Source organism: Panthera pardus, unplaced genomic scaffold (assembly GCF_024362965.1).
Source record: "Panthera pardus isolate Hobbes unplaced genomic scaffold, ASM2436296v1 HiC_scaffold_11, whole genome shotgun sequence".
NCBI classification, from domain to species: domain Eukaryota; kingdom Metazoa; phylum Chordata; class Mammalia; order Carnivora; family Felidae; genus Panthera; species Panthera pardus.
In genome coordinates, this window is record NW_026526666.1 from 359,763 (window position 1) to 431,851 (window position 72,089).

General features: G+C 42.3%; 1 protein-coding gene and 1 long non-coding RNA gene across 2 annotated transcripts; both read right to left on the bottom strand.

Moving 5' to 3' along the window:
- Nucleotides 1-6,728: 6,728 nt before the first annotated feature.
- On the bottom strand, nt 6,729-8,291 carry CRCT1 (cysteine rich C-terminal 1). The gene is made up of 2 exons (XM_019432777.2): nt 8,199-8,291; nt 6,729-7,370 (listed from the first exon to the last, which is right to left on the bottom strand). The coding sequence occupies exon 2, from the start codon at nt 7,341-7,343 to the stop codon at nt 7,026-7,028; it is 318 nt and encodes a 105-aa protein (XP_019288322.1). The 5' UTR covers nt 7,344-7,370; nt 8,199-8,291; the 3' UTR covers nt 6,729-7,025.
- A 2,450-nt stretch (nt 8,292-10,741) lies between these two features.
- On the bottom strand, nt 10,742-11,977 carry LOC109256991 (uncharacterized). Its single transcript, XR_002075863.2, has 2 exons — nt 11,796-11,977; nt 10,742-11,409 (listed from the first exon to the last, which is right to left on the bottom strand). It is a non-coding gene; the product is annotated as an uncharacterized LOC109256991 (long non-coding RNA).
- Nucleotides 11,978-72,089: the final 60,112 nt, after the last annotated feature.

Sequence of the window (72,089 nt, forward strand, 5' to 3'; positions counted from 1 at the left end):
CTGGTTAGATACAAAATCAAGGGAAAGGAAGAAATCAAATATTTCACTGCAGTTGTGAATGTAGATGGTGACAGTGGCCCCACCATCTGAAGTAAAGAAATGTGAAGGGAAAAAAATAGTTTGCCAAGTAGTTGTGTTTAATACGAGGTGTGTCTGAGATATCCAAAATGAGATCTTTCTATGAGAATTGGAGACTTTTTTATCTGTAATTTGCAGGACATGCCATGGCTGGAGATAAAGATTTTGGAGACATCCAAGTAAAGGAATCATCCAGACTCCATCTTTCTGTCTGAAATCCTGACCAAGAGCCCCACACATATTAGGGCCTCGATAGAAGTGTGAGGAACTAGTGAATTAATAAGATTTCTCTATAGAAAGAGAAAGTCAGATGGCTGTAGGTTGAACTGAAGTTATCAGGTGCAAATGTAGAGTGGAGCTAGGAGAGAGAAGAAGAGAGAAGAAACTGTAAAGAAAAAGTCCAAAGGATCAGAAAGCCCTGAGGGAAGGGCAGTGTCATGAAGGGAGGGACAGAAGCTGATCAACAGTGGGAATGCTGCATGAGGGTTAGTGTCCTGGGCCCTGGGGAAAAACCACCTGGTGACCCTGGAGTGAAGCCATCTAGCATAATGGATGATGGGACAGCATTAGTCAGTGAGATTAAAAAAGATATATAAACACAAGATAGAACAATGAATGGCACTCTTTGAAATTTGGGGAAGACAGTAGAAGATAGTTGAGCGTGATAGCTAGAGGTGAAGTTAATGCCCCATTTTTAAGCCAAGATAACTTTAGTATGTTTGCAAACAGGGGAGAGAACTAATAAGCCCCCAAATGTCAAGGTTCATCATGACTTCAGGATAAAGTTCCAGCAGCCATGGGTAGTTGTACAAGGCCCTGCCTTATCTATTCCCTGACCAGCTGTATAATCTCACCTGCCCAGACTTCCTTGAGCTCCAGCCATGCCAAACTCTTTGCTACAAAACACATGCTCACCTCTCCGGCCCTTGCACTTAAAGTTGTTTACTTTAACTTAAACATTTTTTCCCATCCTCTCAGCCTGGAAAACTCCTACACATTCTTCAGGTCCAAACTGAAGCAGTACCTTTTGCCAATCCCTCAGCAGAATGAGCATTTCCTGCTCTGTGGTGCAAATTTCATGTGCTGACATCAAGCACTTATCACATTACACTGTAATGTGATATTTGACTCCCTCTCCCACTACTGGAAATTGAGTTACTTGCTTATATTATACAGTACCTAGCATATTGTAAGTGGCCAATAAATTTTTAATTAATGAAAGACTGCAGTTATTAGTGAACAAAATCACTGAGAGGAGGGGGATAGAGGAAGGAGTTAATGTCTAACTTTTGGGTGCACATAATCACATTTAATACACATTAAAAATAGCCTTTGAAGACTGAAAATTAAGTTTCTAAACATGCAGAGTTGAGATAACTACATTACTGGCAAAGATATATTCTTTTTTTAAATATTTATTTTGGGGAGAGTGCAAGTGGGGAAGGGGCAGAGAGAGGGGTACAGAGGATCCAAAATGGGCTCAGGCTAACAGCAGCAAGCCCGTTGTGGGGCTTGAACTCAGGAACCACAAGATCATGACCTAAGCCGAAGTGGGACGCTCAACCCACTGAGCCACCCAGATGCCCCTAGTATATTCTTAGGAATGATATATACCATTAAGTGAGATACGTTAGAAGCCATAGCTCTTGCCCTGATCCAGTGTCTGTAAGAGAAGAGGAGATACTTGCTTTTCCGGGATGGACACATTCTGAGGCAAGTTGACATACTTGGGATTTATCAGAGCCAAATCATTGTGATCTGCTACAATGTCATTCACAGAAGAGAGGATGTTGTCCTTAGTCACTATGAATGCCAGTTTTCCTGTTCAACCTGTTCCACCTGGTCCAGATGAAACTGCTATCCCGCCAGATGGAATCTTACCATAACTGTTCAATCCTTTAAAGATGCCAAGATGGATCTTGCAATGGGAGGGAAGTCCCGTGTGACTAACCTGATCTAGATGACATCCTTTGGCTTCTGAAACTCTGCCCTGTTGTGGCTCCCCTCCACCTGGATTTCTAGAACTTGATACCTTAAAATAGACTTAAAGACTGTCTAGTCCAAATCTTGACTAATTTCTCTGACTTCATCACTTTTGCCCTCTTCATTTGGAACTCAACCTCTTCTGAACTGCTCAATTTCTCCCTCAACTCAACTCTTGACTTTCAGTGTTGCCCATTCATTCATTCACTCACTCACTCACTCACTTAGCACATATTTATTGAGTGTTTTCAATGTCCCAGTCCCTGTTTTTCATGCTGAGTTTGCTCCAATGAACATGACAGACTAGGTCTGTGTTCTCTCAATAATTTTCACTGTTTAGGTGGGACCAAATCTATTCCCAAGGATTTTGTTTACCTCTGTTTGCTTATTACTATATGTTTACCTCAGTTTTCAAGGATTCTATGCTTACAGCTCCAGCCTCACATCCTGTGTCTTGTCAGCATCTCAAACTCAACATGTCCTGGACCAAACTTACCCTCTTCCTCCCATACCACTCCTGACTTTCTGCTTTGTCAATGATACCATCATTTCCCTGTCACTAGGCACAAGACCCCATAGACACCCTAACCACTTACTCTGGTCCCAATACATCACCCAATTCTGTCTCTTTTTCTTCCTTCCAGACAAATGTTTTCCACATCTGTCATATCCTTTTCTTACACACTGCCATGTACTGAGTTTGTGTCCTCATTTCAAGCCAGACCTATTGCACGTTCCCACAGATACAATATTCTATATTCTCTCTATTCACTTCTCCCTCTAGAGCATCCTAGTCAGTGCTGCCTAATTAATTTTAGGGTCATGTCAGAGAATACTGTAAGGGTTATGTAGACCAGCTGCTATCTTTCTAAAGTACTTCTTTCAAAGCCATTTTACTACCATCACACTATAAATATGTGCAGTCTCAACTCCTTTGTTTGTCGCTCAAAACCTTCTATGAGCTGGCTTCATCCCTCCTTCTCTGAGAATGTGTCCTGATAGTCTTTCTACACCACCACCTCCCCCTTGGATCTCCTTTCTTCTCCTTCTGTTCAAGCTTGAAATTATTCCCCTGCTTCCCAGAAATTCATACCATAGCTCAGTGTTCAGAATATTGGCTTACAGACGGACATATCCAGTATAAGCACTGTTCTGCCAGTTATAAGCTGTGCAACAACCTTAGAATGGTTACCTAACAGCTGTGTGTCTCAACTTTCTTATCAACAAAATGTAGGGGGAAACTTAGCTGTGGAATAATTGTGAGGATTAAGTGAAATAATGCCCAGCTCACAACATATGATCCATCTCTGTATCAAATCTGTGTGCCCACCAGCTGGAATTCTGAGTGACTTCCCTAGTAGTGAAAATCTTTAATGGACCCATGTAACTGAGCACCCCTCAAACACTGTAGCCTCAGGCTTTCCTGCTCTGTGCAATGGCTCCCACATTTTCTGCTCATATAGTACTTCCTCAGAAAGGCCTTCTCTGGTCTTTACTTAAAATCCCCATGCACCTCCACTTAATGTCTATACTCCATCTTCTTTATTTTCATCATAGCACTTTCACCATGTGAAATAATCTTTCCTTCTCACTTTCTTGTCTGTCTTTACCCTAGAAGGTGAGTCCCCATGGCACGTCCACACAGGCAGGTTCATAGGTGGATCTACATGGATAGGGTCCCCACCGAAGGCCCACATGGGCAGGCCCACAGGAGTGAGTCCACATAGGCAGGGTCCACACAGGTGAGTCCTCATGGCAGGTCCACATGGACAGATTCACATGGCAGGGTCCACACAGGTCCACATGGTTTCATTGTTTGTCTGCCCCCAGCACATGAAGAGCATCTGACACATTTGAGTAAATGAACCAAAGAATCCCAGCCTCTCTGAAGTGCCCCCCCATCCTCAGACCCAGCTCAGATCCCTCCTCCCACAAGTTCTCGTGAATAACCCAGTCTACAGTAATTTGCCTCATGTGAAGCTCTGTGACAAATCCTTGTCTAAATTCAGTTGAATCCCTATAGCCATTGTCTATGCCATGTTCAGCTTGCAATGCTTCTTGTGTTACTAAGTATAGTCAGCATTCGAATATGAAGTCATTTCTTGTACATGATGTTATCATTCATACCTTATATGATTATTTAGCATATTTCCTGAATCAGACTACAAATTCCTTGAGGCCAAGACATACTCTTGCATACCTCCTAGACTAGTCTGGCACAACACTTTACATGTGATGCACTAACAAGCATTCATTTATTTATTGACCTCTAATAGGTATCTGGCATAGTTTGGGATGCTAAGGATGCACTGTCCCTAAATAATTAATTGGGGGACGTTATTCAATTATCTCAATGTGTAGGTTAAAAAGAAGTGGCTCTTGGCTCTCTTGGAAGGCATTAGAAGGCCTGTCCAGAGACTGTCACTTGTTGGATGAATAACCTCAGATGGGTCATGAACTCTTGGAGACGGGCCTGTTAAACAGAGATGTATCTTACAGAATCATAAAAGAGATAAGTAATAACACCTTATAAGCTGCTAATTTCTATGTAAACAGCTGTCGTTACCATTACCATTATAATAACACAATTTTGGCTGAAACTGAAGCCCTTGTTACTGTCTTATCCACAGATAATAAGACATCTGACTCTGGCTGTCACCGTGTACTGAGTGATAACTTTGGGTAGGACCTCACAATGCCGAAGGCCAGCATCCCAGCCTGCGTTTCCAGGGGGGCTGCTGCCACCTCACAGGGAGCACCTGCCGGGCACTATGGCTTTCCCTGCTGCCAGAAGTTAGAAAGGGCTGGGGAGCTGTGAGTACAGGGCTCCAGACCATCCAGAGCAGCTCCCCATGTTTCTATAATAAAACTATTATTCAAATGTCCAAATCTCTGTCATCAAACCCCCTTGATGTAGCCTGCTGGGACCAGGGATACGTGAGCTTGGCGGTACTACCACCCACAGCCAGACATTTGATCCTTACAAATATGCCTCAGGTACAAAGCTGTGTACTCCCATTCAGATGCACATGTCTCTCAGTAAGTCCCTGCCTTTCTTCCCTCAAACTCGGGCCTCAGCTTCCTGTGCAAGGATCAGCTCCCACCTTCAGTCTGGCTGCACTCTGTCTATTCTGAGTGTTCCCTTCCCACCTCACCCATCCACCGAGGCCTGGGGTTTGTTGCTACAACACATATCAAGGATATGGGAAGGGCAGGTCCACAAGTGATACCATCTGTAAACAGTTTCCACAAGTCACCTTCCACTGAGAATCACAGAATCTCAGAGGTGGAAGCAGGAGCCCCTCCCACCCAGAGCAGGGCTGTCCTTCAGAGGCTTCCCAATGGGGATCATTGGCTCCACTCTAAATATCCTGGATGAATCAATGAACCATCTCTGACCTCACCTCTGAGCAAATACTTTTGCTGGGTGGATGCCATGACAGAGCGTGCTAGTCATGGGGCTACCGATGGAGCGGCACCAAGAAGCCAAGCTTCAATTTTCCATGAGTGCAGTGCAGGTGTGTCCACAGAGGCCTGAGTGTGCCTTCCCCTGGATGACAGTGACTTCAAAGGCAGTAGATTATGATGCTGCATCTGAAAACACAGACTTCGAAATCAGACAGGTACTGGTTCAAATCTCATCTCCCTCACTCACCTTCAAGGGGCCTTGGACATTCACTAGCTCTGTGACTTTGGCCAAGTCACTGAAACTCTCTGAACCCATTTTCTCAGATTTAAAAAATGGAGGAAATGAAGTCTACATTTTGAGATTATCACAGGGATTAGATGAGACAATATATGGAAAGTGCCTAGCCCTGTGCCTAAAACAAAGGAAGTGCCCAATAAGTGGTAGCTATTGTTCCTATCATTACGACCATTATTATCTAACCTTCTCCATTTCGAACCAGTCAACACCTGCAGAGGATGTCTTTCTTCTTGTTTCCTCTTTCCTGAAATGAGTGGGTAAAATCAATGCCCACAGGTGTGGGTTTCAGACCTCAGGATGACCCCACCACCACCATCACAACCACCTCTAGAGAATGACAACCCCATGTTTCTGAGCATGCCCATCCCCCACCCCACAGAGTCCCAAATGTCCATGGCTCCTGGTGGGGCCTCAGCTGCATGGATGAGGCCTGGAGAGAGAGCTTCCCAGGCCCCTGGAAGTTTCCACTTGAAAAAGTTTCCCCATCCAGCAAGGAAAGTAGTGGGTCTATGATCCTGTGTGGCTTGCCTGATTCCAAAGCCTCAGAGAATTGCAGACCCAAACCAAGGCTCTGGAAGGTTTCAGGAACCAGGCAGAGCAGTTAGGAGCATAAGCCCTGGAATGGGGCACCCAGTCTTCATCATGCACTGGCTGAAAGATTCTGAGCAAGTTACTTATTTTCAGTTTCTCTTCTGTAAAATGGGGTAGCAGCACCTACCTCACTGAGTCATTGTGAGAATGCCATGAGGTCATGCATGTCACGTCAAGTCCTTAGAACACTGCCTGGCTCCACCGTGATTTCTGCTATCATAATTAAGTACCAGAAAGCCACTCTTGTTCAGGCATGAATTTGACTTTTCTCCCTTTCACGCATGCAAAGCCCAGGGCTAAGGGAAAGGTAGTGGTTGGGGTAACAGAACATGATAATAAACACACAAAAGAAAGAATAGGAAATAAAGTCTTCTCAGGAGGTAGCAGCTTTATTACGACATGGATATTTATTAAGCACCTACTGTGTGCAAGCCCCTGCCGACAGTAGGCTCCATTATCCCACCCATGGCATTTAGGTTCCCGGGGAGGATAATCACACGGGGGTCAGAGTGTTCGGTGGGGCTGCGAACAGGGTAGCTCTCGGAATATCCGGTGCAGGTAGGTCGACAAGCGGAACACTCCGACCCAGCCCCGCGGGAGAGCACAGCGAAGTGACAGGCGGCCGGACTCCACGGGGGGCGGGGAACCGCAGGGCTCAGCGGGGGCCTCAGCAGCCGCCGCAGCAGCCTTGGCGCTGGGCATTGCTGGAGCTCTGTGACCTCTGGCTGCCACCCCCGCAGCAGCCGCAGCACCCGCTCCGGCGCTGTCGGCGGCGCCTCCTGGGGAAGCAGCCGCAACCGCCGGAGCCGCAGCAGCCCCCGGAGCCGCAGCAGCCGCCGGAGCCGCAGCAGCCCTCCCCGCAGTCGCAGCAGGAGGATGAGGCTGCGGGCACAGGGCCGGGGACCGGAGCCGGACACGGAGAGGGACCCTGGGCAGACCCCTTGGAAAAGCCTTTGGCGGAAGCCGTGCTCTGCTGGGAGGACATGGTGAGGCTCAGCTCGTCACGGTGAACCTGAAAGACGAGAAGAAGCCTTTTACAGGTAAGCAGGCCTTTTCCTCCCAACTACTGAACTCAGGGCTTTAGCGCTCTGGCTCTGTGAGCGAGCAAGCCTGGCCCGGTGCAGGGGAGAAAAGAGTGGAACAAACACAACCCAGCCAGGTGTTTCCAGTGAGTTAAATGGGCATAGGGCAGAGAAACAGTCTGTGGAGTCAGTGGGCTTCCATTGTCTCCGACTAAAATGAAGACCACCCAAGTTCTCCACAGTGGAAACTAAAGAGGATGTGGTGGCAACTTATCTGCATGACCCAGTCCAAACTCTTCCTTTGGCTCTTTTCACTTCCCAACCCCCACTTCTCTGTGGCCACAGACCTCCAAGTGCTGTTCCCACAGTTATCAGCATCGTGTAAACACTCCATCAGTTAGAAAATGCCTAAATCACACGTGAGGACCTGCTACCTGGGTCTAAAGAATCAGCAAATACCAGAAGCATGTCCTGGTCATCATCCCTGCCTATGCCTCTCATTCTCCACAAGCACAGGAACAAGAGTGTGCCCGGCATCATGGTGTAGAGGATGGAAATATATCCCACTCCAGGGAGCCAAAGACCTGGATTCTAGCCACATTCTGCTACAGACGTGCTAAGTAACCTTGCAGAAGTCACCATCCCATCGAGTCTCCATGACCTCACTGGTACCATGAGAAGGTGTCTCAGTTGAAGCCTCTAAGGCACTTTCCAGGGCTCTCTTTCCACATCTACCTGCTGGCTGTGCTCTGTCTTCTCCTCCCCTCTGCCTTCAACTCTTCCAGAGCTCCTCCCCCAAGTCCCCCTTGGAGACTTACCAGACCCTAGCTCCACAGGAAGACTCTCTCAGTTCTCCACCTGGAATGGGGCACCTGCTAGGCAGTGGACTGAGCAGTGTCCAGCCAGAGAACCTTTTATAAGATTGCAGTCAGGCACTGCCTCTTGGGAGGGGCCCATTTCCCAATAGACATGGTCAGCTGATGCTCACATCCCAGAGACATTCATCACTCAGGTAGCACCGTAGGTGGTGCACGTGGGCATTCAAGTCACTTCACAGAGGTGCCAGGATTGCTGTGGTGTGTTTACTTTCCAAACAAGAGACTGTCCATGGCTGGGAGGGCTGTGTGTGCTAAGGGAAGGCATAGGGGCTCAAGTGAGGCGGGGTCTGGGGCCTCTCTTTGGGACCTGTTCTCTTTGCCCTCTTCTGCAAAGTACATGCACACACACATACACACACACACACACACACACACACACACATACACAGTCCCCTGTTCTCACACCCATCTCTGTGTAGTCATTTACTTGGTTTTGGTAGTTTACTTACTTTATTATCTTGCTTTGCAAAGGTCTTTGCTCCTTAAGTCAGGCCACAGGCTATGTGAAAAGCCTACTGAGCTTCACGTAGAAGCTTCCAGAGCACACTAAGTGAAGATGATGGTGGGGATATGCCTGTGAGAATCCCAGTGGCAATTTCACTCTGTCACTGGAAACAGGATGAAAAACCCAGGCCAAGCTATGGAACCATTAAGACCAGACAAGCTGTGATTGTAGTCAGGTTGTCATATCCCCATACAGCCCTGGAGGCCTAAGAGAAAAATGTGTGCAGAACTCTGGCCCAATTGCAAAATGCTAAGCCAACCTGTGGGACTCATTGCCTCTTACTCCCTAACCCTACCAAAATCCTTCTGAAAGTAGGTTCTCCTTGGGGCACTAGCCAATGGAAAAAGGAAGGAAGGAAGGGAGGGAGGAAGGGAGGGAGAGAGGGAGGAAGGAAGGAAGGAAAGAAGGGAGGAAGGGAGGGAAGGAGGGAGGGAGGGAGGAAGGAAGGAAGGAAAAGAAGGAGGGAGAGAGGGAAGGAGGAAGGAAGGGAGGGAGGGAGGGAGGAAGGGAGGAAGGAAAGAAGGAAGGGAAGGAGTGAGGAAGGAAGGAAGGAAGGAAGGAAGGAAGGAAGGAAGGGAAGGAGGGAGGAAGGAAGGAAGGAAGGAAGGAAGGAAGGAAGGAAAGAAGGAAGGGAAGAAGGGAGAGAGGGAGGGAAGACAGGCCAGTCCTTTCCCAAGGTCCAAAGTGTCCATGAAAAATGATGCTCTTAGAATAACTAAGTTTTAAGAACAGGGACAATTTGGAGGTCAACTGGCTTCAGAACTTCTTAATCAATGCAAGCATCCACAACCATAAAAATGAGATAAAAGGGAAACCAAAGACTAAGAATTCAAGAGTTGGTGGTGAGAGATAGGTTGGAGGTGAGTGAGCTGGGTGTGGCATGGTGGAACAGACAAGAAAAGGTAAGTCATGAAAGATATCATTTCATTTAACATGCCTTTAGAGCCTGATTAACAGGTTGCATGTACTCAGGGGTACCTGTTGATGAGTACAGGTGAGACATCCCAAAAGGTGAGGTCGCATTAGCCTAGAGAAGGAAGTAATGAAGTAACAAGGCCTCTGGAGACAGGATCTCTTCTGGAGGTGATGTGGGTAAGTGTACAGTTGCTATATGGATTTGCTGTACCATCATGTGCTAACTTACTTCCCCCATCACCGTTAACTCCTATCAGAGGAAAAGTAATTTTTCTGGTCTATAAAAGGCTGATTTGGGATTGTCATTCCTATTGTAAACTTTCTGAGTATCTCCCAAAGGAATCAGCCTATTTCTGAAGAAAATGGAAAACTCACCACAGTGGCTATAAAGCCCCCCTGTTCCCCCTCTCCCCCCACACACTGACCACATGGAGACAGTTTTCGGCAGACAAGGACATCCTTCTTGCTTCTCTGCTCAGACCCATACTCAGGCTTTCTGGATCCAGGGAAAATGGGCTCAGACCTTTCATACCTGCCTCCTAAACTCACCTCCCCAAAACTAACTCACCCCGCAAGCTCTTCTTTCTGGTAACTGATGGGAGCACTTGGGCTTATAATCACCAGAAAAGTAAAGGGTGTTTATTTAATGGAGCCCAGAATGAGCACATTAAGCAAACTTACCCCCACACCTAGGAGATAAAGTCTTCTTTAAACTATCACCCACGCTTGAAGGAAACCCACCCAGAGTAGGTCATCTCACTGTGACCTTTCTGGGTACCACCATCCTTCACTGTGAAAGCCCATTTCTGATTCCCCTCATGCAAAGCTTGTGTCAGGGTGACTGTCTCAGACATGATTCTTTCCTACAAGCTTAAAGTTTCCTAATTCACAGCATGAAAGGTGATATTGTTTCCCAGAGGTCTCAGAAGCTTCAGGGCCAAAATCTTCTTCCCAAACTGAATTGTAAAGTATTCACTTGCACTTAAGAGAACAGCAGAGGAGAGGGCTTGATGGAGGAGGTAAGTGGGAGAGGTGAACAAGACATGATCAGGAGGCCATGACATCAGGAATAAAAAGCTTTATTGTTACAGAGGAAGCAGCTTCATAACTGGACTCCAACACCAAGTCCCCCAAAGATCTGTGTCCGAGAGGGAATCAGGCTAGTGAACGTTAGAGGTTAAACCTCAAGACCTCACAGCCGTGGACTGGACATGTGTGGGATGAAGAGGGAAACCCAGAACATTTCAGAAGCCCTTCCATCCTTGCCTTCTGTTCTTCCAAATGGAGGAAGAGAAGTCTCAGGCTGGGTGGGTCTTCGGCACTTTGGCTCCTCCAGTGCTGTTCTTCAGTGATCCTTGGGGCCCGGGGTCAGCAGCAGCCCCCAGAGCAGCAGCTGGAGCCCCCAGAGCTGTGGCAGCAGCTGGAGCCTCCAGAATGGCCACCACCACCACCACCACAGCAGTCAGAGCTCTGGTGTCGGTGTCGAAGAGATCGGCGGGGCCTGTGGTGGCTCAGGCAGCAGCCCCCACCCCCGGAGGTGCAGCAGCCCCCATCCCCGGAGCTGGAGCCACAGCAGGAAACTGGAGGTAGGCAAGGGGCTGGACACTTAGGGGGGCATTTGGGGGGGCACTTGGGAGGGCACTTGGGGGGGCATTTGGGGGGGCACTTGGGAGGGGGCTGGCACTGCTGCTGGTTCTGCTGGCAGGACATCTTGGCAGGAACTGAATGAGGCTGAAAAACAATATGGCATTTCAAGTTCAACCAGCCCAAGGTAACTTCCCCACATTTAAAACTGAACTATGAATTCAGGAAATTCCATCTTTATGATGATCACATTTTTAAACCCAACCTCCCAAAATCAATTATAAGAAATATGCAAAAAGGTTTCAACCTGAGAACTCCATAATTTCAAAATGAATTCCTTATAGTTTCAAAAAGACACCAAACTTTCTTTCCCTTCCCCTACCTTCCGCCCTCCCTCTCCAACAGAATCCTCCCATCCAAATCCTCTTTTCTCCTTGTCTTTCTGAAGACTGTCCTCAGCCTCCACCAAGGGCTACACTCTGCCTGAAACACCAGCACCAAGAGTCCCTCCTGGTCCTCAAGATGCACTTTACCTGGCTCAAGCACTGGAGATCACCCAGGATTCAGGTGGACTGAGGTGCTGTTAGAAGCTTCCACCTTTTATATAGGTTCAGCTCTGACCTGGTATCAGGAGGTGTGGACCAAGTGCGGGATGCTAATAGCATCTTTCACAAGGGGCACGTGTGACTACCCTCCCTTCACATCCCAGGGACCCAAGTCCTCCCTCCGTAAGCATGTCAACTATTACCTTGTCGGGAAGCTCCCCTGAGAATTGCAGGCCACTAGGATAGTGATGGTGCTTTGTGGATTGCACACCACGTGTTAGCCTCACAGGCAGCTCTGCTATGCTCCCTGTTTCCTGAGCTGGGTCAGTGGACTTCTAGACCTCAGGGATGAAGAGAAGGTCTCTCTTCTCTTTGGTTTGAGAATGGAAGGAAAAATTCCCAAGATGGAAATCAAATAGCTCTTTTTAGAAGAAGATTTAGAGATCCAGAATAAAATGCCAGGTCCAAGCCAATGATCTAATGTGGCTTTTTCATTCTTAGATGATGCCATAACCCAGACTAAGAATGCTTGATATCTCAGTGATGTCGTTTTAGTCAGATCTAACGCAGATGGTGTGGGTGGTTGGACTTCTCTCCTTACCTGAACTTGGCACACCAAGAGAACTCTCAAATAGCACTGGTTCAGCACTAACAATCCCTTTGAAAGGGTAGAAGAAGTCTAGGAATGGGGTGGGGGGTGCTTCTGGGTGGCTCAGTCGGTTAAGCGTCCAATTTAGGCTCAGGTCATGATCTCACACCTTGGGAGTTTGAGCCCTGCATCAGGCTCTGTGCTGACAGCTCAGAGCCTGGAGCCTGCTTTGGATTCTGTGTCTCCCTCTCTCTCTGCTCCTCCCCTGCTCGCTCTGTCTTTCTCTCTCTCTCAAAAATAAATGAACATTAAAATTTTTTTTTAAAAAAGAAGGAGGAAATAAGACAGGGGAAATGTACAATCTTCAGTTTCTATCCTGGGCTCATGTGCTGCAGTGAGAAGCATGTGGCTAAATTATAACACAGGTTCAGGAGAGACACTGTCTAGCATTTGTTCCCACCTTTGCAAACTCAGGCAAGTTACTTAATTATCACTATAAAAAGGGGCTGAAACAAATCCTAGCCCACTAAATAAGGAAATATAGATAAAGTTCTTAAAACTGTGCCTTGGACTAGTTCAAAATGCTACTTTGAAAACAATCTAATCATTATGGGTACTTTTATATCCATGAGGAAATATCTTTTCAATTTCAAATGACTGATCTACCACTTTTTAACCCTAAAATTACTTTTTGCAATATCAGAGCTGAGTCTTAATGTTTTCTTACAAAAAAAATCATGGTACCTACTTGCCACTGTGGGATGAGATTATAAAACAGCCTAATCATTATGAAAAAAATACAATTAGAAGAATTTAGAATTAATTTATAATCCTATCTTCCAAGCATTTTTAATATTTTACAATTTTCCTTAAAGTCTCTGTTTCATTTTTTCCAGTCTTCTTTACTGTATATGTCTTTTTAGTGATTTGTGTTTTGTTCTGTTTTTAAGTTTATTTTTTTTTACTTTGAGAGAGAGAGGCAAAGAGAGAGTACATGTGCAAGCAGGGAAGTGTAGGGTGGGGAAGAGAGAATCCCAAGCAGGTTCTGTGCAGCCTGATGTGGGGCTTGAACTCACAAACTGTGAGATCATGCCCTGAGCCAAAATCAAGAGTCAGATGCTTAGACTGAGCCGTCCAGGCACCCGATTTGTGCTTTGTTTGGACTTTACAGTCTTTATCATCATGCTGTCTGTAAGAGTTTATCTTACAAATTTTTCACTTAAGATTTTAACATGAATATTTTCCATGTTGTTATTCATTCTTTGTAAACATTATTTTTGGTAGCCATACAACATTTCATGGAAGGCACTGAACCCATTTATAAGTGATCAAGAACATGAGTGCTAGAACCAGTTGTGGTTTGGATCTCAGATCCCCACTTACCAGCTGTGTGACCATGGACAGGTGACACTAGCTCTCTGTCTCACTTTCTTCACCTGTGATATGGTGAAAGTAATAGTGTTTATTTCATCGGATCATTTGCAGATTAAATGAGCTAACATCCATAAAAGAGTTAAGAGTTCCATAAAACTCTTGGAATAGTGCCTGGTGCATAGCAAGCATTTTAATGAATATTAAAAGTGAAATGTGATGCAGTCCACTTCCAAATATCAGCACATGGTGGGCAGGTGGGTTTAGGTAAAGACCACCAGGTGAGGAGCCAGGGAGCTTTCTTTGGCTGCTCGAGCTGTGCATCAGAGGATCCACCTCTTCCCCTCTAGCTGAGAAATATAGGAAAGGATGCATAACACAGGCTCTGAATTTATGGAAAAAGAAGCCAAATAGAAGTTAAAGAAATTATATATTTAATACTTGGGTATGATGAATTTTGAAAGGAGCAATGTCCATATTGTTTTACTTATAATTAATTATTTGGGTAGATCTAATAGCTGACACACGGTAAAGTCAGGAACCCCAAAGAATCCAGTTTAATGCTTTGTAGTCAGCAGACACTCAATTTTCATTTCCTCGTCCAGTTGAATTTGCTTGTCGGTAAGAAGGAGGGGTGCCTCCAACAAATCCAAAGCCAGATTTTCATTGACAGATCCCAGATATTTCATGGAATGATAGAACAGAAGATATGTAAAGGAGCTCAGCCACCGTTCAGAGACAATGGTTCTCAACTCCAGCGAATCATGGGCACTGACAGTCTTCAAAAGTTCACTGGGTGGTTCTAATGTGCAGTAGGATGAGAATCACTGATTTTGACCATGACTCTATTTTACATATGAGGAAACTGAGGCTCCGAGATGAGAAGAGTCTTGTCCCAGATCACACCAAGACTTAGCAGCAGGGCTGGAATTCAGATCCTGCTGTAGCCCTCTATCACAGCACCCTGCCTCTTGTATATTTTATTTCTCCTTGTGATGTTTTTTTCTAGCAAGCTTCATTTTATATAATCTGCTTGTCAAACATGGCTATTGAAGTTGGGGTGAAAATTGTCCTAAACTTGGTGAATAACTGTCAGAATCTCATGGTTAGAAACATTGGAAGTAATCTTTACCACAACTGCTCTCAGTCACCAGGAATTGAGTATGTACACGTGAAAGGCAGTGTCTGGCTTTACAAGAGTTAGGCCAGCTGGCAGTCCTCAAGAGCCATCCCCAGGGTGGCATCACCTTGGTGACATTTCCTTGGGCCAGAAATCCAACCTTGTCCATGCCTCTGAGGTTACCAGTCCTGGTAATGCTGAGTCATTGCAACTAACTCCCAAGAGACTCATGACATCAGTTTACAAAGAGAAACGTGAGTGTTAAATATTGGCTGGATGGGTATATTCTCTTCCTGTAGGAAAACACCTCAGAGAAATTGAGTCATAATCTGGAGGTGCTTGGTGAGGTGGGATTGCATAATGGCCTCAGGTTTTGATGGTGACCCAAACCATACGTGCCCATCAAGTCATCTGGATACCTCCAGCCCTAGACATATCTGAGTGGTCCTAAAAACCTCTGGTGCCTGCCCTTCCTCTGTGCTTCTTTGTAAACCATCCCTTTCACTGCCAGAACCCTGTCCAGAGAAACAGCTCTGTCGGAGTCTTTTGCTGAGTAGTGCTCCCATTCATACCACGCTGATTTTGGAATTTAACACTGGGACAGTAATTTCATTATTTGTCTTCTTTTCATTACACACTATGCCCTGACACACATTGTAGTAAACACAATAATGCCTCTCCCCTCAAAGATGGCCATGTCCCAATCTCCAGAACCCATGAATAGGTTACCTTACACAGCAAAAAACATTTTACAGGTGTGATTAGGTTAAGGGTTTTTAGAGAGGAAATTATCTGAGATTAACCAGATGGGCCCTATGTAATCAAAGGGTACTTTTAAGAGGCAGGCAATGCAAGGGAAAGGAGATGTGACAACTGAAGCAAGAAGTTGGAGAGATGTGCTTTGAAAATGACCATGAGCTAAGGAATTTGGGAAGCCTCTAGAAGCTGGAGACAGTAAAGAAATAGGGCTCCCTTAGAATCTCTAGCCAGGATGTAGCTCTACCAATACCTCGATGTTAGCCTGGTAAGACCCTGGTAAGACTTCTGACCACAGAAGAGAATAAATTTGGATTATTTTAAGCCACAAGTTTATGGTAATTTGTTATAGCACCAATGAGAAACTAATACATACCCCCTAAGTTTAAAAATACCTTCAAGTTCCAGAACATGGTTTAATTAATTAAAATGAAGTCAAATTTATTAAAATTATTTCCACTGATGTTTGTAATTAAAGCCTCATGTCTCTCAGTTTGACAAGATGTCTTTGGCCAAGGGGAAAACTCAGTAAAAACACAACAAAGAAAATTCTCAAAGATAAACAGTGAAGCTGCCTGGGCTTATGTCCCAGCTCTGCCACTTACCAGCTGTGTGAACCTCTGTGAACCTGTTTCCTCATCCATAAAATTAGAATAATAACAATGCCCATCTCATAGGAGTATATGAAGACTCCTTGAGATAATGTTTATAAAGTCCTTAGCCCTGGACATGACATGTAGGAAGTGCTCAGCAACTGCTAGCCCTTCTTACTCCTGTCATTATTACTATTGTCCCCATCCATAGTTTTCAGCGATCAGTGGAAACTCAGAGATGCAAGGATTGTTAGTAGGACATTTCCAGACCTTCTTTCAGCCTGTCACCTCCAGCTTCCTATTTCCTATATTGGGACTAGACAAATTCCATAGAATAGGATGGACACATTGCCACCACTGTGGGCCTATTTGAATTGCCAAGATAGTTTTGTACTTCTTCTCAGGAAAGAAGAGGAGGTGGGCTTCTTATACTTTCACTATGGGGAGCATTTTCCTGATTATAAGGTATTTTGGCATTCATGTTTTTATTTGAATCTTCACAACAACCTTATTGGGTAGAAAAGAGGGTTATATCACCTTTGTTATTCAAAAAGAAAATACATGCTCAGAGAGGCCAAGCAATTTGTCTAAGGTCAGGATGAGGGAAGATGCCAGGCTTCAACCCCAGCTCTTCAGGCTCTAGATCTTGTGCTTGCTCCTCAAATCACAGTTTCCTTTAGCCCAGTTTCTGTATGCCCTGTCAGAAGTGGTGGAAAGGCCTAGAGTCTGCAGGGAATTCAAATGTAAAAATGGGGCTGGATAAACTGGATACCACATGCAGAAAAGTGAAATTGGACCCCTCTCTTACTCCACTCATAAAAATCATCTCACGATGGATTAAAGACTTAAGAATAAGACTTGATGCCACATTCCTGGAAGAAAATATAAGGAAGAAGCTCTCTTTGACATTGGTCTTAGCAATGATTTTTTGGATTGGATCCCAAAAGCACAAGCAACAAAAGCAAAAATCAACAAATGGGACTACATCAAACTAAAAACTTTCTGCACAGCAAAAGAAACAATCAACACAATGGAAAGGCAACCTATGAAATAGGAAAAAAAATACTTGCAAGCCATACATTGGATAAAGAGTTAATATCCAAAATATATATTTTAAAAAATTCATAAAACTCAATAACAAAAAAATTCAATTTTAAAAATAGAAAGAGGAACTGAATAGACATTTTTCCAAAGAAAACATCCAAATGGCCATAAGTACATGAAAAGATGCTCGACAATCAGAGAAATGCAAATCAAAACCACAATGAGATATCATCTTACACCTATTAAAATGGCTATCATCAAGAAGACAAGATGGAACAAGTGGAGAAAAGGGCACCTTTTGCACTGTTGGTGGGAAATGTAAATTGGTTCTGCCACTTTGGAAAACAGTACAGAAGTTCCTCAAAAAATTAAAAATAAAACTATCATATGATCTAGCAATCCCACATCTAGGTATATAGCCAAAGGAAATGAAAACAGGATATCAGGAAAATATCTGCACTCCCATGTTTATTGCAGCATTACCCACAATAACCAACATATGGAAACAATTTAATTGTCCACCAACAGATGAGTGAATGAAGAAAATTTAACACACACACACACACACACACACACACACACACACACACACTGGAATATTATTCAGCCATAACAAAGAAGGAAATCCTGCCATTTGTGACAACATGGATGAACCTTGAGGGCATTATGCTAAATGAGGTGCCAGACAAATACTGTATGATGTCATTTACATGTGCAATCTAAAAAAGCCAAACTCACAGCAACAGAGAATAGAATGGTGGTTACCAGAGGCTGGGGGTGGGGAGGATTAAGAAGATGCTGTTAAAGGTTCCAAACTTGCAACTGGATGATGAATAATCCCAGAGATCTAATGCACAGCATAGTGATATAACCAACAATGCTGTATCATATACTTCAAAGTTGCTAAGACACTGGATCTTAAATATTTTCACCACAAAAAATAAATGATAATTATGTGAGGTGATGGAGGTGTTAGCTAACACTACAGTGATAGTATTGCAATACATACATGTATCACATCAGCACATTGCACTTCTTAAACCTACACAGTGTTATATGTCAATTATATCTCAGTTGAAATATACGCATAAGCAGACCATAAATACTCCTCTTCTGAAAAGGCGATGCAATATGGCCTTAAAATGGGGCTTTCTTTTTGCCCTAAGTGATTGGAGTGCTGGCTGGAAGAACCCTGCAGCAGTTCTGGTCTCAAGTCACGGAGCAATCCTCTTGCCTGCTTGGGCAACACCACCTCCAAGAAATAAATGAATACCAGAGACATGTGTGAGGTCAGGGACACTAGGACTGACTCATGGAGCTGCAGCGGTGTGGGGCCCCCAGGTGCATGTAGCACTTCCTGGAAGAGCCTTGCCTCACAGCCCTGCACCAGCCTAGCTCTGCCTGCCCTTGAATCCCTGGTGGGTGGGATGCTCAAGCCTGCTGGGGCTCTTGGCCAGCTGCAAGGTTATCTCCTCAACTGGAAGCATTTCCATAGCTGGAGCCTGGGGGTGGGGATGCCAAGGGAGCCTCTGTAGTGAGTAATCAGAGAAAGGAGGACTCCTCCTCTTGGGGAGTAAGTAAATTTCCGGGGTGGGGACTCAGAGGAGTAAAAACAGCCAAGGAGGCTCCTGGAAGGCTGAGGTATCTTGTTTTCCGAGGAGAGAGGCTGGAAGCTGAGAGCTCAGATGAGCTGAGCAGGCAGGCAGCAGGGAGGGGCTGGCTCCAGAGCACAGACACTTGTCACACTGAGGCAAAGGTACCTCCATTTGCTGGGGGGCTGGGCTGTCCCTCACAGCTGTGCAATCACCGGTGTTGGCGATCATCAGTGGATGTCTTCAGCAGGACATTTTTTTAGTCCCTCAACTCACACTGAAGACCTGTAGGAAGCCGGCCCTGTGCTAAGCAGTGGAGAAACAGAGGCAAGTACGCCACCAGCACTGCCCACCAGAGTGTCAGTCTGGTGGGGAGACAGATGTTCCCAATCAACTAGAATAGGAGCGAGCTCTGATGAGTATGGACCAAAGTGTAAGCAAATATTATTAGAGAAGAAAAAATTACAACAGCATAAGCAATACAATGATTCCATTTATCCAAATCTCTCTGAATATAACATCTATTTATATATAATACATGTAAATAAACAGGAAAAAAAGTCTGGATGGATCTGTATTAAAATGTTAACAGTATTTACTTCTGGGTGGGGAATCATGAACATTTCCTTTTTCCCTTTGCTTACCTACATTTTCTAATTTTCCTGCCATGAATGCACATGATTTGGATGATACAATTTTTAACTTAGAACAGAAATACTAAAGGCACAGAAAGTATCAGAGAAGTCTTCACAAAAGTGGCACTTGATGTTTTTATTCAATTTTGCAGATGTTTTGAGTTTCTACTAAGTACCAGGTACTGTGCTTGGTACTGGAGGCATAGGGAGAGAGCTACACATAGTCCCCTTGCTCCTGGGGCTCCAAATGCCACCCTCACTTCTCCATCTACAGCTCAGATGCTACCTTTTTGCCTATCTGATCTCCAGTAACCCTCTCTGTTACACTCACTCTCTTGGAGACTTCATCATACCCTGCACAACATTGCTTTGTTTCGTATGTTCATATCATGAACTCATTGGAAGCCAGAACTATATGCTATCCTTCTGTTGAATGCCCAAAACTGAGAAAATATGGGTGCCCTAGATGGTTTACTAGATGGAGCCAACTGGAAGGAAGGGACAATCATGGCCCAAACAAGAGTCAGTCTCAGTGCCAGAGGTCAAAGGACCTCCTGGTCCCAAGACCTTGACCCCAGCTGTGCACTGAGGATGTGAGTCCTGCCTCTTTTTCCCCACTGACCACCCAGGGGCTCTTTGCACCATGGATTGCACACACAAGGCACCCAATATTTATTAAATTAAAATGACTTCCTGAGGCAGGCCTTCACCTATATTTGGGATAAAAATGATTCTTTCCACCCAAAGACACCATCTTCCCTCTTGAGATCTGAAAGCTCAATTGATTATGTTCATGCCCACAGCCTAAAAATTTTAATTTAACTTTGTAAACCTGGGGCCTGGCTCCAGACTGAGTACCTGATTAACCATGGTAAGTGGGGAAGGAAGAGAGAAAAGTAGAGAAGAGGGAAAGATGGGGAAAAGGAAGGAAAAGAAGGAGGAACGAAGGAAAGAGAGAAATAAACAAAGATGGGAAATGAGTGACAAATATAGTTCTCTCTTCCCCACCACATGTCATTCTTCTTCAAGTAGTGGTGATTCTGCTGACAAATAAAATAATGATAACAAGGTAGAAAGTGAATCTCACTTGTAATAAAGAAGACAGACATTCATATACCCTGGCAACCCAGGTCTGAGATTATAGTCTGGATCTGGCCCTCCCCACTGCCTTCCTCCAATATGTGTTCTGGCCACTCATGCCCAGCGCAGCCCTGGGCTCTCTGGGCCCAAATGCCAAGCTTTCCAAGTCACACTCCTGGCTCTGGCAAACAAGTGGAACATGACTGAGTCACAGAGTAGGAGTCTGAACATGTTACCAGATGCCTGAAATCTCTAGCTTAGTGACAAAATGACCAAGTTTTCCCTGCCTCCTTTGTGTCAGCCTCTTCCACCAAACTCCAAAGAACCATCTGGGAATACGATTGTCTCTGTCCCAGGATTGCAGATTTCCCCTTGCACAGAGTTCAGTCTCCAGAATCTCTTCCTTCTCCCCCTGCTCACCCTTTGCTCCTGGTACTGAGAAGCCCCCTTGCACTGCAAAATGTCCTCCACCTTGAGGAACCCCATCATTGCAGGATAAAGTTCTCTCCCTCTTCTCAACCCCTGTCCTCTATCCACACCTACCCGTGACATAAACTGTGGCCCACAGCTGACAGCAACTGATGCGCACAGAACCCACTATCACCACCTTCCCATAGACCCCTCAGTTTGTTGAGGAAATGGTCCCAAGACCCAAGGCTGAGAGTCATCCTAGCTTCTCCCTCTTCCTTCCCACACATTTAACAATGCACCCCCCTTTCCTTCTCTCAGCTCTACTTCCTCATTTCCTTAGACCCTTCCCATCTTTCTAAAATGTAAATCTAGTGGCACCTGGGTGGCTCAGTCAATTGAGTGTCTGACTTCGGCCCAGGTCATGATCTAGAGGTTCGTGAGTTCAAGCCCCACATCAGGCTCACTGCTGTCAGCACAAAGCCTGCTTTGGATCCTCAGTCCCCCCACCCCTTCTCTCTCTGCCCCTCCCCTGCTCACATGTGCTCTCTGTCTCTCTCTCAAAAATAAACATTAAAAAGTAAATAAATAAATAAATAAATAAATGTGAATCTTAGCCTATTTAAAACTTTCAGTGGCTCCCTATTATCCCCAATGGGAAAAAAATCCAAGTCCCTGCAAATGTTACCTAAGTTCTTCATATTTTGACAGCTTCTACTACCCCAGGCTTGTCTCCCCTGTACCATATGAACACTACAGTAAGTTATTATCATTCCTGAATACACCTAGGTGCACCCTCTGCTTATAATGCCCTTCCTTCCCAACTCCAACATGCTTCCAAGGGCTATCCTCTGAAAAATCCATCCCATCACTGACAGGTCCCCTTCACTGTCTCCCAGAAATGGAATGCCTCTTTGACAGGGTATCTGTCATGCCCTATGTTCATGATTGGCCTCCCCTCTTGGATTCTGAGCACCTCCACTTTAGTGTCTGGGTGTTCCTTTCATAACCCTGGGGGTAACACAGAGGCTGGCACATAATAAATACTCAGACTTCCTGAAACTCTTATCCCTGCTTCCACACTGAAAGCTACCTGAGGGCAGGTGCCTCACATTACCCATCACTGTGTGTCCTCAAGACCCAGTGCAGAGCTCATAGTAATCAGCAAATACTTGTTGGATGAAGAATGAAGGAATGAAAGAATGAGAGCTCATTGTCATTGTCAAGCCAGTATAGTCACTGCAGGGTACCTTCTGACCTTGACTCAGCCTGATTCACTTGAAGTCACTTCTCTCCAGCATGTTCCTGTGGTCTCCCTGGGAGGCCAGGCAAACAGGAGACTTCAAAAACTGAAAATTCCAGATCCCTGCTAGACAAATTGAGGGACATCAGGTCCTGCTTGAGTTATTCTTAGACACTGGGGTCACTGGAGTCTGTCAGAGATCTGGCCTATTCTTCTTTGCCCAGAAGTCAGGGCAAGGGCCCAGGGCTCCAGCCACTGAGCCCCATACACTTTCCAGTTCCACTTACCAAACAGCCTAATTCACTGGGCATGCCTGAACCGAGGGGAGACCTGGGGAGATGTAATGTGAGAACAGAGTCGTGCTGTGCCTAACAGAGTGTATACTCAACTGACAATTGCCCAGTTGAATGACAGAAGCCCTAGCAGATTTTGGGGAGGTCATGGGGGACAGTGACTCCTAGTTTCCACAGCTTATTCCCCATGTACTGCTACTGCTGCCTGAGGGCAGAAGAATGGGCCTCTGATATGGTGGGTTCAGTTACTACCTTCCCAAGGAGGTTACTTTGTGGAATCCCTGTGAGTAGGGCCAGTTTTCTGATCTTCTCTCGGTTTCTGGCAGATATCATAATATTCTTAGTGCTCAGGGATTCTCTGGTTACAGAGAGCGCTCTGGCCCTGGACCAAACTCTTCATGGACCAGATAGTTGATCTCTCTAGGCTTCCAGATCATTGTTAAATTCCCAGGACCCAGAAGATGCTTGGATCATAGCAGATGCTCGTTAAATATTTGTAGGAGGGAGGGTGGGTGAAAGGTGAGCCATGTGCTACTGTTTGCACTAGCTACCACAGAGCTGGATGGGAGATCAGTATGGGCCCCTATGAGTATCTCCACACCTCATGTGAGAGGCTAAAGCCAAATTCCCAGAACAGAGGCTACCTCCCACCGATCCCATGAATGTTCATTTACCAGAGCAGAAACCTTCTTGGGTCAGAAAACTTATTAGTGAGGCATCCTTTGTGGATAGCAGGAGCCCTAAAACCTTTTGTTCCAATGTCGTTCTAGCTCTGTCTTTTCCTATGTCATTTTCAAATTTGTGTCTCTCTCCCACAAGCTACCCCTAGCACGTGGAAGGATACTGTCTTAGAGCTCAGAAGCACTGTAGGCCTCAATCACTGAGGTACAATGTTTCTCACTGGAATCCAGGACACAGAGGTGACCATAGTAAATTCTACTAGGAATACAAGACTTGAGGACCCATGGGGAGCCCCTGATAACTTGGAAGCAGAAGAAGAATCAGTTGAGCAGAGTGAGTATAGTGAAATAAAATTGAGTATGAAACATGGATATCTGTTCTTGAGTCTCAGTTCTGCCGTATTAACTCTAAAGCCTTGAACATGTCAGTTGCTTCTCTGAATCTCAGTTTCTCATCTCAACAATGGAGGCTACCACTATGCTACCCAATCCAATGAGATCACATATACAAAGTATTTAGTGAGCTAAAGACTACAATAAAAATAAGAGCTAATAATGATAATAATAAAAACATAATTAAATAATGATGATGATGATGATAATCAAGGCCGACCTATAAGTGGCTCTGTCCCTCACATAACCCTGCAGCATACATGATGTCAGCAAGCCTGGGGTGGAGGAAGGCAAGACCTGCAACAGAAAGTACCCCAGGTGACAGCTGAGAGTCAACGACACTTCCAGGCATTGCTAGCGACTGTCTGGGTGACAGTCCTAAGGGCAACACTGTCTTGGCCCAAAGAGCATGAGAAAGCCAGAATAAACTGATGGCTAATGTTTGTGACCAGACTTGCCCCTATGGAACTCCTTTGATGGCTGGCCTCTACTCTACCCAGCTCATTCTGCAGGTCCTTGGGAAACAGAATGTAGGGTGGGGGCAATGCCTGGGTCCTGGCAGCCTCTTTTCCTGTGGAGCAGTGCATACTTGCATAGGTCAGGGAGACAACCCCAATAAGCTATCCTTCCGATGGCAGACCCCATGGAACTTTTTTGCAGGTTCTCACAGGCTGTGTCCTCAGGGGCTCACAGTCCTTGGAACCACAGTCTACACCCAACACTACCAACACTATCTCAGTAGTGGCTCCACTCAGGGCACACTCGGCTCAGAGGAGCTTCACTCCAACTTTGCACCAAGATTGTCATATGAAGAAGACATTTGGAGCTGCTGTTGGAACTGTTGGAAGGTTCATCCATCTGTCAATCACTCAGTCCTTGAAAACACATTGAGTACTTATATTGTGCCAGGCACTAATGCCAGACCCTCAAGATAGAGATAAGAGAAGGCCCAGCCATGTCCTGAAGCAGTCTTCATTCTCCATCAGGGTAGGGTGGGGGTGGCCAGCCACATTAAGGTATACATATAAGACAGTATGAGATGTGCCGATGGAATATCTCAAGATACCTCAGGACTGGGGAATGAGTGGAGAGAGACAGGAGAGGTAACACTCCGCCATGCCTGATGGGATATAACTGACCTCCCACTAACACCTTTGTCCACTCCTCTAACCTAGGAGCCAGAAAGAATGCCAGTTCTGCCATCCATTAGCTAGATGACCTTGAGAAAGGCACTTAGCTTCCTGAAGCCTCAGTTTCCTCATCTGTAAAATGGGAATGATGATAGCCCTTCATCTATTCATTCAATTAGATATTTTTTTTTAATTTTTTAATGTTTATTTTTGAGAGAGAGACAGAGCATGAGTAGGGGAGGGAGAGAGAGGGAGACACAGAATCTGAAGCAGGCTCCAGGCTCTGAGCTGTCAGCACAGAGCCTGCACGGGGTTCAAACTCACTAAGTGAGACCATGACCTAAGCCAAAGTCAGACGCTTAACTGACTGAGCCACCCAGGCTCCCCAAACAAGTATTTTTTTGAGCAGCAGCTATACACTAGACTTTGGCAACTCGAGGGAGAGCAGACACATGGCCCCTGATTTCATGAAGTTCACAGTTCACTGGGGAAAACAGACATTAAACTGGGATATCATATAAGTGCTGACAGCCATAAAAGGAGAAACACAGGGTCCTATGAAATCGCAGGAAGAAACTCTCACACAGCAGAATCATTTCCTCAGAGATGTTACTGGGTATTCCAGTAAACAGTGTATATGAAAGTTCTCTTTAAACTGTAACGTGCGGTGTAAACATGTACTATCCTCTATCTCCTGTGTTTTTTGCCTCCCCACCCTTCTGGGGAAGTCAGAATACGAGAAAGAGGAAATGGAAAGCAAACATCAGTTGTGATCTTACTATGTGGCAGGAGGTTCTTCGTAACCACTGTCAAGGGGGATATGTCTCGCTGTGTGTTGACTAGGACAGGAGAGCCCAGGAGGCTGTGCCTGCAGCGTCACAGCTCAGGGCTCAGACACAGAGTTCAGCCAGGGTCCTCTCAACTGCTTTGTAGTTGATAAGAGAATGGGTCCCGTTCCTCAGAGTTTCCACTCCAGCCCTGTTCTTTAGCTTCTGGTTAGCAGGAAAGGAGCAGACTAATGCCTGGTCGAGATGCTGGAAGAAGGGAGAGGTCCATGCAGGAGAGTACAGATGGCAAGTAACCTGCCGGGACCTGAATTGCTCTAATACCTTGCCCTCATAGGCAGACAAGCCCAGCCAGCTATGAACTGAATCTTGCCTGGGTTTGGAGTACAATGAGAGGACAGATGTGGAAACTGAGGTCCAGAGAGTGGCCAAGGCAACAAACTTGTGAGTTCCAGTGCCCAGATTCTCAGTCTGCTGGTCTACTTCACTCTACTGTGAAGGCCAGTTTTCTGATGCCAGTCTTACCCTGCTAGTTTCCTCATGTTGTGCCCTCTCCCTCCACCAATGCCTTCAGGCTGTCTTCCTGTCCAGAATCTGCAGTCTGAAAGCATTCCCAGCTTACCGTCCCTAGGTACGGCTCCTTCCTGGGGAGTGCAGGGAGTGCATTTGTGTTTTCACAGGTGCTGACCCCAAGATAAAGGAATAAACCTTTAATGATTGGCTTTCAGGTTTATGCTCCCAGAAGGAGTCTGGAGGCAGTGGCAGGAGGTGATGACTGCAGTAGATTTCTCCCCAGATGAGGAAACTGAGTCTCAGAGTGAGAGGAAAAGCAGTTCACCTAGGGTCACACAGCTAGTAAGTGACAGGGCCAGGCCTAAAAGCCAGGTTTTCTGTCAGCATCTTCAAGAACGTACAGACAGTGCAGACCTCGGTGAAGCCACAGGGAGCCCTTACTCAGCTAAAGAACTTCCTTGTGGGTAACAATCCTGCACCCATAGGCCAAGGGCAAAACTAGAGATGAACGATGGAAGCCTGCTTTCCTGAGACCCAGGGGCGTGGAAAGGAACTTTAATCTCCATCCAGGACCCTCCAGACTTGTCATCCCAGGCCCTGAGGGCCTGAGTGCATCCCAGAGCCCTGTCTGGGATTCTCTGATTGTGTCATTCTGCTCTTAAGATGCCCCCTGGTGGAGTGATGAGAAAATCCAACCTTTAGGGTCAGACTCCTATTGGACTGTCAGGTCTGTGGTCTTGGGGAAGTTATTTAACCTCTTTGAGTCTCAGTTTCCACATCTACCATGATGTTAGAAATATTACTTAACCTTTGGGAGTTGGTCTGAGATCAGTGAGATAACAAATCTAACTCACTGCACAGTGCCTGACACATGAAGGTGCTCAATCAGTGTGAGCTTCCTTTCCCCTCCTTAACTCATTCCTTACTATAATAACCATATATTGCATTATTATAACTGTAAATGCAGTAACAGTATTTCAGGGAGTGAGTTTGAAGGAAGTCAGCAGTGTAACAGACAAGACACACTGAAGGTGGAATCTTAAGAGGAAACCTCAGACATCTCTATTAATACAGGTGTCTGCTTCTTTGGGACTGAGATACCTTAGAACTTGTCCCAGCCAGTGCTTAGGGGTCAGGATCCTTGGGTCTGGCCTTAGATTTGAGGGCCTAGGAGGTCTTAGTTTCCTTGTATGTAAAATGCAGAGAGGCCAATAATTCAGCAAATATTTATTAAGCTTATAATGTCTTCTAATGTCTTCCAAGCATCAAATACAAGGATAACTGAGAGAAGAGAAACTAAAGGGAGAGACATGAAAATGGGAAAGATGTGGTCTCTGCCACATAAGAACATAAAAGCTGGTGGTAGAAGTAAAAAGCCAAGAAATGCACAGGAAGCTGGCTCAGTGGATATTTAAAAGCATAGACTTGGGAGCAAGTGTTGGATTTGAATGCCTGCTCAAGCTTGGACAACATCCTCAAGACCCATCCATGTTGTTGCATATGGCAAGATTTCATTATTTTTATGGCTGAGTAATATTCCAGTGTGTGTGTGTGTGTGTGTGTGTGTGTGTGTGTGTGTGTGTGTGTGTCTGTGTGTGTGTGTGTGTCTGTGTGTGTGCATCTGTGTGTGTGTGTGTGTGTGTGTGTGTGTGTGTGTGTCTGGGTGTACCAATCTTCTTTATCCATTCTTTTATCGATGGACACTTGGATTGCTTTCGTGTCTTGGCTATTATGAATAATGTTGCAATAAGCATGGGGGTGCATCTTTTTGAATTAGTATTTTTGTTTTCTTTAGATAGATACTCAGAAATGGATTTGCTGGTTCATATGGTATTCTATTTTTAATTTTGGGGGGAAACTCCATACCATTTACCATGTGGTTGCACCAATTTATAGTCCCTCCAACAGTGCACAAGCATTCTCTTTTCTCCACATACTCACTTACACCTGTTATTTCAGAGAACATATATTTTAAAAAGCAAAAATAAAAACAAACCTCCTACAGGCAAATTCAGAGTTGAAAATAGCTAGTTTCTCAGGCTACAAGACTCACTATCTGAAGTCAAGGCTTCCAGGGTAAAGCTAGAAGGTATAGCCACTCTAGTGACTAATCTCACTGAGATTCAAGCTTATAAAAAACATGTTCGCTCATATTTCACAGACAAGGAAGCCAAGACTCAGATAGTTTAGGCAAGTACTTTCTCATTTGGCAAATATCAGAGTGAATTTTAAAAAAAAATAGTAATAAATAGAGCAAGGGGCACCTGGGTGGCTCAGTCAGTTAAGCGTCTGACTTTGGCTCAGGTCATAATCTCACAGTTTGTAAGTTCGAGCCCTGCATCAGGTTCTGTGCTGACACTTCGGAGCCTGAAGCCTGCCTTGGATCTGTCTCCCTCTCTCTCTGCCCCTCCTCTGCTCATGCTCTGTCTCTCTGTCTCTCTCTCAAAAATAAATAAACATTAAATTAAAAAATCAAGTGAATATTTGAACATTTCTGTGGAGATTTATAATTAGGTGTCTCTTAGCTGTCAGATATCATAGCAAGGAACCAATGATGTCTCTATGGTTACAAACGAGCTTTGTATTTTTAAGTCTGTTAAATAATGTAGATTCGTTTAGGTGGTGCCACCTTCTAATTGGAGTGTAGAGGTACACTTTTTACTTAAAAACCAGGAAGATGTAGAAATTTAGTTTTTCCTTTTCCCCTCCCTCAATCCCGTAGCTTTCCTTAAGTGGTAGTTAACTGAGACAATGACCCAGTTTATGATGATGGCAGTTTTCTACCTATGTGTTATTAGTAAGTGCTGATTAGCATATGAAACATGGCACAGCCACTGGAAAAAATATGTATTTGTATGGTCTACCTTAACATCTCAAAATCTGAGATCCTGGGAAGATGGCGGCGTAGGAGGATGCTGGGCTCACCACGCGTCCTGCTGATCACTTAGGTTCCACCTACACTTGCCTAAATAACCCAGAAAACCGCCAGAAGACTAGGAGAACGGAGTCTCTGGAGCCAAGTGCAGAGGAGAGGCCCACGGAAGAGGGTAGGAAGGGCGGCGAGGCGGTGCGTGCTACACAGACTGGCGAGAGGGAGCCGGGCTGAGGGGTGGCCCGCCGGCCAAGCAGAGCCCCTGAGTCTGGCTTGCAAAAGCGGAGAGGCCTGACGGAGTGTGTTCGGACAGCAAGTGGGACTTAACATCTGGAAGGTTATAAGTTAACAGCTCTGCTCGGAGAGCGGGAGCGCTGGAGGACAACCGGAGGGAGAGTTGTTGAGCCCCTGATGACAGAGCGCAGCTTCGTGGGGAACAAAGGTGCTCACCAGCGCCATCTCCCTCACCCATCCCCCAGACAAAATCACAAAGGGAACCGGTTCCTGCCAGGGAACTGGCTTGCACCGCGCAAACACCCAACGCTGTGCTTCTGAGGATCCATCCCTCCAGTGGCGGGTCTGACTCCCTCCCGGTGTCGCAGGGCCCCTCCTGAAGCAGATCTCTGAAGGGAAAGTGAGCTGAGCCTGCCCCTCCCACCCCTGTGCACCTTGCCAATCCACCCCAGCTAATACTCCAGATCCCCAGCACCACAAGCCTGGAAGTGTGCAAGTAGCCCAGATGGGCCACGCCACCCCACAGTGAATCCCACCCCTAGAAGAGGGGAAAAGAAGGCACACACCAGTCTGACTGTGGCCCAGACATCAGGTCTGACTGCGGACCTGCCCACCAACATAAGTTATTCAAGACAGCACAGGGGAAGTGCCACGCAGTCCCACACCACTCCAGGGACTATCCAAAATGAAGAAACGGAAGAATTCCCCTCAGAAAAACGTCCAGGAAATAACAACAGCTAACGAACTGATCAAAAATGATTTAAACAACATAACAGAAAGTGAATTTAGAATAATAGTCATAAAATTAATCGCTGGGCTTGAAAACACTAAAAGGACAGCAGAGAATCTCTTGCTACAGAGATCAAGGGACTAAGGAACAGCCAGGAGGAGCTAAAAAATGCTATCAATGAACTGCAAAATAAAATGGAGACAACTACGGCTCGGATTGAAGAGGCAGAGGAGAGAATAGGTGAACTAGAAGATAAAGTTATGGAAAAAGAAGAAGCTGAGAAAAAGAGAGATAAAAAAATCCAGGAGTATGAGGGGAAAATTAGAGAACTAAGTGATGCACTAAAGAGAAATAATATACGCATAATTGGTATTCCAGAGGAGGAAGAGAGAGGGAAAGTTGCTGAAAGTGTACTTGAAGAAATAATAGCTGAGAACTTCCTGGATCTGGGGAAGGAAAACGGCATTGAAATCCAAGAGGCACAGAGAACTCCCTTCAGACGTAACTTGAGTCGATCTTCTGCATGACATATCATAGTGAAACTGGCAAAATACAAGGATAAAGAGAAAATTCTGACAGCAGCGAGAGATAAACGTGCTCTAACATATAAAGGGAGACCTATAAGACTCGTGACTGATCTCTCTACTGAAATTTGGCAGGCCAGAAAGGAATGGCAGGAGATCTTCAATGTGATGAACAGAAAAAATATACAGCCGAGAATCCTTTATCCAGCAAGTCTGTCATTTAGAATAGAGGGAGAGATAAAAGTCTTCCCAAACAAACAAAAACTGAAGGAATTCGTCACCACTAAACCAGCCCTACAAGAGATCTGAAGGGGGATCCTGTGAGACAAAGTACCAGAGATATCGCTACAAGCATGAAACCTACAGACATCACAATGACTCTAAACCCATATCTTTCTATAATAACACTGAATGTAAATGGACTAAATGCTCCAACCAAAAGACATAGGGTATCAGAATGGATAAAAAAAAAACAAGACCCATCTATTTCCTGTCTACAAGAGACTCATTTTAGACATGAGGACACTTTCAGATTGAGAGTGAGGGGATGGAGAACTATTTATCATGCTACTGGAAGTCAAAAGAAAGCTGGAGTAGCCATACTTATATCAGACAAACTAGACTTTAAATTAAAGGCTGTAACAAGAGATGAAGAAGGGCATTATATAATAATCACAGGTTCTATCCATCAGGAAGAGCTAACAATTATAAATGTCTATGTGCTGAATATGGGAGCCCCCAAATATATAAAACAATTACTCACAAACATAAGCAACCTTATTGACAAGAATGTGGTAATTGCAGAGGACTTTAACACTCCAGGTACAGAAATGGATAGATCATCTAGACACACGGTCAATAGAAACAAGGGCCCTGAATGATACATTGGATCAGATGGACTTGACAGATATATTTAGAACTCTGCATCCCAAAGCAACAGAATATACTTTCTTCTCGAGTGCACATGGAACATTCTCCAAGATAGATCACATACTGGGTCACAAAACAGCCCTTCATAAGTATACAAGAATTGAAATCATACCATGCATACTTTCAGACCACAATGCTATGAAGCTTGAAATCAACCACAGGAAAAAGTCTGGAAAACCTCCAGAAGCATGGAGGTTAAAGAACACCCTACTAAAGAATGAATGGGTCAACCAGGCAATTAGAGAAAAAAATAAAAAATATATGGAAACAAATGAAAATGAAAATACAACTATCCAAACGCTGTGGGATGCAGCGAAGGCAGTCCTGAGAGGAAAATACATTGCAATCCAGGCCTATCTCAAGAAACAAGAAAAATCCCAAATACAAAATCTAACAGCACACCTAAAGGAAATAGAAGCAGAACAGCAAAGGCAGCCTAAACCCAGCAGAAGAAGAGAAATAATAAAGATCAGAGCAGAAATAAACAATATACAATCTAAAAAAACTGTAGAGCAGATCAACGAAACCAAGAGTTGGTTTTTTGAAAAAATAAACAAAATTGATAAACCTCTAGCCAGGCTTCTCAAAAAGAAAAGGGAGAAGACCCAAATAGATAAAATCATGAATGAAAATGGAATTATTACAACCAATCCCTTAGAGATACAAGCAATTATCAGGGAATACTATGAAAAATTATATGCCAACAAACTGGACAACCTGGAAGAAATGGACAAATTCCTAAACACCCACACTCTTCCAAAACTCAATCAGGAAGAAATAGAAAGCTTGAACAGACCCATAACCAGCGAAGAAATTGAATCAGTCATCAAAAATCTCCCAACAAATAAGAGTCCAGGACCAGATGCCTTCCCAGGGGAGTTCTACCAGACATTTAAAGCAGAGATAATACCGATCCTTCTCAAGTTATTCCAAAACATAGAAAGGGAAGGAAAACTTCTAGACTCATTCTATGAAGGCAGTATTACTTTGATTCCTAAACCAGACAGAGACCCAGTAAAAAAAGAGAACTACAGGCCGATATCCCTGATGAATATGGATGCAAAAATTCTCAATAAGACACTAGCAAATAGAATTCAACAGCATATAAAAAGAATTATTCACCATGATCAAGTGGGATTCATTCAGGGGATGCAGGGCTGGTTCAACATTCGCAAATCAATCGATGTGATACATCACATTAATAAAAGAAAAGATAAGAACCATATGATCCTGTCAATCGATGCAGAAAAGGCCTTTGACAAAATTCAGCAACGTTTCTTAATAAAAACCCTCGAGAAAGTCGGGATAGAAGGAGCATACTTAAAGATCATAAAAGCCATTTATGAAAAGCCCACAGGTAACATCATCCTCAATGGGGAAAAACTGAGAGCTTTTTCCCTGAGATCAGGAACACGACAGGGATGCCCACTCTCACCGCTGTGGTTTAACATAGTGTTGGAAGTGCTAGCATCAGCAATCAGACAACAAAAGGAAATCAAAGGCATCAAAATTAGCAAAGATGAAGTTAAGCTTTCACTTTTTGCAGATGACATGATATTATACATGGAAAATCCAATAGACTCCACCAGAAGTCTGCTAGAACTGATAAATTAATTCAGAAAAGTTGCAGAATACAAAATCAATGTGCAGAAATCAGTTGCATTCTTATACACTAATAATGAAGCAACAGAAAGACAAATAAAGAAACTGATCCCATTCACAATTGCACCAAGAAGCATAAAATATCTAGGAATAAATCTAACCAAAGATGTAAAAGATCTGTATGCTGAAAACTATAGAAAGCTTATGAATGAAATTGAAGAAGATATAAAGAAACGGAAAAACATTCCATGCTCATGGACTGGAAGAATAAATATTGTCTAAATGTCAATACTACCCAAAGCCATCTACACATTCAATGCAAGCCCAATCAAATTTGCACCAGCATTCTTCTCGAAACTAGAACAAGCAATCCTAAAATTCATATGGAACCACAAAAGGCCCTGAATAGCCAAAGTAATTTTGAAGAAGAAGACCAAAACAGGAGACATCACAATCTCAGACTTTAGCCTCTACTACAAAGCTGTAATCATCAAGACAGCATGGTATTGGCACAAAAACAGACACATAGACCGATGGAATAGAATAGAAACCCCAGAATTAGACCCACAAACGTATGGCCAACTAATCTTTGACAAAGCAGGAAAGAACATCCAATGGAAAAAAGACAGTCTCTTTAACAAAGGGTGCTGGGAGAACTTGACAGCAACATGCAGAAGATTGTAACTAGACCACTTTCTCACACCATTCACAAAAATAAACTCAAAATGGATAAAGGACCTGAATGTGAGACAGGAAACCATCAAAACCCTAGAGGAGAAAGCAGGAAAAGACCTCTCTGACCTCAGCCGTAGCAATTTCTTACTTGACACATCCCCAAAGGCAAGGGAATTAAAAGCAAAAATGAACTATTGGGACCTTATGAAGATAAAAAGCTTCTGCACAGCAAAGGAAACAACCAACAAAACTAAAAGGCAACCAACGGAATGGGAAAAGATATTTGCAAATGACATATCGGACAAAGGGCTAGTCTCCAAAATCTATAAAGAGCTCACCAAACTCCACACACGAAAAACAAATAATCCAGTGAAGAAATGGGCAGAAGACATGAATAGACACTTCTCTAAAGAAGACATCCAGATGGCCAACAGGCACATGAAAAGATGCTCAATGTCGCTCCTCATCAGGGAAATACAAATCAAAACCACACTCAGACATCACCTCACGCCAGTCAGAGTGGCCAAAATGAACAAATCAGGAGACTAAAAATGCTGGAGAGGATGTGGAAAAATGGCAGCCCTCTTGAACTGTTGGTGGGAATGCAAACTGGTGCAGCCCCTCTGGAAAACAGTGTGGAGGTTCTTCAAAAAATTAAAAATAGACCTACCCTATGACCCAGCAATAGCACTGCCAGGAATTTACCCAAAGGATACAGGACTGCTGATGCATAGGGGCACTTGTACCCCAATGTTTATACCATCACTCTCAACAATAGCCAAATTATGGAAAGAACCTAAATGTCCATCAACTGATGAATGGATAAAGAAATTGTGGTTTATATACACAATGGTGTACCACATGGCAATGAGAAAGAATTAAATATGGCCCTTTGTAGCAACATGGATGGAACTGGAGAGTGTTATGCTAAGTGAAATAAGCCATACAGAGAAAGACAGATACCATATGGTTTCACTCTATGTGGATCCTGAGAAACTTAACAGAAACCCATGGTGGAGGGGAAGGAAAAAAAAAAAAAGAGGTTAGAGTGGAAGAGAGCCAAAGCATGAGACTCTTAAAAACTGAGAACAAACAGGGTTGATGGGGGGTGGGGGGGAGGGGAGGGTGGGTGATGGGTATTGAGGAGGGCACCTTCTGGGATAAGCACTGGGTGTTGTATGGAAACCAATTTGACAATAAACTTCATATTTAAAAACAAAACAAAACAAAACAAAAAAACATCGCAAAATCTAAATGTGTTACAGTTCTCATGAGTTCTCAGGAGACAGCATTTTTTCCTGAAGGTACCTTGGTTTCGTTTCTGATATTATGTTGAAGGAGGTATGGAAGTAGTGGTCATTCTTCAAAAGAGCCTAAATAGGTATACAAACATTGTAAACAATGGAAGCATTTTGTGCATAGACCTGCTAAGAAGTTTTTAAAGAATGATTTTCTATCCAAAATATGAAGAGTCTTCATTCTTTGGATAATTGTGGTGAGTTCCATATTAATTTCATTTATTTTTATTTTTTATTTTCTTTTTAATTGAAGTATAGTTGACATGTATTAAGTTTCAGGTGTGCAACACAGTGATTCAGCAATTACATACATTATGTAGTGCTCACCATGATAAGTGTAGTTACCACCTGTTACCATACTATGTTACAATAATCTTACTGACTATATTCCCTATGCTGAACTTTTCATCCCCATGACTCACTTATTTTTTAACTGGAAGTCTGTGCCTCTTCATCCTCTTCATCTATTTCACCCGTCTCCCACTTCCCACCCCTCTGACAACCACCAGGTGTTCTTTGTATTTATAAGTCTGTTTCTGTTTTGCTTTGTTTTGTTTTTGAGATTCCACACATAACTGAAATCATATGGTATTAGAGCATTTTAAATAGTGTCTGACATATAGCAAACACCATTTAAGTGGTATTATAACTGGATACACTATGTAGAAGGCCAGCCATAGTTGCATGCTTTGTATAAGAAGGCATAGTTAATTCTGTTACTGGAGATTGGTAGCATTACATTAGGCGTTGAAGGAGAAAGAGATTTGTAGTGATGGCTGCAGTAACCTCCTATTTTTACATCCCATTGCTGGAATTTACCAAAATCTCTAAGGCCAATTCTGGACTCATGCTTTTGATTCTGTCTCCCTCTACTTTAATTAACACGTTTATTAATTAATTAACACGTTAATATGTGTAACGCAAATTGGATGCTCATTTTCTGCCAGTATAAAGCATAAAAACCTTGATCCAGAGAGCTTACATCCTGATCCAAGAGATGTGGACAAGTAAGTGACACAGCTGGTGAATATGAAATAACAATAGAGAGAGGCAGAGTTGGAGGGAAGGTTAGACAGAGAAGCCCCTGGCAGACAGATGTATTAGTTTGCTTGAGCTGCCATAACAAGGTACCATAGACTGGGTAGCTTAAACAACAGAAGTTTATTTTCTCACAATCCTTGAACTTAGAAGTCCAAGACAATGGTGTCCATATGGTTGGTTTCTTCTGTGCCCTCTCTCCTTAGCTTGTAGGTGGCCACTTTCTCCCTTCGTCTTCACATGGCCTCCATTCGTGCATGTCTGTGTCACGATCTCCTCTTCTTATTAGAACACCAGTCATATCAGATTAAGGCCCATCTTAATGGCCTCATTTTAATTTAATTACCTCTGTAAAGGCCCCATCTCCTAATATTAACATGCTGAGGTGCTGGGAGTTAGGACTTCAACATATGAATTTGAGGGGTCACAATTCAGCCCAAACAACAGATGAGAAGAATAGCCTCCCTTGGGTACCAAAAGTGAACCCTACACAACCAAGGTGGGAGAACAAAGAGAGAGATGTAGTGGGAGCAAACTAAGATCCCACACCCATGCCCACCCTGTGAAGGGTTCAGCAGACTTTACAGGATGGAGAAAGATCATGCTGAAGCCTGAGGAGAACAGAGAGGTTAGGCAGTTTCCAGAAGATGGGCCTTGAAACTTAAGCCTATGGAGCTCCAAGAAGTTAATTCCATCACATTCCCTCTCCATAGCACCCCAACGTTTCACCAAGTTGTTGCCTGACATTCTGCCTGGTTTACTAAAACAGAAAAGAGCCAGTCCTGAGACCATCACTGACCCCTCCAGTCAGTCTATATGGACTAGACATTCTAGAATCATCTTCTGGAGTAGAAAAGTTTCTTTGATTAGGGAATTGATATCTTTAGGGAAACATTTGTGGCTTATTTCCCCTTTTACCCCTTGTGAGTGTGGAGGATTTGTTACCCCACCTCTCAAGTCAAAAGAAGGGTCCACAAGAAAACTGATGTAGAGAAAAAAGGCAGCAGAAATGTAGGAAAAAAAATAAAATTTCCTTACAATTTACAACCCATTTACAAATCCTTGAGACAGGCAGAGTGGCCTCAAGGAACTCAGCTGTCAATTTTAATGCTTTACTAGAGGCAAAATGCAACCTTAGCTTGAAATTAGCTTGACCTCCAGGATCCTGTAAGTCTTCTTTAACACATAAAAATCCTTTTGGAAACTTCCTATATCTCTATGCACCTACACACACAGCCAATATATATGTTAGCAATCATCCCCCAAACATATGAGTCGCTGATATACATCTGAAGGGTCTCATGACTACAGTTTTATCAGACAATAATAAATGACCTTATCTTAACAGCAGCTAGCCCCTCAAGGTCCTGAAAGCCTTGATTCCAAATTCCTTAGAGACTTATGCTATCCCTTACCCCATCCCAACTGAAAAGTATATAATCACTCTTCACAATCCCAGTGTAGCTCTTTCTGCCCATGGGTCATCCCCATGTTTTAATAAAATCACCTTTTTTGCACTGAAGATATCTCAGGAATTCTTTCTTGACCGTTTGCCCCAGGACCCCAACATTACATTTCACATCAAAAACCACACAGAGAGATTGGTGGTGCCTGTAGGAAAGTGGGATGGATAGATCAAATCTCATTTGGATGCTTAATGTAGTGCAGATAGCCACAGGCATCCATGTGCCCCTGGAACTTGGGAACATTCCTGGTTATATAGGCTGGATTACTATAGCACCCGCCCAGCCTATCTACTGAGACTCCAATACACAGAAAAAAGGATGCCCAAAAGAAGCCCAGTGAGAGAGGCAGAAAGGAAGAACAGGCAACAAAGTGGAAGATCAAACCATCTGTTTCTCCTCACTATAGGTTCCTGGCTCATGGTTTACGTCTGGCTGACTAGGTAGGAACACCTTTAAATTGTGCTGTACTGAAGTCTTAACCCCTGAAAATGACCAGAAAGCTGTAAGATCTGCCAGAGATACAATTAAGGGACAGAAAACAAATCGAATATAGCATTTTTGAAACCCAGATGATAGAGAAATAGACAAATAAAAAACCCATTTTCTATCTATAAAATATTGATTTCAAACATTCAATAAGTTCTCTCTAAGAGCCATTTGCCAGTGTCAGAATTTAATGTTTGATTACATACATAGCTACTGCCCTTTGTACATGGTGACCTTCCATCTGGAGAATCCATTCAGTGGATTATTTTCCTTAAAACTTCACCCGTACTATTTCTGTATATACATATAAGTTATATATACAGAAAGGCAATCTTAGTTTGATGTCACTATAACTTGTTCATGATATTTTTATATTGTGACTTGTGTGTGATATTTGACTTGTGTATGATATTTGTATATTGTCACCATACTTCTTAGTGAATCACATTTTCATATACTTATTAAAGCTTTATATTTCTCCACTTGAAAACTACTTCACAATAAGTTGTTCTTCCTAATTTCCTACAATTTGGATTTATCTCTTTGCTAGAAGTTTTTCATATTCATGTTTTACTCACTATTCATAGTCTAGTGGAAAACATGTTTCTTTGATAGCTCTGTAGTGACATTTTGAAATTACTAGTAATCTATGAATGTCCATACAGTTTCATTTGTCATTAAAAAGTATTTATTGCATAAATCATTTATAATTTCTATAAATTGAAGATCATTCAGAAAACCATCCAGGTAAAAAGTAATTATTTTGTACATTGAATTAAGCATGCTACAGTTTTATAAAATTTCATAATTATGTAAATATTTGTGCTTTCTCATTTATTGTTTGCCCCTAAGATCATCAGCAATCCTAAATGAAACCCATCAAACTCTAAAAACAGCTAAATTTGAGTGTGAGAAGATAGGCCTCAAAACCTAAAAGCCGCTACAAGAGACATTATTGAAAATGGTGGAGTAAGGACCTCCAAAACTCTGTTCTCTGTGAAAGTAATGAGAAAAATGGCAAAAAAAAAAAAAAAAATCAAAATCAAATTTCTGGAGTCTCAAAGTATTTATTCAAGTAAAAATGACTGCATTTAATTAAGAACAGAGAACTTTGTAGCATTTTTACTTTCCCTCTCTCCAGCTTTATGGTAGTCTTGAAAAATAACAGCCCACTTTTACACTAAAAATCAGTAATCACAGCAACCAGAAGGGGAATAGGGATGGAGTCTTTTAAAGCCTTATTTCCAGAACATTGTCATTATTTGTCTCATACTTCCTGCAAGGTGCCATTTGCAAGACTGTACTCGACATGATTTGGAACTCATTCTATGCAAAAAGCCTTTTAGTCAGGTGGTAGGGGGCAGTTGTTGAAAGAATTGTAGGCAATTGATTAATTTCCAGGCTTTTTGATGCAGCAGATAACAGTTTTGTTTGTTTATGTATTACATCTGTATAATATTCCTTATTACTTTCCACTTCACCTTTAAAAATATCTTTATGAAAGATGATTTATTTGACATCACATTTTTATGGAGTCAAAGTGATTTCTTAGAGGAGAAAGAGTTAAAATTTAATACCTTACCAAAGTGTCTGAACTAAGTTTTCTCCCTGGTGAAAACATACAGCTAGTGTCCTTAGTTGCACTCTGCTACTAATTAATTTGTCCCTAGGAGACCTACCCTACAATACTAAAAGGAGTCACTCAGAATTACATTAAAGACACTGAACAATAACTCAAATCCATAGCAAGAAATAAAGAATATCAGTAAAGGAGGGGCACCTGAGTGTCTCAGTTGGTTAAATGTCGGACCTCAGCTCAGGTCATGATCTCGTGGTTCAGGAGTTCAATCCCCACATTGGGCTCTGTGCTGACAGCTCAGAGCCTGGAGCCTGCTTCAGATTTTGTATCTACCTCTTTCTCTGCCCCTCCCATGTTTGTGCTTTATCTCTCTCTCTCTCTCAAAAATAAATAAAAACATTAAAAAAATTTTTAATAAAAAAAAGAATATCACTAAAGGTAAATACATAAGAAAAATTTTAAAAACCACAATAAATATTTTTTTGCTTGAAACTCTTTTTTTCCTCCCATCTGATTTAAAAGACAATTGCATAAAGCAATAATTATAAAACTACATTGATGGACATACAATGTATAAATTTGATTTATATAACCATAACAGCACAAAGGAGGGAAGAGGAAATGAAACTATATAGGAACCAAGTTTTGGCATACTATTGAAATTAAGCTATATTAATTCAAACTAGATTGTTATGTTAGATGTTAATTGTAATCTAAGGGCAACCACTAAAACATAGACACACAAACAAAATATATATAGTAAAAGAAATGAAAAGATACTTAAAAATTTTTTTTTCAGTTTATTTATTTTTTAGAGAGAGATAGAGAAAACAAGCAGGGGAGGGGCAGAGAGAGAGAAAGAGAGAGAATTCCAAGCAGGCTCTACACTGTCATCACCAAGCCTGATGTGGGACTCGAACTCACAAACCATGAAATAGATGATGACCTGAGCCAAAACCAAGAGTCAGACCCTTAACTGACTGAGCCACCCAGGCACCCTGAAAAGATACTTTTAAAAATGCTCTAGAAAATATTTAACACAAAAGAAGACAGTAACATAGGAACAGAGGAATTTTTAAAAATTAAGTCATATAGGAAACAAATAATGAAATGTAGGCATAAATCCTACCTTATCAGTAATTACATTAAGTGTAAATGGATTAAATACCTTAATTAAAAGGCAGAGATCGGCAGAATGAATTTTTTAAATGATCCAACTATATGCTGTCTACTAGAAAACAGAATCAAATTCAAAGACACAAATATGTTGAAAGAAAAAGGATGGTAAAAGATATATCCTGCAAGAAGTAACCAAAATAGAGATGAAGGGGCTGTCTAATATCAGACAAAACACATATTAAGACAAAAATTATTACTACATATAAATAATATTTTACTTTAATAAAAGGAAATAGAATATCAAGAAGATAATAGCAATTATACACATATATGAACTTAGCAACAGAACTCCAAAATACACAAAACAAAAACTGATAGAATTATTGGAAATTCACAATTCAACAATACTTCACTTTCAATAATGACAAAACATCAATAAAGATATAGAATGCTTGAGCAACATGAATAACAGACATCTATAGAACACTCCATCCCATTACAGAAGAATACACATTCTTCTCAAGTGTACATGGAATATTTTCCAGGATAAACCATATTTTATGCAATAAAATATGTCTTAAAATTAACTTAAAGAAATTTAAATAATTTAAATTTGTTCTCCAACCACAATGGAATGAAATTAGAAATCAAGAACAGAAGAAATTTTGGACATTTTTATTAATATATGGAAAGTAAACATCACACTCCTAAAAATCTAATGGATGAAAGAAGAAATCTCAAAGGAAATTGTCATTGTCTGAATGTGTCCTCCCAAAATTCATATGTTGAAATCCTAATTTCCAAGGTGAATTAGTCAGAGTCCTCATGAATGAGATTAGTGCCTTTATCTCCAGACAGATCCCTCATCACCTTCCGCCATATGAGGACACAGTGAAAAGACAGCCTTCTATGAACCAAGAAGCCCTCACTAAATGCCAGATTTGCCAGCACCATGATCTTGGATTGCCCAGCCTCCAGAACTGTGAGAAATAAACAATCAGCATATGGTATATAAACAACAAACATATGGTATTTTGGTTATAGCAGCCTAAAATGACCAATACAGAAGTTGTACAATATTTTGAGATGAATGAAAACAAACAACATACCAAACTGTGTTGCAGGTAAAACAGTGCCTACAGGAAAACTTATAGCTATAAATGCCTATATTAAAAAATAAAAAGAATCTCAAGTTAATAACTAAGTGTCCACCTTCATGAACTAGGAAAATAAGAGAAACTAAATCCAAAGCAAATATTAATCTAAATAATAAAGATTAGAGCATAAATTAATAAAATAGAGAACAGAAAAACAATAGAAAAAATAAATGAAACAAAAAGTTGACTCTTTGAAAAGATCAACAAAATTGACAAACTGTTACCTAGACTGACCAAGAAAAAAAGAGGGAGGATTCAAATTACTAAAATAAGAAATGGAAAAGGAGACAGTACTACCAATCTCATAGAAATAGAAGGGATTATAAGAGAAAACTTTGAATAATTGTGTGACAAAAAATAATAATAATAACCAGTGGATGTCCAGTTGTTTCAGCACTATTAATTGAAAGCTATTTTTTCTTCATTGAATAGTCTTACACTCTTGTCAAAAATCAATTGGCCATAGATATATGAATTTATTCTCAATTCTATTCCATTGATCTATATTTACCCTTATGACAATAGCACTGTCTTTTCTTTATGGGGTTTTTATGCCCTTTGTGAGAACTGAATTCACTAAGATCGTATCAGAAAAACCTCAGGACTTTATCAAATCAACACAAAGAGATCAACAGACTGTACTTTCCAAGGATTGGAGGCTTTTGTACCCTAGATAGTGAGGATCCACAGGAATACTTTAAGCTAGACAGAGACGTTTATTTTAGAGCTACTATCCTTGCACTTGTTTTAAGGTAGATCACTGAGGGGCATGAGGTGGATGAAGGGAGGTTTAGGAGGCTGTAAAAAAAAGCCACATGAGAATAATGATTGCCACTGTGCAGAATTATTAGGTGTCTGTCTGTGGGCAAATGACATGGGGCTGACTCACAGGGTTCCAGCCTTCATAGGAACCAAGGATGGGGAGAGAAATTATGGTCACAGAAAGAAGTGACAAGCTCCTCTTGCACCTGTGGAGTTAGAGATATTCAGGAGATTTGGATTTAGGTTTCTGGAGTTGGGGTGGGAGTGGGAGGGTGACAATAACACAGGCTTGATAACTGTGGCTTTGAAGTAAGTTTTGAAATTGGGAAGTGTGAATCTTTCAAACATATACAAAAATTAACTCAAAATGAATCAAAGACATAAATATAAGAGTTAAAACTATAAAACTCTTGGAAAAGATATGGGTATATCTCCATGACCTTGGATTTGGCAGTCATTTTAGGTATGATATCAAAAGCACAAACAAAAGAAAAATAGGTAAATTAGAGTTTATAAAAATGTAAAACTTTTGTCCTTCACAGGGAACTATAAGGAAAGTGAAAAGACAATCTAAAGAATGGGATCAAATATTTGCAAATCATATATCTGATATCCAGAATCTATAAAGAACACGTACAACTCAACAATAAAAAGACAAAAACATCCTGCTTAAAAATGGGCGAAGCATTCAAATAGACATTTCTCCAAAGAAAGTATACACATGAAAAATGTTGAGTTATTACTCACTACAGAAATGTAACTCAAAACTAGAGTAGATTCCATACTTCACACCCTCTAGAATGGCTATAATAATAATAATATGGACAATAAAAAATGTTGGAAAGAATTTGAAAAATTGAAGTCCTCATCCATTACTATTGGGAATGTAAAATGATACAGCCATCTTTAAAAGTTTGGCAACTCCTCCAAAAATAAAACATTTTTTATCCAGTCATTTCACTTCTGAGGATATATCCAAGGGAATCAAAAACATATTTCCACATAAAAACTTGTGATTGAATGTTCATAGCATCATTATTCACAGTTAAAAGTATTAATGAATAAACAAAATGTTACATACCTATACAATAAAATATTTTTTCAGCCATAAAAAGTAATACAGTATTAATACATGCTACATCTTGAGGGGTGCCTGGGTGGCTCAGTCAGTTGAGCATCTGACTTCAGCTCGGGTCATGATCTCACAGTTCATGAGGTTAAGCCCCACTTCAGGCTCTGTGCTGATAGCTAAGAGCCTGAAGCCTGCTTAGGATTCTCTGTCTCCATCTCTCTCTCTGACCCTCCCCCACTTGCTCTCTGTCTCTCTCTCAAAAATAAATAAATAAGACATTAAAAAATTTAAAAATTCAATTTTAAAAAAATACATGCTACAACTTGAAGGACGTTTAAAAGCATTATGCTAAGTGAAAGAACCCAGACAGGAAAATCTGCATATTGTATGATTCAATTCACACAAATTTCTTTAATAGGAAATTTCACACAGAGAAAAAGCATATTGTGGTTGCCAGGGGATGGGGGGTGGGGGCAGTGATGGGGATGAAAAAGGTAATAATTATTAATAGATTTTTCTGAGTGATGAGAATGTTCTGGAATCAGATTGTGATGGTTGCACAACCTTATGAAGACACTAAACATCACTGAATTGCATACTTTAAAAGGGTGAATTTTATGGGTGATGGGCATTAAGGAGGGCACTTGCTGGGATGAGTGCTAGGTGTCATATGTAAGTGATGAATCACTAAATTCTACTCCTGAAACCATTATTACACTATATGTTAACTAACTTGGAGATAAACAAACAAACAAATAAATAAATAAATAAATAATTTTATGGTATGTGAATTTATATCTAATTTTTAAGGAGCTGTCAGGGCCTTAGTAGGGCTCTGGGAAGGCCCAGTTCCAAAGTCCTGTTGCCGACTCAGAGTTGCATGAGCATTCCAATTTATTTAGTATGCACCACTACACCGGAAAATAACAATATATTAAGACCAGGTAAATCATTATTCAAGAGAATAATCCCAAATGGAGTGGTAGATTATAGAATACAAGTTCCCAGTGTTCCAGCAGGTCAGTTAGGAGAGTTATAGAGACTGGTTAGGGGATGGGCTGGAATGGCAATTGGCAGGAGTCAGGAAGTCCCCTGGGAGGGGTGGGTCTGAGCTAGTCCTTAATGGCAGAGTGAAGCACAGGTGAGTGGGTCAAGGGGCAGGTGAGTGGGGTGATGGTCAAAGGGAGGCCACCCGAAACACATCCAAAACTTCCTTACATGTCTGCTTCTAGAAGAGATCTGAAGTGAGGTGGAGCCTGGGAAAAGGCAAAGAAGGGAAAGAGGTGGAAGGGGGTACACCTGGTGGACTGTTTCCCAGAAGAGCTAGATGGAAGACCAGACTTTTCATAAAACTTGGTGGGGTAGTGAAATTTTGTACACTATAGTGAAATAAGAACAGCATTTTGAAGGATATAATGCTGTTTCTTGAGCAACTGACCCACTTGGCATGGGGATGAAGGGGAAAACATGTAAGATTACTGATTAAACATCTATACTTCTGTCTCTTCTGGTTTAAGAACATCTCGCTTTAGGAAATTATTCAGTCAGTGTACATTTTACCTCCCTATTAACATCTTTATACCCCTCTTCATTGTTCTACCCTTGATGGCACCTGGGTTCGAGAGCAAGGAAGGTTATATCGGCTGGTGGCCACACAAAAAAGGAAGCCTGGTCTTTTTCTGTTGGAGTTTGGATTTTTGCTGCCCCCCGACCATAGGAGGACTGAACAGACAGGGTTCCTATCCTGGGGCAGGCTGATGAATTCTGGCCAGTGAATTGTGCTTTAGTCCTACTGCCTGGGCAGGCCATGATCCTCCTGGTTCACACTGGCTCACTTTGGCTGTGCAGTGAGGTCGCCCCCTGAGCCCCGGCTGGGGCTCTGAGACATCCTGGCCCTGCAGTCCAACCTGTAGCTTGCCACTGTAGAGGCACATACTCAGCTCATCCCAGTAGGTGACACTCTCACCTCCCACTCCCCACATGCCCAGGGATTTTATTGGTCAGCACCTTGAGTTCCTTCCTTCTCCATGGGACAGACAGGAGCCAAGGAGTTTGGTGGTACTGTCTCAGCATGGTGTCTTAGCTCCTTCCAGAGCACCATGTAGGAAACAAGTCACAAGACTGATGTTTTCAGTATTTTACTCAACCCGATTATTTACCCCATCTCAAATCAAGGTTCACATTAGACTGATTAGTTGTCTTCATGTTCCTTCTCCTCAGGACCTCAGGAGCTGTCCCAACACCAGAAGTGTTCTTGATGATACTTTCCTGTGCAGAAGGTACTTCCCTTCCATCACATCCTCCTCCTCTTCCTTTTGCCCATTCCCCTTCCTGACACCCACAGCCCTCCAGGGTCTTCAGAAACCCCAGTGTTAGAGCTGCCTCTAGTTATATTAGAGTTGCCCAGATTTTAACCCCTTCCCTGGGCTCTCTGTTCGTACATAAGGGCTAGATGCCCTGGAGAGAGAACCGTGTGAGAAATATTCTCAAGAGAAGAGCAAACATTGTTGGCTTTCGGTAGAATAAAGGAGAACAGGTGGGGGTTCTAAAAAGAAGCTGGCAGACCCACAGAAGGGACACAGTGATGAGGAAGGAAAGACTTGTGGGGGCTTCTTGGAGACTGGTACAATTTTAAAGTATCCCCACACTAATTCATCAACAGAAGAAAAGAAGGCTGAGTTAATGCTGGGGTGGGGGGTGGGGGGTGGGGGGGCTGAGATACAGAGCAGAAGCTTGCCTCTAGTCCCTGCCCAAGGCTGGCCCCATCAGGTCCATGTTGCAGTTGAAGGGTATAACACAGAGCAAGCTCAGCCCTTGCAGGTGAAACAGGATGCAGAGAAAAAGCAAGGCAGAACCTCACTCTGTCCACCTCCCAGGGCTCCCATTGCATAACACCTTATCAAAACAAGACCAGGACTCCAATTCTTCAACTAAGTAAAAGGGTGCTGCCTGCTGTGGTATGCCTAGGAGACAGGAATGTAACAGGAAACACAGCAGTAAGGGGAGTCCAGCCAGGAATCCCACTCGGGGCCTTGCTCCAGCTCTTTCCCAACTTGGGACCCTTTCACCATCTCAACTTCCCTATCACCATCAACAGAACATGCATGGTGACAACAGCTCTGCCCTTCATGTTTGGTTATTGGGAAGACTGAAAAAGTTAAGTGATGCACATGAAAACATGGGTTGTCAACATTGGGGCAGAGTTATTTTCAAATAATCCTTTAGTATATATCTAGAAGTAAGTTAGTCCAAGCAGGAGTTCCCAAATTATTTTACCTCTATCTACATGTACAATCACAGGAGAAGGCGACAGGGGAGAGAGAGAGTGAGAGAGAGAGGACTTCTTTCCAGGTATCAGCTTGGAAGCTATCCAGCTCAAAAACTGCCCCTGGGTTTAAATAGATATTTTCTTAAAGACTGGATCATAGACTAAGTTGAGGAGATATGAAAATTATTTATATATTTCAAAGAATGAATAGGGTCATGGAGTCTTGAGAAACCAGATTCTTGGCCCAGGGACCAGGAATTCTCACACTGCTCCACGGAGTCTGAGTTTAGGAAAGAACATAATTTGATGAGGTTTGGATCTGCAGCTTCAGAAGAGTAATTCGGAATATCCCTGAGAAGGATGGATTGAAGAGGCAGGGAGAAGAATGTCACCTTACAGGTGCCCAAGTGTGGGCGGAACCAGCTCCTGCTCCTCCTAGAGCCATGGCTCACCTGCAGCCCAGCCAGGGCAGAGCTTTTAAAACGCATCTCAGATGTCCACTCCTCACCCACCCTGAACCTCAGGGACTGACTCGTCCATATCTGAGCCTGACCAGGGTGAGTGTTGTTTCAAATGGGAGCTCTTGGTGATCATGGGGAAGGAAGGGAGGAAGAAAGAGGGGAAGGAGGAGAGGTTCTGTGTAGGTCTAGCAGGGTCCAGCCTGGGAATTATAGCCCCTAAGACTGGACCATGCGCGATTAGCCAGCCTAAATTCTTGCCAATGTCTGGCCTCTGGCACCTGAGACAGCTGGTTGGGAGGGCAAATCCTGGCCATTTATTCTCACACACATTTGCAGATGCTTAGAGACAATGGCAGATGCACATGGAGAAAATGGTGACAGCCAACATTACCATGAAATGCCAACTGGAGGCTTAACTTTCTTTCTACTGGCCTGCCTTCTTTCTTGTCTGCCTTTCTTTCTTTTCTTATTCATTTATTCACTCATATATGATTCATATATTCAACCATTATTTGCCAAGCTCCTACCAATTACTTGGTGCTGTTCTAGACACTGGAATATAGAATTAAGCAAACCAGGCAGGGGAATCTCTGTTCTTATAGAGCTTCCATTTTCGTGTGGGAACCACATTTATTGGACATCGTCTATGTGACAAGATTGTGCCTTAACATTAGGAATATAAATATGAATACAATGGAGGCTTTGGCTTGAGCGTGTAAGTATGACTGTGTGTGTGTGTGTGTGTATGTACTCATGATCAGTTCTAGATATCAGCAGTCTTGAGGTCAATTCCAAAGAGGAAACAATGACCTAAGATTTCACAAGACTATAAAGCAACTATATTGGTTTCAGGTTGACTGAACTCCCACCTTGATGTCCTACCAACAAACCTAGCACCTGTGCCAGCCTCCTCTTAAAGGACCCACAACCAAGTGCCCCCCCAAAGTGTCCTCCGAAGGGTCCTCCCAAGATTCCCTGGTCTAGCCTATTCCTGCTGTGACCCTAGCCCCAGGGCTGCCACAACCTCAGCTGACTGTGGCCCGAACTCCAGCCCCCACTTTGGGGCTGCTTCCAACCTGGGACCAAGATCAGTTGAGTAACCAAAAGGCCAAGCACTGGCACCAGTCTTGTGCTTCTCATCCTTCGGTTCCTTGTCATCCTCCATGAGTGTCACCTATGGAACATGGCTTTGGCACAGTGACCTTGGGACTATCTCAAGTTTGTATCCCTGATGTTTTGATGTGATTGCTCTGAATGAGTTGCTCTGCCACAATAAATATTGTTAAAATCCCCTTGTTCCCATGATTTTTGATTCGCGTTTCTACTGAACTTACAATGTTCTACTCCTTCTTTCTGAATAGATGGCTGGATTCTTAACTGTGGCCGAATAGAGAAAGGTCAATGTACCAAACAGAAAAAAAATTAATTTTTAAACATACATGCCTTGTTTTAATAACCTAAAATATGGAAACATTACTGAAAGAAAAAAAGTAGAAGTACAGTGGTGTTTTGGGGAAACTCTGACTACAAAAATATATTCAAAGTGTCCCTGTACACAATTGTCTTTTTTTAAATATGAAATTTATTGTCAAATTGGTCTCCATACAACACCTACTGCTCATCCCAGAAGGTGCCCTCCTCAATACCCATCACCCACCCTCCCCTCCCTCCCACCCCCCATCAACCCTCAGTTTGTTCTCAGTTTTTAAGAGTCTCTTATGCTTTGGCTCTCTCCCTCTCTAACCTCTTTTTTTTCCTTCCCTCCCCCATAGACTTCTGTTAAGTTTCTCAGGATCCACATAAGAGTGGAAACATATGGTATCTGTCTTTCTCTGTATGATTTATTTCACTTAACATAACACTCTCCAGTTCCATCCATGTTGCTACAAAGGGCCATATTTCATTCTTTCTCAGTGCCATGTAGTATTCCATTGTGTATATAAACCACAATTTATTTATCCATTCGTCAGTTGATGGACATTTAGGCTCTTTCCATAATTTGGCTATTGTTGAGAGTACTGCTATAAACACAAGGGTGCAAGTGCCCCTATGCATCAGCACTCCTGTATCCCTTGGGTAAATTCCTAGCAGTGCTATTGCTGGGTCATAGGGTAGGTCTATTTTTAATTTTTTGAAGAACCTCCACACTGTTTTCCAGAGGGGCTGCACCAGTTTGCATTCCCACCAACAGTGCAAGAGAGTTCCCGATTTCTCCACATCCTCTCCAACATCTTTAGTCTCCTGATTTGTTCATTTTAGCCAATCTGACTGGCGTGAGGTGGTGTCTGAGTGTGGTTTTGATTTGTATTTCCCTGATGAGGAGCGACATTGAGCATCTTTTCATGTGCCTGTTGGCCATCTGGATGTCTTCTTTAGAGAAGTGTCTATTCATGTCTTCTGCCCATTTCTTCACTGGATTATTTGTTTTTCGTGTGTGGAGTTTGGTGAGCTCTTTATAGATTTTGGAGACTAGCCCTTTGTCCGATATGTCATTTGCAAATATCTTTTCCCATTCCGTTGGTTGCCTTTTAGTTTTGTTGGTTGTCTCCTTTGCTGTGCAGAAGCTTTTTATCTTGATGAGGTCCCAATAGTTCATTTTTGCTTTTAATTCCCTTGCCTTTGGGGATGTGTCAAGTAAGAAATTGCTACGGCTGAGGTCAGAGAGGTCTTTTCCTGCTTTCTCCTCTAGGGTTTTGATGGTTTCCTGTCTCACATTCAGGTCCTTTATCCATTTTGAGTTTATTTTTGTGAATGGTGTGAGAAAGTGGTCTAGTTTCATTCTTCTGCATGTTGCTGTCAAGTTCTCCCAGCACCCTTTGTTAAAGAGACTGTCTTTTTTCCATTGGATATTCTTTCCTGCTTTGTCAAAGATTAGTTGGCCATACTTTTGTGGGTCTAGTTCTGGGGTTTCTAGTCTATTCCATTGGTCTATGTGTCTGTTTTTGTGCCAATACCATGCTGTCTTGATGATTACAGCTTTGTAGTAGAGGGTAAAGTCTGGGATTATGATGCCTCCTGCTTTGGTCTTCTTCTTCAAAATTACTTTGGCTATTCGGGGCCTTTTATGGTTCCATAGAAATTTCAGGATTGCTTGTTCTACCTTCGAGAAGAATGCTGATGCAATTTTGATTGGGATTGTATTGAATGTGTAGATAGCTTTGGGTAGTATTGACATTTTAACAATATTTATTCTTCCAATCCATGGGCACAGAATGGTTTTCCATTTCTTTGTATCTTCTTCAATTTCCTTCATAGGCTTTCTATAGTTTTCAGCATACAGATCTTTTACATGTTTGGTTAGATTTATCCCTAGGTATTTTATGCTTCTTGGTGCAATTGTGAATGGGATCAGTTTCTTTATTTGTCTTTCTGTTTCTTCATTATTGGCGTATAAAAATGCAATTGATTTTGTATCCTGCGACTTTGCTGAATTCATGTATCAGTTCCAGCAGACTTTCGGTGGAGTCTATTGGATTTTCCATGTATAATATCATGTCATCTGCAAAAAGTGAAAGCTTAACTTCATCTTTGCTAATTTTGATGCCTTTGATTTCCTTTCGTTGTCTGATTGCTGATGCTAGCACTTCCAGCACTATGTTAAACAACAGCGGTGAGAGTGGACATCCCTGTCGTATTCCTGATCTCAGGGGAAAAGCTCTCAGTTTTTCCCCATTGAGGATGATATTAGATGTGGGATTTTCACAAATGACTTTTATGATGTTTAAGTATGTTCCTTCTATCCCGATTTTCTCGAGGGTTTTTATAAAGAAAGGATGCTGAAGTTTGTCAAATGATTTTTCTGCATCGATTGACAGGATCATATGGTTCTTATCTTTTCTTTTATTAATGTGATCTTTCACATTGATTGATTTGCGAATGTTGAACCAGCCCTGCATCCCAGGAATGAATCCCACTTGATCATGGTGAATAATTCTTTTTATATGCTGTTGAATTCGATTTGCTAGTGTCTTATTGAGAATTTTTGCACCCATATTCATCAGGGATTTTGGCCTGTAGTTCTCTTTTTTTACTGGGTCTCTGTCTGGTTTAGGAATCAAAGTAATTCTGGCTTCATAGAATGAGTCTAGAAGTTTTCCTTCCCTTTCTATGTTTTGGAATAGCTTGAGAAGGATAGGTATTATTTCTGCTTTAAATGTCTGGTAGAATTCCCCTGGGAAGGCATCTGGTCCTGGACTCTTATTTGTTGGGAGATTTTTGATGACTGATTCAATTTCTTCGCTGGTTATGGGTCTGTTCAAGCTTTCTATTTCTTCCTGTTTGAGTTTTGGAAGCATGTGGGTGTTTAGGAATTTGTCCATTTCTTCCAGGTTGTCCAGTTTGTTGGCATATAATTTTTCATAGTATTCCCTGATAATTGCTTGTATCTCTAAGGGATTGGTTGTAATAATTCCATTTTCATTCATGATTTTATCTATTTGGGTCATCTCCCTTTTCTTTTTGAGAAGCCTGGCTAGAGGTTTATCAATTTTGTTTATTTTTTCAAAAAACCAACTCTTGGTTTCATTGATCTGCTCTACAGTTTTTTTAGATTGTATATTGTTTATTTCTGCTCTGATCTTTATTATTTCTCTCCTTCTGCTGGGTTTAGGCTGCCTTTGCTGTTCTGCTTCTATTTCCTTTAGGTGTGTTGTTAGATTTTGTATTTGGGATTTTTCTTGTTTCTTGAGATAGGCCTGGATTGCAATGTATTTTCCTCTCAGGACTGCCTTCGCTGCATCCCAAAGCATTTGGATTGTTTTATTTTCATTTTCATTTGTTTCCATATAGTTCTTAATTTCTTCTCTAATTGCCTGGTTGACCCATTCATTCTTTAGTAGGGTGTTCTTTAACCTCCATGCTTTTGGAGGTTTTCCAGACTTTTCCTGTGGTTGATTTCAAGCTTCATACCATTGTGGTCTGAAAGTATGCATGGTATGATTTCAATTCTTGTATACTTATGAAGGGCTGTTTTGTGACCCAGTATGTGATCTATCTTGGAGAATGTTCCATGTGCACTCGAGAAGAAAGTATATTCTGTTGCTTTGGGATGCAGAGTTCTAAATATATCTGTCAAATCCATCTGTTCCAGTATCATTCAGGGCCCTTGTTTCCTTATTGATCCTGTGTCTAGATGATCTATCCATTGTTGTAAGTGGAGTATTAAAGTCCTCTGCAATTACCACATTCTTGTCAATAAGGTTGCTTATGTTTGTGAGTAATTGTTTTATATATTTGGGGGCTCCCATATTCAGCGCATAGACATTTATAATTGTTAGCTCTTCCTGATGGATAGAACCTGTGATTGTTATATAATGCCCTTCTTCATCTCTTGTTACAGCCTTTAATTTAAAGTCTAGTTTGTCTGATATAAGTATGGCTACTCCAGCTTTCTTTTGACTTCCAGTAGCATGATAGATAGTTCTCCATCCCCCCACTCTCAATCTGAAGGTGTCCTCAGGTCTAAAACGAGTCTCTTGTAGACAGGAAATAGATGGGTCTTGTTTTTTTTATCCATTCTGATACCCTATGTCTTCTGGTTGGAGCATTTAGTCCATTTACATTCAGTGTTATTATAGAAAGATAGGGGTTTAGAGTCATTGTGATGTCTGTAGGTTTCATGCTTGTAGTGATGTCTCTGGTACCTTGTCTCACAAGATCCCCCTTAATATCTCTTGTAGGGCTGGTTTAGTGGTGATGATTTCCTTCAGTTTTTGTTTGTTTGGTAACACTTTTATCTCTCCTTCTATTCTACATGACAGACTTGCTGGATAAAGGATTCTCGGCTGCTTATTTTTTCTGTTCATCACATTGAAGATTTCCTGCCATTCTTTTCTGGCCTGCCAAGTTTCAGTAGGTAAATCCATCACTAGTCTTATCAGTCTCCCTTTATATGTTAGAGCATGTTTATCACTAGCTGCTGTCAGAATTTTCTCTTTATCCTTGTATTTTGCCAGTTTGACTATGATAGGTCGTGCAGACGATCGATTCAAGTTGTGTCTGAAGGGAGTTCTCTGTGCCTCTTGGATTTCAATGCCTTTTTCCTTCCCCAGATCAGGGAAGCTCTCAGCTATGATTTCTTCAAGTACACCGTCAGCACCTTTCCCTCTCTCTTCCTCCTCTGGAATCCCAATTATGCGTATGTTATTATGTTTAATTGTGTCACTTAGTTCTCTAATTTTCCCCTCATACTCCTGGATTTTTTTATCTCTCTTTTTCTCAGCTTCCTCTTTTTCCATAATATTATCTTCTAATTCATGTATTCTCTCCTCTGCCTCTTCAATCCAAGCTGTGGTCGCCTCCATTTTATTTTGCAGCTCATTTATAGCATTTTTTAGCTCCTCCTGACTATTTCTTAGTCCCTTGATCTCTGTAGCAATAGATTCTCTGCCATCCTCTATACTTCTTTCAAGCCCAGCGATTAATTGTATGACTATTATTTTAAATCCATTTTCTGTTACATTTCTCAAATGGTTTTTGATCAGTTCATTAGCTGTCGCTACTTCCTGGAGTTTCTTTTGAGGATAATTCTTCTGTTTCATCATTTTGGATAGTCCCTGGAGTGGCACAGAACTTAGGGCTCTTCCTCTGTGCTGTCTGGAGTAATTTGCATTGGTGGGCAGGGCCACAGTCAGACATGATGTCTGCCCCACCACTAGGGCCACAGTCAGACTGGCGTGTATCTTATCTTCCCCTCTCCCAGGGGCAGGACTCACTGTGGAGTGGGGTGGCCCCTGTCTGGGCTACTTGCACACTGCCAGGTTTGTGGTGCTGCTTCGATGGGATCTGGCATATTAGCTGGGGTGGATCCGCAAGGTGCACAGGGGTGGGAGGGGCAGACTCAGCTTGCTTTGCCTCCAGTGGTCCACTTCAGGAGGGGCCCTGCAGCACCGGGAGGGAGGCAGACCCATCAGAGGGATGGATCCACAGAAGCAGTGTTGAGTGTTTGCACAGTGCAAGCAAGATCCGTGAGGGAAACTGGTTCCCTTTGGGATTTTGGCTGGGGGATGGGTGAGGGAGATGGCACTGGCGTGCACTTTTGTTCCCCACCAAGCTGAGGTCTGTCCTCCAGGGCTCAAAAACTCTCCCTCCCGTTGTCCTCTAGCCCTCCCGCTCTCCAAGCAGAGCTGTTGACTTATTCCAGATGTTAAGTCCCACTGGCTGTCAGAACACACTCCGTCAGTCCCCTCTGCTTTTGCAAGCCAGACTCGGGGGCTCTGCCTTGCCAGGTGGGCTGCCCCTCCACAGCCCCATCTCCCTCCTGCCAGTCCGTGTAGCGCACACCACCTCTCTGCCCTTCCTACCCTCTTTCGTGGGCCTCTCATCTACGTTTGGCTCCAGAGAGTCGGTTCTGCTAGTCTTCTTGGGGTTTTCTGGGTTATTTAGGCAGATGTGGGTGGAATCTAAGTGGTCATCTGGACGCAGTGAGCCCAGCGTCCTCCTACGCCAGCATCTTCCCAAAACCACATAGTTGTCTTTTAAGTGACAATGAGAGAAAGTGTCCTTTTATGGAAAAAAGACATGAATTTGGACATTATTTCATAAATGCCCTCTCAACAAAATATATTAATTGATAAGGTTGTGTTCAGTCTTTGCTGCTGAGTGAGTTGTTACTTAAACAAGGATTTGTTCAGAGGAATGCCCTGGCTTCTGTGAGTTCAGACAAAGGAAACACACAGCCATATACTCTAATCTTAGATCCTTCTCAAGCATGGCAAAGATGAATTGAATTAAAGCCTCCTGATATCACACATTAAAATAGAAGCAGATGTACAATGATCAGGAGAGGGTGCCTATGTGACTCTTCATTGTCCTTTCCTTTGTACAACTTTAGGGTGGGGGTGTCCCACAAACCAGTTGCCTCAGCTTGTACACCCCCTGGTGGATGGGATGTGATGAGCTATGAGACTATTTTTGTATCCTTTCCTGTGGGACCCCAGATTGTCATTGTCATTCAAGGAGGTCTTGAGGAACAGGACTTGGTCTCAGTGTGAATTCATAGCACCATTTGAATACCTCCAATGTAATGGTCCCACCAATCAGAATGCTCATAATTACTTGTCTTTTACTTGTCAAAGTCTGTCTCTCCTTTGGATACAGTAGTGATGGGCAGAGATAATATTTCTTTCATACCATGTTGTGTCTCCACATAGTGTTAGCCACAGTCAGTAAAAACTTGCCGCGTATGTGTGGGAATGAGTTAGTGAACTCTGACTCTTGACCTTACAAGGCAGGTACAGTCAAGAAAATCTTTGAATTTTTCCCTTTGGAGATGCTTTGCTCTTTATTTCAGTAACATATTTTTCCCTCATTTATTCTCATGAGGACTGCTTGATCTTTATCTGATTTGCTCAGCACAGAACCTCTGTGAATAGTTGCTTAGTAAAGGGCATTCCAAGTTACAGGTATGTGATGGCTGGAAATATTTCCTTAATGCCACCTACTCAACTAAAAAATCTTCTAATTCCATGACTAAAAAGATACCAATACCAGATATAAATGGTCATAGACCACTGGTGTGTGTGTGTAGTGATGGTGTCTAATTAAGATAGTTTTATTCTGTGATAGCCTATAAATAGTGCTGTCTGGGTCATGAAAAATTATCAGTTCTAGTTTTTCTTCATTAATAAGCAAGTTCATAGATGTTATAAAGAAGGTTTTAAGCAGACAATAAGAATATAAATGATTTAATAGGATGAAGGGATTAAGAAAACATATTTATCAATTTAAAGAGTTATATTCACCTGTATGTTTACTGCAGCATTATTTACAATCGCTAAATTATGGAAACATCCCAAGTATCTATTGACAGATGAATGGATAAAGAAGATTTGATATATATACAATGTAATATTATGTAGCCATAAAAAGAAGGAAGTCTTTCCATTTGCAACAACATGGATTGCTCTAGAGACTATAATCCTGAGTGAAGCAGTCAGAGAAATACAAATGCCATATGATTTCACTCATATGTGGAATTTAAGAGACAAAACAAACAAGCAAAGGAAAAAAGAGACAAACCTAAAAACAGACTCTTAACTACAGAGAACAAACAGATGGTTACCAGAGGGGATGTCAGTGGGAGGATGGGTGAAACAGGTTTGGGGAGTAAGAATATACTTACCTTGATGGGCATTGAGTAATATATGGAAGTGTTGAATTACTATCTTGCACACCTGAAACTAATATAACATTGCATGTTAACTATACTAGAATTACAATTAAAAATAAAATAAAAATGAAAAGAAAACATGTTTATTGATGATATGAAAATCCCACTGAACAAGGAATTGACACTGGGCCATGCAGATGGTCTCACATTCTGGGGCTTGCTGTGATGGTCATGTCAGAAGCTGCTTAGTGCCCTTTGGTTCCCTAATACCACCAGTGCAGAGGGAATACATATATGTCTTGTGTGTTTGAATTCATAATCATTTCAGAATGAGAAACTTGTTATATTAAAATGATTGAGAATGAGTTGTGGTTTAATTTTGGGGTAAATTTGCCTCAAGTTTATTCCTAGTTGTGTAAACTTGGGCAGTTCGCTAAATCCCAGGATCCTGTTTTCTCACTGGTGTATTGGGGTTATGAGAAGTCCCTATGTCCCAGGATTGTTACAAGGATTAATGAGATAATGTGTGGAAAGCAGAATAATATTTAAACAAGTGGCCAAGAGTCATTAGTTACTGTATTGCTATTTTCTGTCTGTTATTATATATTTATCCACATGTATGTATGTATCTCTGTATCACATCTACATCTACATCTATATCTATCTAAATCTATAGGTAGCTATATCTACGTCTCTATCTGTCCTGTTTTCAAGCCCCTCGGGGGCCCACTGTGGAGGGCACTGTAAGGTCTTGCCCTTTATGGGAGTGTACTGAAAATTCCCTGTGGATGAAGAAGAAATACTGAAATCAAGGGGAAGATAAATATCTTGAAGCCTCATCAGCATTTCCAGTCAAGTGTAACTACTGACCTGACAGTTGTCCTCTGAGACTGAGCTGGGGCTGTCCCTGTGGAGCCAACAGGACAGAGAAAGAGGTTCTGAGAAGGCAAGTGGGAGGGGCCATGGAGAGTCAGACACAGTTTAGCTTCCCCAGAAGATGGGTCCAGGAGAAACTGAGGAAACATCTGATGAATGTGCTCTTGGCACCCCATTCTCTGGAACCCTGATGAGGAGACTGGCATCAAAGTCTCATCATAAAGGTTCAGAAAATGTGGAAGAGGTGCTTGTCCCAAAAGTCCAACTCCACTAACCTGTGCCTCAGGTGCAGACAAGGAGGAGGGGGCACTACAGTGAGGACTGAAATGCTACGGGGAGGTCATTAGAAATAAGACCTAAGAGAAAAAAAAAAGAACTGACAGTGATCAGAACATGGGAACATATAATGACAGTTTCATTCTCATCTGGGGTAAAGGAAGATGTTCTAGGAGAACACCTGGGGAAACAGAAACTTCTACCTATAACCCCTGAGTTCCAATAAGATGCAGTGGAAGGAGGAAAGGAGAGAAGGAGAAGCAGTCCTTGCACAGGGCTCCCAAGCCAAGGTGGGTAGCAGCCACAGCCCAGACTGCAGACCAGTGCACATAGAGGGAGCTCTGAGAGCCTGTTGTGGCTCCAGCAGTTCTGCCCTGGGGCTGGGGTTTCCAGGAAGAAATTGGAGAAACTGTGGGCTGGACCCCCATGTTAGCAATGCAGGGGACACTGTGCAGGCACAGGCATTGCTGGGGTGGTGGGCAGACTGTTTCAGCCTGAAAGTGAGTCGAGTAAGTCAGATGAAGTAAACCTGGGACAAGGACAATTTTGCCTTTTAAGTCTATTTGCTGTGTGCTGGTAAGTAGTTAATAACAGACATTAATGGGAGGAATCAAGATGGCAGAAGAGTAGGAAGACCCTAGGCTTGCCTCATCCCCCAAACATAGCTAGATTAATATCAAATCATTTTGAACAGCCAAGAAATCGATCTGAGGATTGAGAAAGCAAAAATACACAACTAAAAAATTGCCACATCATGGAAGGTAGGAGCTGTGGAGAGTGATTTGGGGGAGAAAAGAGCTTCAGGTACTGCAGTGGGGAGGGAGCCCTGATCACAGATAGAGTAGTGAGAGTGAAAGAGAGAGAAAGTAAAAGCATGCATAGGGGATTGTACAAGAAAATCCCTCCCCCAAAACCATTGACTGAGAAAAGGTGAGGAACTGAATACTGCAAGTCTTTATAAGCCACAGAGCACAAAATCTGAAGTTTTAGAAGTCACCAGGGTCATGCATGGCAGACTTAGCAGTGCTCCAGTGAGGAGGGAGGGTGGAGACCCAGGACCAGGTTGTGTGGTTTGAGGATCCCCTGGGCCTCACAGGGAGAAACAGTTCCCCTGCTTGCAGTGCATTTGGGAGTGGTGGCACAGCCTTTCTGAAGACAAAAGATGGTGAGTGCCATTGAGCGGGGACACTGGCTGAGGGCAGTGAGCCTTGGTGCCTGTTTTCTGCTTCACTTTACCATAAACTCTGGGGCACTTCCAGCTAACACAACCAATTTCTGGGACAAGCTGGCACCAGCCACAGTGCAATGAGATCCTCCACCAGAGGATCAGCATGGGTCTGCACCACGTGGATCTCTAAAATTTGGAGTTTGAAAACCCAACCAGGAAACCCAGCGAGATAAAACACAGGAGTGTTGTGCTGTGTGGCAGCAGACAGTTCAGACACAGGCAGGGTGAAGGCAGGGATCTGGAAGAAGCCAGTGACACAAGAGAGGTGATTGTTTGCTCTTCTATGAGGGCCTCCTTTAGGAGAGCAAGCAGGAGCAAACCCTCTGCTCTGGAGACAGAGAGAGCAGGGTGACTCTATTTTCACCCCACCCATCAGCACTGATGAACTTCAGGGAGCAAAACAGCACCACCAAGTGAAAGCCAGTGCTCCTTAAACCAAACTCCCTGCCTTGAGCCCTGCAGGTGTATCTCCACTATGGCAAGTCCACCTGAGAATCAGCACAGTGGGCGTCACCCCCAGAAGACCAGCACAAACCACTCCTACACACCAACTCTACTGATCATAGAGTGAAACAAATCTTCAGCTCTAGGGGAAGCAGGGTCTAGCTTCCTTTGTTGTTGTTGTCATTGTCGTCATTGTCGTTGTTTGGGTTTTTTGTGTGTGTTTTTCCCTCCTTGGGAAACAGAAAAGGCAATTTTTTTATTTTTTTAAACTTTAATTATTTTATTCTATTTTTTGATCTAGCTTATTTTAACAAGCAGACCAAAACACACCTAACATCCAGCTTCTTTTTTTTTTTTTACCATTACAATATGTCAAAAGGGGTTCACCTCAAAAGAAAGAACAGGATGAAGTAACATCCAGGGTTTAATCAATACAGATATAAATAAGATTTCTGAACTAGAATTTAAAACAACAGTTATACTGAATAATACTAGTTGGGCCTGAAAAAAAGCAGAGAAGACACTAGAGAATCCCTTACTGCAGAGATTAAAAAACCCAAAAACTAATCAAGTCAAAATTAAAAATGTTGTAACCAAGATGCAAACCCAAATGGATGCAATGATAATGAGGATGGTTGAGGTAGAGGAATGAATCAGCGATGTAGAAGATAAAATTATGGAAAATAATGAAGCTGAAGAGGGAAAGAAAAATATTGGATCACAAATTTAGGCTTTGGGAACTCACAGACTCCTTAAAAAGTAATGATATTTACATAATAGGAATCCTAGAAGATGAAGAGAGAGAGAAGGAGGCAGGAGGTTTATTTGACCAATTATCACTGAAAATTTCCCTCATCTGTGAAAGGAAACAGACTTCAAGACCCAAGTAGCGCAGAAAACTCCCATCAAATTCAATATAAGCCAACCATCACCAAGACATATAGTGAAATTCACAAAATACACAGACAAGGAAACAATCCTGAAATCAGCAAGGGAAAAAAAGTCCTTAACCTACAAGGGAAAAGAGATCAAGTTGGCAGCAGACCTGTCCACAGAAACCTAGCAAAACAGAAGGGAGTGTCATGATATATTCAACATGCTGAATGGGAAAAATATGCACCCAAGAATATTTTATCCAGCAAGACTGTAATTCAGAATAGAAGGAGAGATAAAGAGTTATCCAGACAGGGGTGCCTGAGTGGCTCAGTTAGTTAAGCATCTGACTCCAGTTCAAGTCATGGTCTCATGGTTCATGAGTTCAAGCTCTGCATCAGGCTCTGTTCTGACAGCTCAGAACCTGGAGCCTGCTTCAGCTTCTGTATCTCCCTCTCTCTCTGACCCTCCTCCACTCATGCTCTGTCTCTCTCAAAAATAAACATTAAAAAAAAAAGTAACCCAGATACACAAAAACTAAACAAGTTCAAGACCACTAATACAGACCTGCAAGAAATATTAAAGGTGACTCTGAGTGGGGAAAAAAGAACCAAAAGCAACAAAGACTAGAAAGAAACACAGAATATCATTAGAAACACCAACTTTACAGGTATTACAAAGCCACTAAATTCATTTCTATCAATAATTACTCTGAATGTAAAAGGACTAAATGTTCCAATCAAAAGATAATAGGGTATCAGAATGGATTAAAAAAACAACAAGGCACATCTAGATGCTGCCAATAAGAGATTCATTTTAGACATAAAGACACCTCTGGATTGAAAGTGAGGGAATGGAAAACTATCTATCATTTTAACAGACATCAAAAGAAAGCCAGTGTAACCATACTTATATCAGACAAACTAGATTTTAAATCGAAGTTTGTAATAAGAGATGAAGAAGGGCATTACATCATAATTGAGGGGTTTATCCAACAATAAGATCTAACAAGTGTAAATATGTATGCCCCCAACTTTGAGCACACAAATATATAAATCAATTAATAACAAACATAAAGAAATTCATTGATAATAATACAATAATAGTAAGGGATTTAACACGCCACTTACAACAATGGACAGATCATTAAAGCAGTAAATCAACAAGGAAACAATGACTTTGAGTGATACACTGGACCAGATGGACTTAACAGATATATTCAGAACATTTCATCCTATAGCAGCAGAATACATATTCTTCTCGAATGCACATGGAAAATTTTCCAGAAGAGATCACATACTGGGTCATGAATCAGCCCTCAACAGGTACAGAAAGATCAAAATCATATCATGCATATTTTCAGAGCACAATACTATGAAATGAAGTCAACCACAAGAAAAAATTCAGAAAGCTCTCAAATACATGGAGTATGTTATAGAACATCATACTAAATGAATGGGTTAACCAGGAAATTAAAAAAGAAATTAAAAAGTACATGGAATCAAATGAAAATGAAAACATGACAGTCCAAAACCTTTGGGATATAGCAAATGCAGCCTTAAGAGGGAAGTATATTGCCACATGGGTCTACCTCAAGAAACAAGAAAAGTCTCAAGGACACAACCTAACTTTACACCTAAAGGAGCTGGAAAAGGAACAGCAAATAAAGCCTAAAGCCTGCAGAAGAAGGGAAATAATAAAGATTAGAGAATAAATGATATAGAAACAAAAAGAAAAAAAACAGTAGGACAGATTAACAAAACTAAGAGCTGGTTCTTTGAAAGAATTAATAAAACAGATAAACCCCTAACCAGACTTATCAAAAAGAAAAGTGAAAAGATCCAAATAAATAAAATCATAAGTTAAAGTGTAGAGATCACAACCAACACCACAGAAATACAAATAACCATGAGAATATTATGAAAAATTATATGTCAATACACTGGACAACCTGGAAAAAAATGGACAAATTCCTAGAAACATACAAACTACCAAAACTGAAACAAGAAGAAATAAAAAATTTAAACAGACCCATAACCGGGAAAGAAATTAAATCAGTAGTCAAAAATCTCCCAATAAACAAAAGCCCAGGGTCAGATGGCTTCCCAGGAGAATTCTACAAGACATTTAAAGAGTTAATACCCATTCATTTCAAACTCTTCCAAAAAATAGAAATAGAAGGAAAACTTCTAAATTCATTCTACAAGGCCAGCATTACCTCAATTCCAAAACCAAAGACCTCATTAAGAAGGACAACTCCCAGATCAGGGAAGTTTTCAGCTATAATTGCTCAAATAAACCTCTGCCCCCTTTTCTCTCTTTTCATTTTCTGGGACTTCTATGATACAAATGTTATTACGTTTTAAAGGGTCACTGAGTTCCCTAAGTCTACATTTGTGACATTGATTCATTCCTCTGATTCACACATCATCATTACGTCCAGGTTTGCATCTCAGTTATAGCATTTTTTATTTCATCCTGACTAGTTCTTCATTCCTTTATCTCTGCAGCAAGGGAGTCTCTAGTGTCTTCTATGCTTTTCTCAATCCCAGTTACTATCCTTATGATTGTTGTTTTAAATTCTGGTTCAGGCACATTACTTACATCTATTTTTATTAGATCCGTGGCCATGACCTCTTTATGTTCTTTCTTTTGGGGTGAATTCCTCCATGTTGTCGTGTGTGTGTGTGTGTGTGTGTGTGTGTGTGTGTGTGAGTGATTGTTAGGAAAGCCTGTTATATTCTTGCTCCTGAGAGTAATGGCTATTTTAAGAAGAGGTCCTATATGTCTTGGGCCTGGTGCCTCAGGAGGTGTTTCAAAGTGTACACTTTGCTGTGGTGTTTTGGTTGCTCCTTCCCTCAGGTCAGCCCTCTGCAGAGTTTCTCCTTGCCTTCAGTGGGGAGTGTTTGGATCTTGCCCACTTCGTGGCAAGTTATAACTAGGTGTGTTTTCATCTGCCTGTTAAAAGAAGCTACATCTTACTTCCCTGAACCGCACAGTGGTTCAGATTGTATCGTAAGTGTAACAAAAAGCAGGCCCCAAGGTTTGCTGCCTTCAGCAGGTGTCTCTTTGTCCCCAGAGAGGCCGTTCCACTTCTCCCAAATGCACTCCAAGAAGGGGAAGTGTTTCTCCCTGTGTGACCCAGAGGATCCTCAGACCACACTGCACATTGTCAAGGAGAACTTCTTTTCTTTTTCATGTTTATTTATTTTTATTTTTGAGACAGAGACAGAGTGTGAGCAGGGAGGGGCAGAGAGAGAGGGAGACACAGAATCTGAGGCAGGCTCCAGACTCGGAGCTGTCAGCACAGAGCCCTACATGGGCCTCAAACCCACAAACCGTGAGATCCCACAGACCTGAGCCTAAGTCTGATGCTTAACCGACTGAGCTACCCAGGGACCCCTGAGGAGAACTTCTTCCTTATGTTTTCTTCTAGGAGAAAGTATTTCCTCTACCAGACATCAAGAATTATTATAAACCAATAGAAATTAGTATAGTATGGTATTGGCAAAGAGAAAGACAAATTGATCAGTGGAACCAAATATAAAACTCAAAAATGGACCTATGTATACATGGAACATCATGGATGAGAGAGCAGCCTTGAATATCATGAGTGATTTGCTGTCTGAACCATGACGAAGTAGATAACATAAAAATTTCTTTCTGCTGTAGAAGAAACGAACAGACATTTCTCCAAAGAAGACATCCAGATGACCAACAGACACATGAAAAGATACTCAACATCACTCATCATCAGGGAAATGCAATTCAAAACTACAATGAGATGTCACCTTACACCTGTCAGAATGGCTAAAATCAACAACACATGGAACAAGTATTGGCAAGGATGTAGAGAAAAAGGAACACTCTTGCACAGTTGATGGGAATGCAAACTGGTGCAGTCACTATGGAAAACAGTACAGAGATTCCTCAAAAAATTAAGATAAAACTATCCTACAATCCAGTAATTGTGTTACTGGGTATTTACAAAACAAACAAACAAACAAAAACAACACTAATCCAAAGCGATACATGTACCCCATGTTTATTGCAGCATATTTACTATAGCCAAATTATGGAAGCAGCCCAAATGTCCATTGATAGATGAATAGATAAAGAAGACATGGTATATATACACAATGGAATGTTATTCAGCCATAAGAAAGAATGAAATCTTGCCATTTGCAACGACATGGATGGATCTAGAAAGTATAATGCTAAGTGAAATAAGTCAGTCAGAGAAAGACAAATACCATATGATTTCACTCATATGTGAAATTTAAGAAACAAAACAAACAAGCAAAGGGAAAAAAAGAGAGAGAAGCCAAGAAACAGACTATTAACTACAGGAAACAAATGATTACCAGAAGGGGAGGTGGATGAGGGGATGGGTGAAATAGGGGATGGGGATTAAGGAGGGCACTTGTGATAAACACTGGGTGATATACGAAAGTGTTGAATCACTATATTGTACACCTGAAACTAACACTGTATGTTAACTATACTGGAGTTATAATAAAATTTAAAAAATTTCTTGTTGCTGTAAACAGCTAAAAAGCTGAATAAAAGATATAAAACAAATTTTTCCCATAATTGGGCAGAAATCAACACAGTTACACTCCATGAGAAGCACAGAAGGTAAATTCCATGTTCAACATGAATTCTTTCCAAAGTGGCCAACTATGCGGAGGATGCAGAGATCAGAGTAAAGATAGTAAAAATGTGGTGCTCATGGTCCCAGAAATGAACTAGAGATGTCCCAGAAGGACACCTAAAAATCTTCATTAAAGCTCTCCTGTGGGTCTTTGGCCAACCCCTAAGTTCCTCATGATATGACAGAAGGTCTAGGACAGAAGAGCCACTGGGAGGCCAGAGAACCGAAGATATATTAGGGGCTTCACAGTATAAGAGACAGAAGTTGGGGTTTGATCCCAGATTCAGTGGAGAAAATTTGGATACCCCTTGAGTTTTCAGTTGGGACCCAGAAAGACCATGTGCTGGGATTATGACTCATGACCAAGAATAAAGCAACACCATGGAGTAAGGAAATATATCAACTATAACAAAACCCAAGGCAAAACCAGAACAGGATCTGGTAATTTAACTGCCTGCCAGAATAAAACACTCTTCAAAAGAAGATAACATGATCCAGAGCCTCTACAACGTATCATCCAGAATAATTTTTAATCAGTCATACAAAGATGTAAGAAAAAGTGATCAACATAAAGAGGAAAAGCAATGAATAAAAGCAGTCCAAGAGATAATCCAGATGCTGGAGAACTTTAATATAACCATAATAAATATGTTAAAGAATATGGAGGAAAACCAGATGAAAAAGAAAAGAATTTCAACAAAGAATTAGAATCAATTAAACAATTAAATGGATATTCTAGAACTAAAAAATGTAGTATCCTAGGTTATAAACTTACTAGATGGATCTATTAGTAGATTGGGAAAGGCAGAAGACAGGACAGGTGAAGAAAAGTCAAAAGAAAATATATGAACCTACTATGCACACAAAGAAAAAATGGGAGGGTAGGGAGTGAGTAGAAATAGAGCAGAGTGAACAAGACAACTGTACTACACTCAAAATGTCAATATGCATATACCTGGATTCCAAAAGAAGGGAGAATGGGACAGAGCAATCTTTGAAGAAATAATGGCCAAGAATTTTCAAAATCTGATGAAAGACACACAGATACAAAAAGTTCAACAAACTTCAAGCATCATATATGTAAAGAAGGCCATATCTAAGCAAATTATAGTGAAATTACAGAAAATCAAAGTATAATTTAGTAAATTACAGAAAAATCAAAAGTAGCCAGGGAGTAAACATTATTTTCAAAGGAGTAATCATAAAAATGATGGTTGAATTTTCAACTGAAATGATAGAATCTAGATTGTGATGGAATCATATTTTTAAAGTGAGGGCAAAACACATATTTAATCTCCCCAAACTAAGAACAACCCAAATGTCTATCAACAATTGAACGGTATAGTAGGCAAAATAATGGCTCCCTAAGGATGTCCAAGTCCTAACCCCCAGAACCTGTGAATAATTTTCATGGGAAAAGGGACTTTGCAGATATGATTAAACTAAGAACCTTGAGGTAGGAAAATTGTCCTGGATTGTCTACAATTGGCCCACTGTAAATTACATGGGTCCTTAAAATCTGAGACCCTTTTCTGACTGTGTTCAGAGAAGGGGATGTGAACGCAGAAGGATGGTCAGAGAGATGCAACACTGTTGGCTTTGAAGATGGAGGAAGTGTCCATGAGCCAAGGAATGTGGGCAGCTTTCTAGAAGGAGGAAGAGGCAAGGAAACAAATCCTCCCCTAGAACCTCCAGTAAGGAATGCAGCCCTACTTAGACCTTGACTTCTAACCTACAGATCTCTAAGGTAATAAATTTGCATTGCTTTAAACCACCACATTAGTGATAATTTATTATAGCAGCAACAGAAAACTATTACAAATGGATTAAAAAATATGTGATATATTTATAAAATAAAATACTACACAACTATAAAGACAACAAAGTCAACATAGATCAATTTCACAGATATAATGGTGAGTGATAAAAGATACAAAATAGCATATACTGCACGATTCCATTTATTTCTACTTCTATGAAAGCTTCATAGGCTTTCAGGCAAAACTGATTTGTCATGACAGAGTTCAGAATAGTAGTTATTCTTCATACTGAATGAAAGGGAACAATGAGGCAGTGTTTTGATGTGCTGGAAAAGTTCTTTATCTTGACCCAGGCAATTAAAAAAAATTTTTTTAATGTTTATTTATTTTTGAGAGAGAAAGAGAGACAGAGTGTGAGTGGGGGGAGGGGCAGTGAGAGAGAGGGAGACACAGAATCTGAAACAGGCTCCAGGCTCTGAGCTCTCAGCACAGACACAGACACGGGGCTCAAACTCACTAAGTGAGACCATGACCTAAGCCAAAGTCAGACACTTAACCAACTGAGCCACCCAGGCAACCCTGACCCAGGCAGTTTTTACACTGCTGTATATATATGTAAAAATGCATTAAGTTCTACACTTAAGGTTTTTGTAACCTAATTTTTTAAAGTTATACCTTGATATGAAAAAATAATGGGGAAAAAATAGAGTACTCAATTATTGCTGGTAGGGAGGTTAGTTATCCATAGAATAAAAAAAATTTTTTTAACTTCTTTTGTTTTTACTTTGCTGGTCTTTCACAAGAGGATACCCCTGCATAAGAGCAAGTCCTGACCTTGCTTAGCGCAGATGGCTATTGACCACCTGTCCCAGCTGGGCTTTCTAGCTCATCAGGAGCTGTTTCCCTGCACAGTGACTATGCTGTTTTAAACCATTTATGGGAGGCATACATGTAGCCAGATGATAATATATGATAAGTGCTGTGACAAAATCATTTTTTCAACAATTAGATAAGACCTGGTAAGGAATCTGTGTAGCCAGGTCCAAGGATGAGCATAAATCAGCAAAACCTAAAATGCATGCAGTCTGTCTGTTTAAAAGTCAAAACCATAGCATCTGGGAATATTTTTATGAATTTTGACACCTAAAAGTTTTTAAAAGGGATGTTCTTGAGTTGCCCTATCAAAAAGGGGACTTTCTTCTTCCTTTTAAATAAACTCCACACATTTCTACAGATCAAAGTGCAGTCTGTTTTCTACTTATTGTTACCTGTTGCTGTTTACTTATTCATTCTTTCAACAGTTACTGAGCACCTTACCATGCCCCAGGTCCTGTGCTGCCACCTGGAATCAGAGAGAAATTATATACCTCCCTATCCTGGGGGCAGGGGGTTCACACACTGGGGAGGACACAGACACAATAACCACAAAGTCAGTAGAAGTCATGCAGGGGCCACGGAGGACTGGGGCTGGGGGAGTAACAGGTGGTTGCTGGGAACAGGTGATTTTCAAAGTTATGGCAGTTGAACGGGAGATGAGGGAAACCTTAAGTGTAGAGAATACTGTTCCTAATAAATACCAGCACAAGTAATGTCCAAGGACGTTAGCATGATGCTGCCATAAAGGTACCAGATACTATAAAGTGCTTTGGGAAAGCTGAAAAGGGAAAAATTAATTTGCTGCAGTCACAACTAGAAAAGCTTCCTCCACCATTTCCAAATTGACCTGGAAAAGGTTGAGTGAAGCCACTGGATGAAAATGTGGTTTGTACAACCAGCAGGTAGAGTCCACCCCTCCTCTAAGCACAGGGCCTGGCTGGATTCTTCCCAAAGTTTATCACCCAGGAAGCAGCCAAATACAGATTGATGCCTGCCTGGGGCAACCCCACCTGCGCGCGTGCACACACACACACACACACACACACACGCACACCTGCAGTATATATCCTGAACTATTCTGTACCCACTACCCAGAGAAACAAGAAGAGGAAACAGCCATGGTGAACAAAGCACCATGTTTGCTTTCGTTTTACAGAATGTAACTTCTGGGCTCTCCCTTTCAGAAATTTTAAAACAATGCCTTCTGAATGCCAAGAAAAATCAAAAAGTAAAAACGGTAGTGGATTTCAGAGTCGTGAGGTAGCTGGAACCTAAAATGAGGGGTACAGCAAGCAGCCTGGTGAGAAAACCCAGCACTCGCTGAGACCCCCCTCCCCCCACTTCGCCACCTACGGCTCCTGGGTAACTGTGAGCTGGCCCACCCACGCCACACCCACTGAGCCTGGAACCTGGCCTCCACTGCAGGCAGGGACAGTTCACCCCCAAAAGAAACACAGGAAGATAGGCAGGAGGGCATAGAGGAGAGAATAGGGGCTCTGGAGCAAAAACACCTGACTTGCTAGCCCTGAAACCATGGACAAGTCACCCAATCTCACTGAACCTTTCCTCAGTTTATGAATGCTTCATACCACCCTCCAATAGGGGTGACAAGATCGGCACGTGGTGGTGCCCAGTGGTGCCCAGTGGGTAAGAGCTACTCAGGATCCCTATGACTCTCCTCCTCTCTCACACTCTCCCAGCCACATAGGCCTCCTTGTGTCTTTTTTAATAGGCTCTACTCTAGCAGTTACTGAGTTAAGTTTTTCACCTCTCTATGGCTCAATTTTTTCATCTATAAAATGGTTGTTAAAAGTTATCAATCTCTAAAAGTTAGTGTGAGGCTTCCACAGTGTGCTTGCACAAGTGCACAACCTATACATCCATACAAAAATGCCCCACTGTTCAAAAGGCCCCGCTGTTCAGGAAATGTCAACTATAATTAAAAGGGCTATGCCGAGGACACCCGGTTACTCCGTCAGTTTAGCCTCTGACTCTTGATTTTGGTTAAGGTCATGATTTCACAGTTTGTGAGTTCAAGCCCCCCACATAGGGTTCGGCTCTGGCACTTACAGCATGGAGCCTGCTTGGGATTCTCTGTCTCCCTCTCTCTCTCTGCCTCTCTCTCTCTTTCTCTCTCTCAAAAATAAATATATTTTTAAAGGGCTATGCTGGATACTTTACAGAGCTTCCTTGTGTAATCTCATTAATAAACAATGAAATCACTGGATTCATTCTCCAAGGGGCTTGCTTTGGGTTCTTTCTCAAAGAATGGTGCATCCATCTACAAATTCTGGGGTTTTTGTTGTGTCTTGCATGAGTGAGGCACACTCTCATCTCAGGGCATTTGTACTGGCTGGAATGTTTTTACCCAAGATACCCCCTTGGCTCACTCCCTAACTCCATTCAAGTATTTGTGCAAAAGTAAGCTTCTTAATAAAGCAGATCTGACCAGTCCATTTAATTTGCAACTTAGCCTCCATCTCCCACATACATTCCCAATCCTCCTAATTCTTCCTATTTTTATAGGCATTATCACCTTCTAACATTTTGAATAATTTACTTGTGTATTAGGCTTAATGTTTAGTGCTTACTCTCCCCCCCCCCCCCCACCTTTTGCACCCTTGCTTTTATCTATTCTGTTCACTGCTGTATCCCTAGTGCCAATAACATTGACAGGCACATTGTAGAGGCTCCATAAATATTTACTGGTGTTGTGAATTAATGCATGCATGAAAGACCTTCCATCTCACAATCAAGTCTCCTCCTTGGACAGAGCTGGTGTTAAGGCTGAGCTGGTGTTAAGAGGAAAGGTGGTCCCTTATAGGAAAGGGCTGGTCGGAGGCCAAGCTCTGCACATGGCAAACTTTTTTCCAAATGGCCGTCAAAAGCATTTAGAAGGTAAGAGTGAAGGACTGCCCTTGACATATATCTAGGGCCCAAGGTTCTTGTCCCCAGTGCAGAGGGGCATAAACTTGCTGGGGAGAAGCATCACAGGTAGGGAGTAAAGCAGGGCCGGTGTCTTTGGGGATTGGCCCCTATTGTGCTCCACTACACTCCGAGTACTCAGAAATCAGTAAACGTTGCTCCTTGCCCTGGAGGTGCCCACAGTCAACGGTCAACCTTTGTCTTTTGGAGAGGGGCAAACTTGGATATGATTTCCAGTACCATCACCACTGAATTATGATTTTGGACACGTCAAATAATTTCTCTGAACCCGGGTTTACATCTCTGTCAAACAGGGATAGTAATGGCCACTGCTAAAGGTTATTCTGAGTGCCCAGCTCACTGCTTACACACAGTGTGCATTTGATACAACTATTTCCCTTCCCCTTCCGTCGTCGTGAGACTGAAATTTCACCAAGTTCCCATTTCCGGAGACACGGGGGTGCGTTTCAGCACTTTCCCTCAAGAGGGCGCCAGAGCACCAAGGAATCCTGGATCTCGGGATGACTCTGGGCAGGGCCCCTTGACAGCAAGGCAAGTCAGTCCGTGACATTTGCGGGGCCCCAGTCCCGGGTATCCCCTCTCTCGGTGCCCTGGACCCAAGCCCGCCCTCCGGTGCCAGCCTGCTGCCCTTCCCAGACTCCATCCAATCAAAATGCCAGTATTCTTTTCAGTCACTTTGTGTAATGGTTGTCCTGGGTAAGTGGGACAAAGCCGATTGTGCCCGCATGTTGCTAGGCAATATTCGCTCCTCCCAGGTAACACAGGTAGATTTTAGCAGGGGCTTTCTGAAGATGTATTTGGGAACCGAAGGGCATTCCACATGGTAAAATCAAGAGCGGCTCATTTAGACTGATGCATTTCATGGGGAATGCTGAGGATTTTAGTACTTATCCTCGGTATGCTTATATTAAACAAAATTGCTCATAACCCACCAATTTTCACCTACGAAACAACAGCTTCATATCGTCCAAATTAATATTTTACCCCTTCTCGTCTTCTCAATTTCACTACAGACTCTAGCTTGCTTGCTTTCTTTCTTTCTTTCTTTCTTCCTTCCTTTCTTCCTTTTTCCCTTTCTTTTACTGTACCCATTACCCTTCTGCCTTTAAATTCTGTTTTCACTCTTTTTGCATCCCCTCCTGGCCCTAAAGTTTCAGGGTCTTGCTCTTTGCCTTGGCCACGCCTCCCGCTGCAGGCAGCCGCTGTACTGGGAAGTGCCCACCTGGCATCTCAGAGTGCAGGTCCCTTGGGCATAGCAGGACACCAGCCAGCCAGGGCGCAGGGGCCCAAGGTCCTCTCTCACCAGGAGGTCCTATGAGCCCTCTCTCAGGGTCTGGAGCGTGAGTCCTACAGAATCACAATCTTCACCCTCTGAGGCTAACTGTCCTCAGCTGTAAAACGTAAAAGGAGACTGCCCACACATAAAGTTATCACAAGGAATGAATGGACTATAGACTGTAAGAAACCCAGCACCATGCCTGGCACATGACAGTCACTCTGCAAAAGACAGTCGTCTCTTGGGTCCCAGACACCGTCTATAAAACCAAAGCCCTCAAAACAACCTACCCCCCCATCCTCCCCTCCCTAAATTCTCATGTTTACTGTTGCATCCCCCACAGTTCCCCATCTTGTCAAATGTGGTCTGGTCCTGTTCTCCAGGCCTTCTGTAATTATTGCCTTTAAAGGCAAGAAGCCCAGATCACATACTCTTGAGATTGTTAGGGCATGGGCCAGGGTCAGGG

Bases quoted from the DNA above. Each gene is read 5' to 3' on its own strand.
- CRCT1 (XM_019432777.2), bottom strand. From the start codon at position 7,343: ATGTCCTCCCAGCAGAGCACGGCTTCCGCCAAAGGCTTTTCCAAGGGG.